Source organism: Oncorhynchus nerka, linkage group LG13, assembly GCF_034236695.1.
Source record: "Oncorhynchus nerka isolate Pitt River linkage group LG13, Oner_Uvic_2.0, whole genome shotgun sequence".
Taxonomy (NCBI): domain Eukaryota; kingdom Metazoa; phylum Chordata; class Actinopteri; order Salmoniformes; family Salmonidae; genus Oncorhynchus; species Oncorhynchus nerka.
The window spans coordinates 88,434,600-88,492,675 of record NC_088408.1 but is presented as its reverse complement, the minus strand read 5'-3'; the positions used below and the strand labels follow the sequence as shown (position 1 = coordinate 88,492,675).

The window sequence follows — 58,076 nt, the reverse complement described above, 5'->3', positions numbered from 1 at the left end:
GCTCTCATCCTTCTAGACCTATCGGCTGCCTTCGATACTGTGAACCATCAGATCCTCCTCTCCACCCTCTCCGAGTTGGGCATCTCCGGCGCGGCCCACGCTTGGATTGCGTCCTACCTGACAGGTCGCTCCTACCAGGTGGCGTGGCGAGAATCCGTCTCCACACCACGTGCTCTCACCACTGGTGTCCCCCAGGGCTCTGTTCTAGGCCCTCTCCTATTCTCGCTATACACCAAGTCACTTGGCTCTGTCATAACCTCACATGGTCTCTCCTATCATTGCTATGCAGACGACACACAATTAATCTTCTCCTTTCCCCTTCTGATGACCAGGTGGCGAATCGCATCTCTGCATGTCTGGCAGACATATCAGTGTGGATGACGGATCACCACCTCAAGCTGAACCTCGGCAAGACGGAGCTGCTCTTCCTCCCGGGGAAGGACTGCCCGTTCCATGATCTCGCCATCACGGTTGACAACTCCATTGTGTCCTCCTCCCAGAGCGCTAAGAACCTTGGCGTGATCCTGGACAACACCCTGTCGTTCTCAACTAACATCAAGGCGGTGGCCCGTTCCTGTAGGTTCATGCTCTACAACATCCGCAGAGTACGACCCTGCCTCACACAGGAAGCGGCGCAGGTCCTAATCCAGGCACTCGTCATCTCCCGTCTGGATTACTGCAACTCGCTGTTGGCTGGGCTCCCTGCCTGTGCCATTAAACCCCTACAACTCATCCAGAACGTCGCAGCCCGTCTGGTGTTCAACCTTCCCAAGTTCTCTCACGTCACCCCGCTCCTCCGCTCTCTCCACTGGCTTCCAGTTGAAGCTCGCATCCGCTACAAGACCATGGTGCTTGCCCTACGGAGCTGTGAGGGGAACGGCACCTCAGTACCTCCAGGCTCTGATCAGGCCCTACACCCAAACAAGGGCATTGCGTTCATCCACCTCTGGCCTGCTCGCCTCCCTACCACTGAGGAAGTACAGTTCCCGCTCAGCCCAGTCAAAACTGTTCGCTGCTCTGGCCCCCCAATGGTGGAACAAACTCCCTCACGACGCCTGGACAGCGGAGTCAATCACCACCTTCCGGAGACACCTGAAACCCCACCTCTTTAAGGAATACCTAGGATAGGATAAAGTAATCCCTCTCACCCCCCCTTAAAAGATTTAGATGCACTACTGTTCCACTGGATGTCATAAGGTGAATGCACCAATTTGTAAGTCGCTCTGGATAAGAGCGTCTGCTAAATGACTTAAATGTAATGTAAATGATCTGCAATAGGAGCTGCAGTAGGAGCTGTAGTAGGATCTGCAGTAGGAGATGCAATAGAAGCTGCAGTAGAATCTGCAGTAGGATCTGCAGTAGGAGCTGCAGTAGGAGCTGCAGTAGGAGATGCAATAGGAGCTGCAGTAGGAGATGCAATAGAAGCTGCAGTAGGATCTGCAGTAGGAGCTGCAGTAGGATCTGCAGTAGGAGCTGCAGTAGGATCTGCAGTAGGATCTGCAGTAGGAGCTGCAGTAGGATCTGCAGTAGGAGCTGCAGTAGGAGCTGCAGTAGGATCTGCAGTAGGAGCTGCAGTAGGATCTGCAGTAGGATCTGCAGTAGGGGCTGCAGTAGGAGATGCAGTAGGATCTGCAGTAGGATCTGCAGTAGGAGCAGCCATGATGCCATGATGTTATTACTCAATCAACCTCATTGTGTACCTTCAGTGATCTCTCCCTGTGGGAATCAGCACACCTTTGTAATTTCATGTGAAAAGCGATTGTGTACATGCTATTATCACTGTCCTGGGCAATGTCCCAAATAGCACCATTCCATTCCACACCCTATTTAGTTCACTCTACGGCTCTGGTCAAATGTAATGTGCTATATAGGCAGGGATGGGTAGTAACGGATTACATGTAACAGGGATTATGTTTTTTACATTTTATTATGTGTAATTGGATTACAGTTACATTCTTAAAAACAGCAGCTGATTACATTATGGATTACTTAATCTGATATCAATATTACAATTTGATACGCTTCAGTGATGTTGCTGTTTAGTGCATAGACTTTCTGACATGGTCCCACCTCAGTCTCTAGCTGATGGGCCATCAGAGGCGTGGATGGGTTTTTGATTATATTCAGACTGGTTGAAAAGGATAGGATTACATAACATTCACACCAGGGGTGTAATCATTAGTCCAAACAGTTGCAAACAGCAATTAAAACACGAGTTTCTATTGGACAAATAAAAATAAAACGTTTTGCGGACAAACAGCAGACAGTCGTCTGGACTACATAGAGCTCTCATAAACCTACCTGTGCATGTCCAGCCTGGTCTCATAGATTAGACGTAACATAGTAAATGTTCATCCGGGACACTCAATGAGTATGATATGTTGTGGTTACATAAGACAGATGGTTACTTAAGGCAAAAACGGAAGTAGGGTGGGTGGGTGGGGTGGATAGGTGGGCATGTAACGCAAACATCTAGCAACCCAAAGGTTGTGTGTTTGAATCTCATCACGGACAACATTAGCATTTTATCTAATCAGGAACTTTGCAACTACTTACTACTTTATAGCTATTTTGCAACTACTTAGCATGAAAGCTAATCCTCCCCACAACAATTGCAATTGGTAACATATTATACGAATTGTAATTCTTACCATGCAGTATCATGCGAAATGGATGATGGACATCCACATATATAACATATGAAATGTAACATATCATACTATTTGGCGTGACCCAGATTTACATTTACTATGTTACGTCTACCCCTGAGTCCAGGCTGGCAGATCGGTTCCTCTCGGTCTCCTTTAATGAGTGGCAAAATAAGCGCACAAGCTCCTAAACCCCTACCCTGCACACTGTCCATTTACGTCTCCTCCTTTCGTACAGAAAAAAAATGCAACTGGTATGGATAGAATACAGAATTTCCATGTTGGTGCCCATCACTACTGATATTCATCAAATCCATGGACAGCTTTAGGGTGCTGCATGTTCCAAGGGATGGACCTGAGCATGCTGCTGTACAGAACATAGAATAGTCTTACATCATATCCCTCCTTATAATGTGCTGAAAATGAACAAATCTGTACAGTTACTTTACAATCTGTAACATGGTGTTCAAGTCTACTTTTAAAGAAGACAATGCCGAGGTTCATTATATTGAGAAATAAATTCTAGAACAAAAGAAAACTAAATATTAAAATAGGTTTAAAGAACGTATAAAATATTCAGTTCCTTCCAAAGTAATTTAATTAAGTTACTCATTTAGAGTAATCCAACGGATTACGTTACTGATTACTTTGTGTCATGTAGTTGTAATCAGCACGGATAACAAAATGTCAAGCAATCCGCCCAACTCTGTTTACAGTGTATTTGGAAAGTTTTCAGACCCCTTCCCTTTTCCCACATTTTGTTACGTTACAGCCTTATTCTAAAATGTATTAAATCAATCAATCTACACACAATGCCCCATAATGACCAAGCGAAATCAGTTGTAATTATTATTTTGTTTGCAAATGTTTTAAAATAAAAAACATAAAATACCTTATTTACATAAATATTTTGACCGTTTGCTATGAGACTCGAAATAGAGCTTAGATGCATCTTGTTTCCATTGATCATCCTTGAGATGTTTCTGCAACTTGATTGGAGTCCACCTGTGGTAAATTCAATTGATTGGTCATGATTTGGAAATGCACACACCTGCCTATATAAGGTCCCAACCTTGACAGTGCGTGTCAGATCAAAAACCAAGCTATGAGGTCAAAGGAATTGTCTGTAGAGCTCAGAGATAGGATTGTGTCGAGGCACAGATCTGAGTAAGGGTACCAAAACATTTCTGCAGCATTGAAGGTCCCCAAGAACACAGTGGCCTCCATCATTCTTAAATGGAAGTTTGGAACCACCAAGACTCTTCCTAGAGCTGGCTGCCAGGCCAAACTGAGCAATCGGGGAGAAGGGCCTTGATAAGGGAGGTGACCAAGAACCCAATGGTCACTCTGACAGAGCACCAGAGTTCCCTGGTGGAGATGGGAGAACCTTCCAGAAGGACATCTATCTCTGCAGCATTCTGTCAATCAGGCCTTTATAGTTGAATGGCCAGACGGAATCCACTCCTCAGTAAAGGGCACATGACAGGCGTTTGCCAAAAGGCACCTAAAGGACTCTCAGACTGTGAGAAACAAGATTCTCTGGTCTGATGAGACCAAGATTGATCTCTTTGGCCTGAATGTCAAGCGTCACGTCTGAAGGAAACCTGGCACCATCTCTACAGTGAAGCATGATGGTGGCAGCGTCATGCTGTGGGGATGTTTTTCAGTGGCAGGGACTGGGAAACTAGTCAGGATCGAGGGAAAGATGAACGAAGCAAAGTATAAAGAGATCCTTGATGAAAACCTGCTCCAGAGCGCTCAGGACCTCAGACGGTGGCAAAGATTCACCTTCCAACAGGACAACAACCCTAAGCACACAGACAAGACAATGCAGGAGTGGCTTCGGGACAAGTCTCTGAATGTCCTTGAGTAGCCCAGCCAGAGCCTGGACTTGAACCCGATCAAACATCTCTGGAGAGACCTGAAAATAGCTGTGCAGCGACGCTCCTCCAACCAAGCTGACAGAGCTTGAGAGGATCTGCAGAGAAGAATAGGAGAAACTCTCCAAACACAGGTGTGCCAAGCTTGTAGCGTCATACCCAAGACGACTCGAGGTTGTAATCGCTGCAAAAGGTGATTCAACAATGTACTGAGTAAAGGGTCTGAATACTTATGTAAATGTAATATTGGTAGGTAGGAGGGTGGAGATGCCTCTCTATCAGGCCTCACTGCAGATATATATATATATAATGTGAAAAAAGTCAAGGGGTCTGAATACATTCCGATTGCACTGTATAGGGTACCCATAGGGCTCTGGTCAAACGTAATGCACTATATAGGGTGTAGGATGACATTTGAGACCCATCCCTGGTGCATTCCTTGTCTGCAGGAAATGCAAGGGAGGAGGACTTCCTTGTAGTGCAGGGTGGTGACTTCCTCACTGCACCCACAGCTTGCAGCCTCGCAGCGGGACTGAAGGTGCTAAGCTGGCATACCTTTCCAGGAACCTTTGACAATAGGTTTGAATCTCCCTGACTCTCTAACGTCAAACTTCTTTCCTTTTGTTTATGTTTTTAGTGTGGGAGTACCTGTAAGTAGAGATGTTTATTTTTCACATCATTAATATTTGTTTGAGTAGATATTTAATTATGTATGAAAGGCTTGGATACTCTTTAAGAGTCACTCTGTCTAAATCTCCATGCTGTGTTTGCTGAGTATGATGAAGAGCAACTAAATGTTTTTCTTTGTTGTGTTTTCATTCATAAAGGATACCACCCCAGTTATTACACTGTAGGCTTACATTTTGTCATAGTAATCTAGTTACTTTCTTCATTGCACTCAGACATGACAAGGTAATTGTTTAAAGGGACTATCTGGGATTCGAAAAGCAACAAAGGAGCTATATATAATGTATATATATATATATAAACTACAATGGCTATATATAATGTATTTAAAATTCTAATTTAGTGTATTTACCAATTCCAGATTGCCTCTTAAAAAGTGCCATGTGTATACAGTTATTTTGATCCCCACTTATCCTAACTTTTTTGAGGTACAACTTAAAAATAAAGAAATATAAAGAAATGTTCCTATCACAGGACGATGTTGTACACAGAGCTGCTGCGGTTGTGGGATGAAGCAGGGAAGGCAGTGGATGCCAGAGACTGGCAGGGAGCCCTGTCTAAACTGAACCAGATCACTGAACCTACCTCAGGTACTGTGTTTCTGACTGCCTCGGCTCACCTTGCCCTGGGGCAGCTGGAGCCTGCCATCCAGGTAAGTCTGGAGGACTGCTGTCAAGAGTGACTGATCAATCTCTGAAAGGACTTCTTTGTGTGTGTATGTGAGTGCGTCTAATATTTATCTGTCACCCTGTGAAGGCGTTAGACCAGACCATAGCCAAGGATGAGCGACTTGCAGTTGGCTTTTTCCAAAGAGCTGGAACACTCATAATGGCTAGCAGGTAAAGAGATCACTGTACAACGTTATGGTTCCTCTTCTGTCTTCTGATGTTGTTCTCTCCTTTATTAAAGTAAACGACAGGATGTACAGGTCAATGTGAATGTACAGCGTTTAGACATCGATTAACATATGAAGGAAAATGGCTGTCTATTCATGTTTTAGATTACAAAAGGCAGCCATTATATCTGACATCCCTCCCACTCTCTCTGTGTGTGTGTGTGTGTGTGTGTGTGTGTGTGTGTGTGTGTGTGTGTGTGTGTGTGTGTGTGTGTGTGTGTGTGTGTGTGTGTGTGTGTGTGTGTGTGTGTGTGTGTGTGTGTGTGTGTGTGTGTGTGTGTGTGTGTGTGTGTGTGCAGGCTGGAGGAGGCTCTGAATGACTGTATCTCGGCTCAGAAACACATGAGAGGGAACGTGGTCATTGACTACAGACAGCTGGGGCTACGCTACAAGCTCTACAGCTGGCAGGTACAACAGACTTACACCACAGTGTTATAGCTGCAGACTTACACCACAGTGTTATAGCTGCAGACTTACACCACAGTGTTATAGATGTAGACTTACATCACAGTGTTATAGATGTAGTCTTACACCACAGTATTATAGATGTAGACTTACACCACAGTGTTATAGATGTAGACTTACACCACAGTGTTATAGATGTAGACTTACACCACAGTGTTATAGATGTAGACTTACACCACAGTGTTATAGCTGTAGACTTACACCACAGTGTTTATAGATGTAGACTTAGATGTAGACACCACAGTGTTATAGCTGTAGACTTACACCACAGTGTTATAGATGTAGACTTACACCACAGTGTTATAGATGTAGACTTACACCACAGTGTTATAGATGTAGACTTACACCACAGTGTTATAGATGTAGACTGTGTTATAGATGTAGACTTACACCACAGTGTTATAGATGTAGACTTACACCACAGTGTTATAGATGTAGACTTACACCACAGTGTTATAGATGTAGACTTACACCACAGTGTTATAGATGTAGACTTACACCACAGTGTTATAGATGTAGACTTACACCACAGTGTTATAGATGTAGACTTACACCACAGTGTTATAGCTGTAGACTTACACCACAGTGTTATAGCTGTAGACTTACACCACAGTGTTATAGATATAGACTTACACCACAGTGTTATAGCTGTAGACTTACACCACAGTGTTATAGCTGTAGACTTACACCACAGTGTTATAGATATAGACTTACACCACAGTGTTATAGATGTAGACTTACACCACAGTGTTATAGATGTAGACTTACACTACAGTGTTATAGCTGTATTATAGACTTACACCACAGTGTTATAGATGTAGACTTACACCACAGTGTTATAGCTGTAGACTTACACCACAGTGTTATAGCTGTAGACTTACACCACAGTGTTATAGATGTAGACTTACACTACAGTGTTATAGCTGTAGACTTACACCACAGTGTTATAGATGTAGACTTACACCACAGTGTTATAGCTGTAGACTTACACCACAGTGTTATAGATGTAGACTTACACCACAGTGTTATAGATGTAGACTTACACCACAGTGTTATAGATGTAGACTTACACCACAGTGTTATAGATGTAGACTTACACCACAGTGTTATAGATGTAGACTTACACCACAGTGTTATAGCTGTAGACTTACACCACAGTGTTATAGATGTAGACTTACTGTTATAGCAGACTTACACAGTGTTATAGATGTAGACTTACACCACAGTGTTATAGATGTAGACTTACACCACAGTGTTATAGATGTAGACTTACACCACAGTGTTATAGATGTAGACTTACACCACAGTGTTATAGCTGTAGACTTACACCACAGTGTTATAGATAGTAGACTTACACCACAGCGTTATAGATATATTACACCACAGTGTTATAGATGTAGACTTACACCACAGTGGTATAGATGTAGACTTACACCACAGTGTTATAGCTGTAGACTTACACCACAGTGTTATAGCTGTAGACTTACACCACAGTGTTATAGATGTAGACTTACACCACAGTGTTATAGATGTAGACTTACACCACAGTGTTATAGATGTAGACTTACACCACAGTGTTATAGATGTAGACTTACACCACAGTGTTATAGATGTAGACTTACACCACAGTGTTATAGCTTACACCACAGTGGTATAGATGTAGACTTACACCACAGTGTTATAGACTTACACCACAGTAGACTTACACCACAGTGTTATAGATGTAGACTTACACCACAGTGTTATAGATGTAGACTTACACCACAGTGGTATAGATGTAGACTTACACCACAGTGTTATAGCTGTAGACTTACACCACAGTGTTATAGATGTAGACTTACACCACAGTGTTATAGCTGTAGACTTACACCACAGTGTTATAGATGTAGACTTACACCACAGTGTTATAGCTGTAGACTTACACCAGCAGTGTGTTATAGATGTAGACTTACCACAGTGGTATAGATGTAGACTTACACCACAGTGTTATAGCTGTAGACTTACACCACAGTGTTATAGCTGTAGACTTACACCACAGTGTTATAGCTGTAGACTTACACCACAGTGTTATAGATGTAGACTTACACCACAGTGTTATAGCTGTAGACTTACACCACAGTGTTATAGATGTAGACTTACACCACAGTGTTATAGCTGTAGACTTACACCACAGTGTTATAGATGTAGACTTACACCACAGTGTTATAGATGTAGACTTACACCACAGTGTTATAGATGTAGACTTACACCACAGTGTTATAGATGTAGACTTACACCACAGTGTTATAGCTGTAGACTTACACCACAGTGTTATAGATGTAGACTTACACCACAGTGTTATAGCTGTAGACTTACACCACAGTGTTATAGATGTAGACTTACACCACAGTGTTATAGATGTAGACTTACACCACAGTGTTATAGATGTAGACTTACACCACAGTGTTATAGATGTAGACTTACACCACAGTGTTATAGTGTATAGCTGTAGACTTACACCACAGTGTTATAGATGTAGACTTACACCACAGTGTTATAGATGTAGACTTACACCACAGTGTTATAGCTGTAGACTTACACCACAGTGGTATAGATGTAGACTTACACCACAGTGTTATAGATGTAGACTTACACCACAGTGTTATAGCTGTAGACTTACACCACAGTGTTATAGATGTAGACTTACACCACAGTGTTATAGATGTAGACTTACACCACAGTGTTATAGATGTAGACTTACACCACAGTGTTATAGCTGTAGACTTACACCACAGTGTTATAGCTGTAGACTTACACCACAGTGTTATAGATGTAGACTTACACCACAGTGTTATAGATGTAGACTTACACCACAGTGTTATAGCTGTAGACTTACACCACAGTGTTATAGTGTAGACTTACACCACAGTGTTATAGCTGTAGACTTACACCACAGTGTTATAGTAGACTTACACCACAGTGTTATAGATGTAGACTTACACCACAGTGTTATAGATGTAGACTTACACCACAGTTATAGATGTAGACTTACACCACAGTGTTATAGATGTAGACTTACACCACAGTGTTATAGATGTAGACTTACACCACAGTGTTATAGATGTAGACTTACACCACAGTGTTATAGATGTAGACTTACACCACAGTGTTATAGATGTAGACTTACACCACAGTGTTATAGATGTAGACTTACACCACAGTGTTATAGATGTAGACTTACACCACAGTGTTATAGATGTAGACTTACACCACAGTGTTATAGCTGTAGACTTACACCACAGTGTTATAGATTACACCACAGTGTTATAGAGACTTACACCACAGTGTTATAGATGTAGACTTACACCACAGTGTTATAGATGTAGACTTACACCACAGTGTTATAGATGTAGACTTACACCACAGTGTTATAGCTGTAGACTTACACCACAGTGTTATAGATGTAGACTTACACCACAGTGTTATAGATGTAGACTTACACCACAGTGTTATAGATGTAGACTTACACAGTGACTTACACCACAGTATTATAGATGTAGACTTACACCACAGTGTTATAGATGTAGACTTACACCACAGTGTTATAGATGTAGACTGTAGACTTACACCACAGTGTGTAGACTATATAGCTGTAGACTTACACCACAGTGTTATAGATGTAGACTTTACACCACAGTGTTATAGCTGTAGACTTACACCAGTGTTATAGATGTAGTTATAGATGTAGACTTACACCACAGTGTTATAGACTTACACCACAGTGTTATAGATGTAGAGTGTTATGTAGACTTACACCACAGTGTTATAGATGTAGACTTACACCTGTTATAGATGTAGACTTACACCACAGTGTTATAGATGTAGACTTACACCACAGTGTTATAGCTGTAGACTTACACCACAGTGTTATAGATGTAGACTTACACCACAGTGTTATAGATGTAGACTTACACCACAGTGTTATAGTGTTATGTAGACTTACACCACAGTGTTATAGATGTAGACTTACACCAGTGTTATAGTGTGTTATAGCTGTAGACTTACACCACAGTGTTATAGATGTAGACTTACACCACAGTGTTATAGATGTAGACTTACACCACAGTGTTATAGATGTAGACTTACACCACAGTGTTATAGATGTAGACTTACACCACAGTGTTATAGATGTAGACTTACACCACAGTGTTATAGATGTAGACTTACAGTGTTATAGATGTAGACTTACACCACAGTGTTATAGATGTAGACTTACACCACAGTGTTATAGATGTAGACTTACACCACAGTGTTATAGATGTAGACTTACACCACAGTGTTATAGATGTAGACTTACACCACAGTGTTATAGATGTAGACTTACACCACAGTGTTATAGCTGTAGACTTACACCACAGTGTTATAGATGTAGACTTACACCACAGTGTTATAGATGTAGACTTACACCACAGTGTTATAGATGTAGACTTACACCACAGTGTTATAGATGTAGACTTACACCACAGTGTTATAGATGTAGACTTACACCACAGTGTTACACCACAGTATAGCTGTAGACTTACACCACAGTGTTATAGATGTAGACTTACACCACAGTGTTATAGATGTAGACTTACACCACAGTGTTATGTAGACTTACACCACAGTGTTATAGACTTACACCACAGTGTTATAGATGTAGACTTACACCACAGTGTTATAGATGTAGACTTACACCACAGTGTTATAGCTGTAGACTTACACCACAGTGTTATAGATGTAGACTTACACCAGTGTTATAGATGTAGACTTACACCACAGTTATAGATGTAGACTTACACCACAGTGTTATAGATGTAGACTTACACCACAGTGTTATAGCTGTAGACTTACACCACAGTGTTATAGCTGTAGACTTACACCACAGTGTTATAGATGTAGACTTACACCACAGTGTTATAGCTGTAGACTTACACCACAGTGTTATAGAGACTTACACCACAGTTTTATAGATGTAGACTTACACCACAGTGTTATAGATGTAGACTTACACCACAGTGTTATAGACTTACACCACAGTGTTATAGCTGTAGACTTACACCACAGTGTTATAGATGTAGACTTACACCACAGTGTTATAGATGTAGACTTACACCACAGTGTTATAGATGTAGACTTACACCACAGTGTTATAGATGTAGACTTACACAGTGTTATAGACAGTGTTATAGATGTAGACTTACACCAGTGTTATAGCTGTAGACTTACACCACAGTTTATAGATGTAGACTTACACCACAGTGTTATAGATGTAGACTTACACCACAGTGTTATAGATGTAGACTTACACCACAGTGTTATAGATGTAGACTTACACCACAGTGTTATAGATGTAGACTTACACCACAGTGTTATAGCTGTAGACTTACACCACAGTGTTATAGCTGTAGACTTACACCACAGTGTTATAGATGTAGACTTACACCACAGTGTTATAGCTGTAGACTTACACCAGCGTTATAGATATAGACAGTGTTATAGATGTAGACTTACACCACAGTGTTATAGATGTAGACTTACACCACAGTGTTATAGATGTAGACTTACACCACAGTGTTATAGCTGTAGACTTTATAGATGTAGACACACCACAGTGTTATAGCTGTAGACTTACACCACAGTGTTATAGATGTAGACTTACACCACAGTGTTATAGATGTAGACTTACACCACAGTGTTATAGATGTAGACTTACACCACAGTGGTTATAGATGTAGACTTACACCACAGTGTTATAGCTGTAGACTTACACCACAGTGTTATAGATGTAGACTTACACCACAGTGTTATAGATGTAGACTTACACCACAGTGTTATAGAGACTTACACCACAGTGTTATAGATGTAGACTTACACCACAGTGTTATAGATGTAGACTTACACCACAGTGTTATAGATGTAGACTTACACCACAGTGTTATAGACTTACACCACAGTAGACTTACACCACAGTGTTATAGATGTAGACTTACACCACAGCGTTATAGATATAGACTTACACCACAGTGTTATAGATGTAGACTTACACCACAGTGTATAGATGTAGACTTACACCACAGTGTTATAGATGTAGTGTTATAGATGTAGACTTACACCACAGTGTTATAGCTGTAGACTTACACCACAGTGTTATAGATGTAGACTTACACCACAGTGTTATAGATGTAGACTTACACCACAGTGTTATAGATGTAGACTTACACCACAGTGTTATAGCTGTAGACTTACACCACAGTGTTATAGCTGTAGACTTACACCACAGTGTTATAGCGTTATAGATATAGACTTACACCACAGTGTTATAGATGTAGACTTACACCACAGTGGTATAGTATGTAGACTTACACCACAGTGTTATAGTAGACTTACACCACAGTAGACTTACACCACAGTGTTATAGCTGTAGACTTACACCACAGTGTTATAGATGTAGACTTACACCACAGCGTTACTTACACCACAGTGGTATAGTGTATAGCTGTAGACTTACACCACAGTGTTATAGATGTAGACTTACACCACAGTGTTATAGAAGTATACTTACACCACAGTGTTATAGATGTAGACTTACACCCACAGTGTTATAGCTGTAGACTTACACCACAGTGTTATAGATGTAGACTTACACCACAGTGTTATAGATGTAGACTTACACCACAGTGGTATAGATGTAGACTTACACCACAGTGTTATAGATGTAGACTTACACCACAGTGTTATAGATGTAGACTTACACCACAGCGTTATAGATATAGACTGTTATAGATGTAGACTACACCACAGTGTTATAGATGTAGACTAGATAGATATAGACTTACACCACAGTGTTATAGATGTATACTTACACCACAGTGGTATAGATGTAGACTGTAGACTGTAGACACACACAGTGTTATAGATGTAGACTTACACCACAGTGTTATAGATGTAGACTTACACCACAGTGTTATAGATGTAGACTTACACCACAGTGTTATAGATGTAGACTTACACCACAGTGTTATAGATGTAGACTTACACCACAGTGTTATAGCTGTAGACTTACACCACAGTGTTATAGATGTAGACTGTGTTATAGATGTAGACTTACACCACAGTGTTATAGCTGTAGACTTACACCAAAGTGTTATAGATGTAGACTTACACCACAGTGTTATAGAGTATACTTACACCACAGTGTTATAGATGTAGACTTACACCACAGTGTTATAGATGTAGACTTACACCACAGTGTTATAGATGTAGACTTACACCTTACAGTGTTATAGAGACTGTGTTATAGAGACTTACACCACAGTGTTATAGATGTAGACTTACACCACAGTGTTATAGATGTAGACTTACACCACAGTGTTATAGATAGACTTACACCACAGTGTTATAGATGTAGACTTACACCACAGTGTTATAGATGTAGACTTACACCACAGTGTTATAGATGTAGACTTACACCACAGTGTTATAGATGTAGACTTACACCACAGTGTTATAGCTGTAGACTTACACCACAGTGTTATAGCTGTAGACTTACACCACAGATGTAGACTTACACCACAGTGTTATAGATGTAGACTTACACCACAGTGTTATAGCTGTAGACTTACACCACAGTGTTATAGCTGTAGACTTACACCACAGTGTTATAGATGTGTTATAGACTTACACCACAGTGTTATAGCTGTAGACTTACACCACAGTGTTATAGATGTAGACTTACACCACAGTGTTATAGCTGTAGACTTACACCACAGTGTTATAGATGTAGACTTACACCACAGTGTTATAGCTGTAGACTTACACCACAGTGTTATAGATGTAGACTGTAGACTTACACCACAGTGTTATAGATGTAGACTTACACCACAGTGTTATAGATGTAGACTTACACCACAGTGTTATAGATGTAGACTTACACCACAGTGTTATAGCTGTAGACTTACACCACAGTGTTATAGATGTAGACTTACACCACAGTGTTATAGATGTAGACTTACACACAGTGTTATAGATGTAGCTGTAGACTTACACCACAGTGTTATAGATGTAGACTTACACCACAGTGTTATAGCTGTAGACTTACACCACAGTGTTATAGCTGTAGACTTACACACAGTGTTATAGATGTAGACTTACACCACAGTGTTAGATGTAGACTTACACCACAGTATAGACTTACACCACAGTGTTATAGATGTAGACTTACACCACAGTGTTATAGATGTAGACTTACACCACAGTGTTATAGCTGTAGACTTACACCACAGTGTTATAGCTGTGTAGACTTACACCACAGTGTTATAGATGTAGACTTACACAGTGTTATAGATGTAGACTTACAGTGTTATAGCTGTAGACTTACACCACAGTGTTATAGATGTAGACTTACACCACAGTGTTATAGATGTAGACTTACACCACAGTGTTATAGATGTAGACTAGTGTATGATGTAGACTTACACCACAGTGTTATAGCTGTAGACTTACACCACAGTGTTATAGATGTAGACTTACACCACAGTGTTATAGCTGTAGACTTACACCACAGTGTTATAGATATAGACTTACACCACAGTGTTATAGTGTTTACACCACAGTGGTAGATGTAGACTTACACCACAGTGTTATAGCTGTAGATTACACCACAGTGTTATAGATAGATGTAGACTTACACCACAGTGTTATAGATGTAGATGTTTATACAGTGTTATAGCTGTAGACTTACACCACAGTGTTATAGATGTAGACTTACACCACAGTGTTATAGATAGATGTAGACTTACACCACAGTGTTATAGCTGTAGACTTACACCACAGTGTTATAGATGTAGACTTACACCACAGTGTTATAGATGTAGACTTACACCACAGTGTTATAGATGTAGACTTACACCACAGTGTTATAGCTGTAGACTTACACCACAGTGTTATAGATGTAGACTTACACCACAGTGTTATAGCTGTAGACTTACACCACAGTGTTATAGCTGTAGACTTACACCACAGTGTTATAGATGTAGACTTACACCACAGTGTTATAGATGTAGACTTACACCACAGTGTTATAGCTATACACCACAGTGTTATAGATGTAGACTTACACCACAGTGTTATAGCTGATAGACTTACACCACAGTGTTATAGCTGTAGACTTACACCACAGTGTTATAGATGTAGACTTACACCACAGTGTTATAGATGTAGACTTACACCACAGTGTTATAGTGTAGACTTACACCACAGTGTTATAGATGTAGACTTACACCACAGTGTTATAGCTGTAGACTTACACCACAGTGTTATAGTGTATAGTGTTATAGCTGTAGACTTACACCACAGTGTTATAGATGTAGACTTACACCACAGTGTTATAGATGTAGACTTACACCACAGTGTTATAGATGTAGACTTACACCACAGTGTTATAGCTGTAGACTTACACCACAGTGTTATAGCTGTAGACTTACACCACAGTGTTATAGATGTAGACTTACACCACAGTGTTATAGCTGTGTTAGACTTACACCACAGTGTTATAGATGTAGACTTACACCACAGTGTTATAGCTGTAGACTTACACCACAGTGTTATAGATTACACCACAGTTATAGATATAGACTTACACCACAGTGTTATAGATGTAGACTTACACCACAGTGTTATAGATGTAGACTTACACCACAGTGTTATAGCTGTAGACTTACACTTACACAGTGTTATAGATGTAGACTTACACCACAGTGTTATAGCTGTAGACTTACACCACAGTGTTATAGATGTATTACACTACAGTATAGACTTACATCACAGTGTTATAGATGTAGACAGTGTTATAGCTGTAGACTTACACCACAGTGTTATAGCTGTAGACTTACACCACAGTGTTATAGATGTAGACTTACACCACAGTGTTATAGCTGTAGACTTACACCACAGTGTTAGATGTAGAGCTTATAGATAGACTTACACCACAGTGTTATAGCTGTAGACTTACACCACAGCGTTATAGATGTAGACTTACACCACAGTGTTATAGATGTAGACTTACACCACAGTGTTATAGATGTAGACTTACACCACAGCGTTATAGATGTAGACTTACACCACAGTGTTATAGCTGTAGACTTACACCACAGTGTCTTACACCACAGTGTTATAGATGTAGTCTTATAGATGTAGACACACCACAGTATTATAGATGTAGACTTACACCACAGTGTTATAGATGTAGACTTACACCACAGTGTTATAGCTGTAGACTTACACCACAGTGTTATAGCTGTAGACTTACACCACACCACAACTCCCTATACCTGTAAAGAGTGGGTTAACTGTAGACTACTATACCTGTAAAGAGTGGGTTAACCATTTGATACCTGTTAAGAGAGACATGGGTTAACTCCTATACCTGTAAAGAGGGGGTTAACTCCTGGACATATACCTGTAAAGAGGGGGTTAACTCTTACTTATACTTTTCTGTGCAATAAAGAGGGGTTAACTCCTTATACCTGTTCCTAAGAGTGGGTTAACAGTTTTACCCACAGTATACCTGTTTTAAAGAGGGGGTTAACTCCTTATCCCTGTAAAGAGTGGGTTAACTCCCTATACCTGTAAATACTGAACGTGGAGGTGGCTTTACACAGTATCTCTGTAAGTACACTACCGGAAAAACAACATTCACAAACAAACAGTGAATTCTCCCTACATAGGGCATGAGTTTTTTTTCTTCTCACTGATCAAGGCACATGGTATGGAAAAACTCCTGTCTCTAACGTCACATAATATTTTGACATTGGCAGGGTGTGGTGTGTTCTGTCCAGCGTGGCTGCATTTCTCTTGGTCCTGAATTACCCTCTCTTTCTCTCTCTATCTTTGTCTTTCTTTCTTTCTTTCTCTCTTTCTTTCTCTCTTTCTCTCTTTCTCTCGCTTTCTCTCTTTTTCTTTCTCTCTCTTTCTTTGTGTGTGTCTCCACCCCCAGAAGGGAGAGGTGCTGCCCATCCTCCTGGTGCCAGAGGGAGAGGTGCTGCCCGTCCTCCTGGTGCCAGAGGGAGAGGTGCTGCCCGTCCTCCTGGTGCCAGAGGGAGAGGTGCTGCCAGAGGGAGAGGTGCGTCCTCCTGGTGCCAGAGGGAGAGGTGCTGCCCGTCCTCCTGGTGCCAGAGGGAGAGGTGCTGCCCATCCTCCTGGTGCCAGAGGGAGAGGTGCTGCCCATCCTCCTGGTGCCAGAGGGAGAGGTGCTGCCCATCCTCCTGGTGCCAGAGGGAGAGGTGCTGCCCATCCTCCTGGTGCCAGAGGGAGAGGTGCTGCCCATCCTCCTGGTGCCAGAGGGAGAGGTGCTGCCCATCCTCCTGGTGCCAGAGGGAGAGGTGCTGCCCATCCTCCTGGTGCCAGAGGGAGAGGTGCTGCCCATCCTCCTGGTGCCAGAGGGAGAGGTGCTGCCCGTCCTCCTGGTGCCAGAGGGAGAGGTGCTGCCCGTCCTCCTGGTGCCAGAGGGAGAGGTGCTGCCCGTCCTCCTGGTGCCAGAGGGAGAGGTGCTGCCCGTCCTCCTGGTGCCAGAGGGAGAGGTGCTGCCCGTCCTCCTGGTGCCAGAGGGAGAGGTGCTGCCCGTCCTCCTGGTGCCAGAGGGAGAGGTGCTGCCCGTCCTCCTGGTGCCAGAGGAGAGGTGCTGCCGTCCTCCTGGTGCCAGAGGAGAGGTGCTGCCCCTGGTGCCAGAGGGAGAGGTGCTCCCCTCCTGGTGCCAGAGGGAGAGGTGCTGCCCGTCCTCCTGGTGCCAGAGGGAGAGGTGCTGCCCGTCCTCCTGGTGCCAGAGGAGAGGTGCTGCCCGTCCTCCTGGTGCCAGAGGGAGAGGTGCTGCCCATCCTCCTGGTGCCAGAGGGAGAGGTGCTGCCCGTCCTCCTGGTGCCAGAGGGAGAGGTGCTGCCCATCCTCCTGGTGCCAGAGGGAGAGGTGCTGCCCATCCTCCTGGTGCCAGAGGGAGAGGTGCTGCCCATCCTCCTGGTGCCAGAGGGAGAGGTGCTGCCCATCCTCCTGGTGCCAGAGGGAGAGGTGCTGCCCATCCTCCTGGTGCCAGAGGGAGAGGTGCTGCCCATCCTCCTGGTGCCAGAGGGAGAGGTGCTGCCCATCCTCCTGGTGCCAGAGGGAGAGGTGTTCCGTCCCAGGAAACAGAACGTAGAACAACTGGGACAGAGAGACTTCCTGGGCAAACCAATGTTTAAGTAAAACCACACCACACTGATGTACACAGGCACAGTAACATAGAGTACATCCCAAATGACACCTTATTCCTTATATAGTGTACTACTTTTGATCAGGGCCCTATGGGATCTGGTCAAAAGTAATGCACTATGTAGGTTACAGGGTGCCATTTGGGACATATTTATAGTGACATATCGCTGTGTGTGTGCTTGCCTGTGTGACCGTGTGTGTGTGTCAATCGAATCAGGCCTCTTCCTGTGGTTTCAGGTAATTTCCTCAATGATTCCCAATGATGACTTTGGTGGATTTGAACCTCTCAGGACCAATGTAAGACCACTGTTAACATAGCATTGGAAGTACACCTTGAATGTGTCTCAAATAACCCCCCATTCCCTGTATAGTGCACTGCTTTTGACCAGAGTCCTTATGCCATTTTGACATTTTGGGACACATCCTATGCCCTCTGCCTCTCTCTCTGACTGTGACTCTGTCTTCCGAACAGAAACCGGGATACTACGAGCCCAAGGTGGATAGAGTGGAGTAAGTAATATTATTCACATTGACTTTCAATTATGTTCCAAAACATGAATGTTGTTGGAGCAGAACAAATCCTGTAATTATTCTCTCATGGTCATGGACACCAGAAGAAAATAAGCTCAGAACTGATATTTGATTCCAAAAAAAGATATCCATGGTTAATATGGTGGTATGAGTAACATCTTCTTAAGACAAAGGTCTCTGACCGAAACGTTGATGATAAATGTACATGAGACAAATGATGTGTTTATTTTTCTACAATGTTGATTGGGGTTCTTAATAACTCGCTGCAACACAAGTGAGATAATCATGATAGTGTCCATCTTAACCCTTCACTTCGAATGCTTGCTTTGCCTCCCCATAGGGAATCTCGCTACATGCGTCTGCGTAACCTCTACATGTCCCAAGCCCCTGGGCAGCTGACGGTGCCTGGGGGAGCCATAGTGTTTATTTTCAGTGATGCAGACAGAGATGGACTGGCCATGGTCATACATGATGGACAGGTGAGAGACACTGGTAAAGAGGGGGTTAACTCCTTATACCTGTAAAGAGTGGGTTAACTCCTTATACCTGTAAAGAGGGGGTTAACTCCCTATACCTGTAAAGAGGGGGTTAACTCCTTATACCTGTAAAGAGGGGGTTAACTCCTTATACCTGTAAAGAGTGGGTTAACCCCCTATACCTGTAAAGAGGGGGTTAACTCATTATACCTGTAAAGAGTGGGTTAACTCCTTATACCTAAAGAGGGGTAACCTGTAAAGAGTGGGTTAACTCCTATACCTGTAAAGAGGGGTTAACTCCTTATACCTGTAAAGAGTGGGTTAACTCCCTATACCTGTAAAGAGGGGGTTAACTCCTTATACCTGTAAAGAGGGGGTTAACTCCTTATACCTGTAAAGAGGGGGTTAACTCCTATACCTGTAAAGAGTGGGTTAACTACCTATACCTGTAAAGAGGGGGTTAACTCCTTATACCTGTAAAGAGTGGGTTAACTCCCTATACCTGTAAAGAGGGGGTTAACTCCCTATACCTGTAAAGAGGGGGTTAACTCCCTATACCTGTAAAGAGGGGGTTAACTCCCTATACCTGTAAAGAGGGGGTTAACTCCCTATACCTGTAAAGAGGGGGTTAACTCCTTATACCTGCGAAGAGGGGGTTAACTCATTATACCTGTAAAGAGTGGGTTAACTCCTTATACCTGTAAAGAAGGGGTTAACTCCCTACACCTGTAAAGAGTGGGTTAACACATTATACCTGTAAAGAGTGGGTTAACTCATTATACCTGTAAAGAGGGGGTTAACTCCCTATACCTATAAAGAGTGGGTTAACTCCCTATACCTATAAAGAGTGGGTTAACTCCCTATACCTGTAAAGAGGGGGTTAATTCATTATACCTGTAAAGAGTGGGTTAACTCCCTATACCTGTAAAGAGTGGGTTAACTCCCTATACCTGTAAAGAGTGGGTTAACTCATTATACCTGTAAAGAAAGAGGGGGTTAACTCCCTATACCTGTAAAGAGTGGGTTAACTCCTTATACCTGTAAAGAGGGGGTTAACTCCCTATACCTGTAAAGAGGGGGTTAACCTGTAAAGAAGGGGTTAACTCCCTATACCTGTAAAGAGGGGTTAACTCCCCTATACCTGGGAGGGGGTAACTCCTATACCTGTAAAGAGTGGGTTAACACATTATACCTGTAAAGAGTGGGTTAACTCCTTATACCTGTAAAGAGGGGGTTAACTCCCTATACCTGTAAAGAGGGGGTTAACTCATTATACCTGTAAAGAGTGGGTTAACTCCCTATACCTGTAAAGAGTGGGTTAACTCCCTATACCTGTAAAGAAGGGGTTAACTCCCTATACCTGTAAAGAGTGGGTTAACTCATTATACCTGTAAAGAAGGGGTTAACTCCCTACACCTGTAAAGAGTGGGTTAACACATTATACCTGTAAAGAGTGGGTTAACTCATTATACCTGTAAAGAGTGGGTTAACTCCCTATACCTATAAAGAGTGGGTTAACTCCCTATACCTGTAAAGAGTGGGTTAACTCCCTATACCTGTAAAGAGGGGGTTCATTCATTATACCTGTAAAGAGTGGGTTAACTCCCTATACCTGTAAAGAGTGGGTTAACTCCCTATACCTGTAAAGAGGGGGTTAATTCCTTATACCTGTAAAGAGTGGGTTAACTCCCTATACCTGTAAAGAGGGGGTTAACTCCTTATACCTGTAAAGAGGGGGTTAACTCCTTATACCTGTAAAGAGTGGGTTAACTCCCTATACCTGTAAAGAAGGGGTTAACTCCTTATACCTGTAAAGAGGGGGTTAACTCCTTATACCTGTAAAGAGGGGGTTAACTCCTTATACCTGTAAAGAGTGGGTTAACTCCCTATACCTGTAAAGAGGGGGTTAACTCCTTATACCTGTAAAGAGGGGGTTAACTCCTTATACCTGTAAAGAGTGGGTTAACTCCCTATACCTGTAAAGAGTGGGTTAACTCCCTATACCTGTAAAGAGGGGGTTAACTCATTATACCTGTAAAGAGGGGGTTAACTCCCTACACCTGTTAAGAGGGGGTTAACTCCCTATACCTGTAAAGAGTGGGTTAACTCCCTATACCTGTAAAGAGTGGGTTAACCCCCTATACCTGTAAAGAGTGGGTTAACTCCCTATACCTGTAAAGAGGGGGTTAACTCCCTATACCTGTAAAGAGGGGTTAACTCCTTATCCCTGTAAAGAGTGGGTTAACTCCCTATACCTGTAAAGAGTGGGTTAACTCCCTATACCTGTAAAGAGGGGGTTAACCCCCTATACCTGTAAAGAGGGGGTTAACTCCCTATACCTGTGAAGAGGGGGTTAACTCCATATACCTGTGAAGAGGGGGTTAACTCCCTATACCTGTAAAGAGTGGGTTAACTCCTTATACCTGTAAAGAGGGGGTTAACTCCCTATACCTGTAAAGAGTGGGTTAACTCCTTATACCTGTAAAGAGGGGGTTAACTCCCTATACCTGCGAAGAGGGGGTTAACTCCCTATACCTGTAAAGAGTGGGTTAACTCATTATACCTGTAAAGAGTGGGTTAACTCCCTATACCTGTAAAGAGTGGGTTAACTCCCTATACCTGTAAAGAGGGGGTTAACTCCTTATACCTGTAAAGAGGGGTTAACTCCCTATACCTGTAAAGAGGGGGTTAACTCCCTATACCTGTAAAGAGGGGGTTAACTCCTTATACCTGTAAAGAGTGGGTTAAAGAAAGAGTGGGTTAACTCCTTATACCTGTAAAGAGGAGGTTAACTCCCTATACCTAAAGAGTAACTCCTAACCTGTAAAGAGTGGGTTAACTCCCTATACCTGTAAAGAGGAGGTTAACTCATTATACCTGTAAAGAGGGGGTTAACTCCCTACACCTGTTAAGAGGGGGTTAACTCCCCTAAAGAGGAGGTAACCTTATACCTGTAAAGAAAGAGGGTTAACTCCCTATACCTGTAAAGAGGAGGTTAACTCATTATACCTGTAAAGAAAGAGGGGGTTAACTCCCTATACCTGTAAATAATGTGTGCTGTCTGGGAGGGTTGAGGATTGAGCAGTAGACACATTTATGTTGTTTGCTGTAATGTATGATCAATAATGTTGTATTGTATAGTAGCAACTAGCTAGGATCTTCTGTAAATGAATTAGAAAGCGCATAAGAATAATGCAATACTTCCACATTCCACAAGAGGCTCTGCTGTCCCCTAGTTGTCTGTCCCTTGCCCCCACCCCCTCCATTGGCTGTATCAGTAATAGCCATGTCATTACATCTTCCCTTTCCTAACACAGCAACACCAACTCCTTTTATTTTGGCCCCGCCTTCTTTCTGTACGATTGTATATCTATGCCGTAAAAATGTTTGATTTATCACTCATCTTCCCTTTTTCCCCCTCTTTCGTGGTTTAGAAAGGACTTGTCCCCATGACCCTGCTGGACCCAGTGGATGTCAACAAGTCCAAAGGCAGAAGAAAAAAATAAAGTAAGGCTTTCTATCTTCTTCTTAGAGTTTCTAATTTCATCGCATTTGTATGTTTTACTAAGACAATGAACCTATTTCCATAGTGCTGAACAGAATGTGACAATCCAGCAACTTCAGGTGTTTAATCTCATCTGGGTTGTTCTCTCAACGTTCAGTTTTAGAGTAATGCTTAACAGAGCTGTATTTTAACTCTCCTCCTCTACCCACAGACAGTGAAAACATTTGTAGGCCTATTCATGTGTATCAAAGCTGCACCTGCTTAACACTGTGAAGGACAGACAGGGTTGTTGAATACCCTTGGATTTTAACAATGAGTGGATGAGGTGTCACAAGAGGAATAGCAATTATAAGCCCAGCCTGTCTGGATGTTTCACTGCTTTAATGGAAGGCACAGAGAGCGGTGTTACCTTGACTACTCTGGTTGTGTCCTCCACAGAGTATTCCCAGTGGGATCCCCCTCCCACCGGGGCTCAAGCCGCCCACTCGCCCACAGAGCCATCTTAGCCACGAAGAACCTCCACAGGGTAGGTTCACCTCATTTAACCCCACTGGCAGAACGCAAGACACCAAGGGGGTGGAGCTAGGCCATGCCAGCATCCATCTTAACCTTTAAAGCACCTTTATGTTAATTAAATAACAATAATGATTGTTATTATTGAACTATTATAGTCTTTTTCATTACACAAAGAATCTCAAAGTGCTTTAAATCATATTGTAACGTCATTCTACCAGCCCCATGAACTATAAATGTGTTAATTTTACAGTCACTGATTATTGTACAAGTGTTCAGCCTTTTAAATCTTGTGCTATATATAATCTGCAGAGAGGCCTGATAGAGAGGCATCTCCACCCTCCTACCTACCAACCACCTTCACCCCACCACCCATCCACGGTGGACAGTCCTACTGAGCTGGTGAGTAAAGGCTCTGACTTCATCTGTGTGTAACTCTTTATCTCTGTCGCAAATAACACATGTAAAGGTAAAATGAACATTAAGATAATACAATTTATTTCTCTGAAGTCATCAGGTCCAAACAATTAGTACATCTGTCCTCCAGTTGGTTGAAGAAAAATGTTTGTCAGCCACAGGAGGTTGGTGGCACCTTAATTGGGGAGGACGGGCTTGTGGTAATGGCTGGAGTGGAATAAGTGGAACGGCATCGAATACATCAAACACCTGGTTTCCATTCACTCCGTTCCAGCCATTATGATGATCCGTCCTCCCCTCAGCAGCCTCCACTGGTGTCAGCCTGACTGGAAGAAGGACCATTTGACATAATCCAGTATGTTGTGCTGTACTTCTAGTTGCATGGGTTTACATACTGTACACTAGGCAGATGGAATTGTGGATAACTTCTAATTAATTTTATGACTGATAATTTTCAAGTGTCAGATGTAATACAATGCTGATGATTTGGCCTGATTAAGTCAATGCAAAGCCCCGGGGAGGGCGAGGTTGTCAGGTAAAAATATATTCTGGACTATTTAAGACTATCTTTTGTGCCTCAGCATGTCAGAATGACCTGAATGATTTTCGTAAGAAGAAATGACCTCTTAAAAAACTGATGGCCGTGCCAAAACCTATGGAACTTGTGTAAGTCCTGTTCTACTTTTACACACAATTCCTGACAGACTGGCTGGCTGGGGAAAAGCAAGAGGTTTCAGTGAGTGTTCTGCAGAGTTTTCTCCATTTCCATTCAGTCAATACTGCCAATACCTGTTAAACTACTTATGTTAGGAGACCTGGGTGGGTACATTGTTCAGAACAAAAACATCTAGATTTCCTTGAGATCATTTACTGTGATAAGGGAATCATTAGCTACCATTCCAGTGTTTAGTATGTGCTGTTTGAAATACTTTCCATCACCCCTAGGTTCAAATACTATTTGAAATCATTTTTAAATACTTACTAGGCTTGATTTAGTTTGACAGGCACAATAGAATAGTCGCTAAAGTGCAAGTCCTGCTCATCTAGCACTCCAGGCAGACTAAAGCAAGCGCTTAAAGTATTTCAAAGATTCCTCCATCGTTAACAAAATGGAAAGGTCAGATGCTTTATTATCTACTCCCTTTATGGGCTCTGGGCTACCCTATGCACTCCGGTCAAAAGAAGGGCACTACAGACGGAATAGGGTGCCATGTGGGACAATGACCTATGATACAATGTGTTGTGTGTTGATATTCTAGTTTGTCCCTTTAGGGCACCTGTAACACCCCCCTTTTTACGTACATTGGAATGCTTGGAATGTTTTGTCCTGTGAAAGGCATTAAACAATGCGCATGTTAGTTTCTACCCCCGTCTCATGTCCTTATATGAGTTGTAGAAGTAATACAGTGTGTTATACAACACAACTGGCGACGAGAAAGAAACGTTTCACGTTTGTGTTCTTTATCTTCGGTGAGATTGTTCCAGTGAGAGGAAGCGTGATTGTTACAGTTGAGCTCAACAAACAGAAGGCAATGCTACGTCTCTACAACGTGAAAGGCAACCATCCAGCATCGCTAGGATGCACATGGAAAAGATCAAACTAAACTGTCAGGCAATTCTAATGGTTGCAAAAGAGGACACAAACCTACAAGGGATATTGAGGAAACACACGGATGTGTTCAAAGGAGAACTTGGCAGGATGAAGGACAGGTAAACGCTAGACCTGTCCCATACGCCATAAAACCAAAAGTTGAAACTGAGCTAAACAGACAAGTCGAGAGTGGAGTATTGGATCCAGTGAATGTTAGTGAATGGGCGACACCCATTGTTCCAGTCATAAAAAAAAGATGGATCACTCAGACTCTGTGGTGATTTCAGTCACCATTAACCCAGTCTTGACTGCTGAAAAATATCCACTACCCCTCATTGACAAGCCCCTTTCTGGTTTAGCTGGAGGACAAATTCAGTAAGATAGACTTATGTCAGGCCTATCTACAGATGCATGTGTACCAAGAGTCACAAGAACTGTTGACCATAGTGACTCCCAAAGGACTGTACGCCTTATGGCGTTGGAGCTGTTGTCTCACACATCATGCCATCAGGGGAAGAAAGGCCAATTGCTTTCAAATCACGGACCTGAAGTAAAACCTTACCATAAGTAAAGATCGAGGGTGAATCGCTCGCCATCGTGTTTGGAGTTATGAAATTTAATCTGTTTCTGTTTGGCCGATGATTCACAGTGCTGATGGACCATAGACCCCTCACCTTCATCTTTGGTCCCAACACCGCCATTCCATCAGTTGCAGCCAGCCGCATGCAGCGATGGGCATTACTTTTATCTGCTCACCAGTACGATATCAAGTCCAGAAAGTCTGAGCAGCACTGCAATAAAGACGGCCTCTCAAGGCTTCCCTTCCCTGTCACACACACTGAACACTCGCAGACTGAAGGAGGAGAAACGAGCACAAAGTTCAGTTTGGATGCTTGCTATGGGGTTTTCGAGTCACCATACCGCCGCCACTGAGAAGGCAGGTGCTTGAAGAACTCCATTCAGGGCACTGTGGCATGGTGCGAATGAAGGAGATGGCACACAGCTACTTTTAGTGGCCCGGTTTGGACGCAGCTATTGAAGACAAGGTCAAGTCATGTTCTGCATGTCAAAAGTTGAGGAACATGCCTCAGCTAGCGCCACTACACCCATGGGACTTCCCAGAGGAGCCTTGGCAGCGAGTCCACAAAGACTATGCAGGCCCACCAGAGGATCGTATGTTCTTAGTCGTAGTTGACGCACGCAGCAAATAGCCTGAGGTCATAGTGATGAAGAGCACCTCAGTGGAGAGAACCCTCGAAGAGCTACGGTCAATCTTCAGTCGCTTCAGACTGCCGACTCAAGTCGTTAGAGATAATGGCCCACAACGGGTATCTGAAGAGTTCCGGTCATTCATGGAAGCAAATGGAATTCAGCACATCAAGTCAGTGCCGTGTCACCCTGCAACAAACGGCCTCGCTGACAGATTGGTCCAGACGATGAATCAAGCTTTAAAATCATCACAAGGGAACGGGTCCCTAACCACCTACCTGTTGAACTACAGAAACGCCCCCCATGCTACAATCAAAGAGGCACCCGTGTCAGCCATGATGAAAAGACAGCTTTGCACGTGGCTCGACCTCCTGAGACCTCTAAAGACGAAACAGCTACTGGAGACCTACCATGACTACGAGGCATCACCTGAACATCCACTGCATCAACCTATAAATGTGGAAAGTGCTCCAGACTCACTCGAACCAGCCAGAGTGCCTACTCAGGGTACTGTTGGGCACCAGTCTGGGCATACACCATCACCACTCAGACTCAGAGACAATGTGACTGTAGACTCACCTGTACATTGTCATTACCCTGCAAGAGAAAGATGACCCCCTGAAAGGTTGAATATTTAGTTCAGCCTAACCTCCGACATTGGGGCAGAATACACCCTAGGATCCAGTCTGGGAACTGAGGCAGTCTACCCTCTTTCCCTAGTTCAGACTAACCTCCGACATTGGGGCAGAATACACCCTAGGATCCAGTCTGGGAACGGAGGCAGTCTACCCTCTTTCCCTAGTTCAGACTAACCTCCGACATTGGGGCAGAATACACCCTAGGATCCAGTCTGGGAACTGAGGCAGTCTACCCTCTTTCCCTAGTTCAGACTAACCTCCGACATTGGGGCAGAATACACCCTAGGATACAGTCTGGGAACTGAGGCAGTCTACCCTCTTTCCCTAGTTCAGACTAACCTCCGACATTGGGGCAGAATACACCCTAGGATCCAGTCTGGGAACTGAGGCAGTCTACCCTCTTTCCCTAGTTCAGACTAACCTCCGACATTGGGGCAGAATACACCCTAGGATCCAGTCTGGGAACTGAGGCGGTCTACCCTCTTTCCCTAGTTCAGACTAACCTCCGACATTGGGGCAGAATACACCCTAGGATCCAGTCTGGGAACTGAGGCAGTCTACCCTCTTTCCCTAGTTCAGAAAAGGTTATTCTGAAAAAATATTTTATTTACCTTAAGAGAGCAGTTATGTTAAAAAAATAATAATATTCAAAACAGTGAATATTTACTTTCAAAAGTAAAGGGGGAGGAATATGTTGTGTATTGATATTCTAGTTTGTCCCCTTAGGGCACCTGTAACACCCCCCTTTTTACGTACATTGGAATGCTTGGAATGTTTTGTCCTGTGAAAGGCATTAAACTGTTATTAAACTGTTATGACTTAGACTGTTATGTGTCAGTTTATACTCCTGTCCTTATATTAGCTGTAGAAGTAATACAGTGTGTTATACAACACAGTGTATGTAGCACAGACCCATCTTGAACTGAAATGCCTCAATGGAATGTGTGGCTAATTGCTGAGTGACAGCTAACCTGTGTGTTCCTCTGCTCTCTCTGTCAGACCGAGGACCCTCTGGCCAACTGTACCATTCTCTACCAGATGGTGGCACTGTGTGACTATGCAGCTGAGGGACCAGAGGATTTGGAGTTCGGCGAGGGAGACACTATTGACATTCTCAGTGAAGGTAACGGAACGGGAGAAATGATTAAGTGTTGTGTGTTTTAAGTGAACAGTAAGTATGTCACCTCCTACTCTGAATAATGAGCCTCCTCTCTCTCCCCCCCCTGTCTGCCAGTCAATGAAGAGTGGCTGGAGGGTCACTGTGCTGGTAACATTGGCATCTTCCCCAGCCTTTTTGCCTACCGGGAAAGGGAGGCCCCCTCAACCATCGATCGGATGACCCTGTTGCTATCAAACAAGGAATAGGCTCAACTCTTGCTCACAGTTAACAACTTGATATTTTATTTATCTAATTCAAGTTAAAATGATGACGGCTGTCAACGGCCTTCATCAGAATCAGTACGGAGACGATGCAGCATGTCATCTCTTGGTGTGCTTCTGTGGTTGTCTGCTGGAGGACTACATCATTGGGTTTGCTGCATGCCTGACCAAGCCACGGACATTTTCCATCCACTCAGAGGGAATAGAGTGGGCATACTGGGTAGCATTTGACCAACAGGTCAAACTTAAAGTGTTTCACCTCTTCTACTTACTGTCAACTGCTGTGAATGAATGTGGACCACTGTTATACTCTTATATGGTTGTTACTTCCTCCATGATCATGTAAACCTGTTAAACTAAAGAAGATCTAATGGTAAGAATGGTGATGTTCACTTTTGTTGAAGAAAACATAATAAGTCTGTTGTGGAAATTCTACACAGGGACACTCGAAGTCAATCTTAAAGGAATCATTGTTTATTAACAACAACTTCCTTTCGTTCTCAAAACAAGGTTTTGGGCATACAGATAGTGAGGATCCGTTCCATCAGGCACTTACATGAACACAGAAATTGGTTACTAGAAAAGCACAAACACAACTCAATTCATGAAATAGGACATGCAATGCAATAATCCCATTCCCTAATTCCATTAAAGCTAATTTACTCGATTGCCCACATTGAACAAACTTCATAACATGTATGGACTTCCAGTCGTTCTTAACAGGGCTCTGGACTGACTGGTAGAAAAATAGAAGCCTGAGTCTGTGTGAATGAAGTGTAAGGGTAGAGGACCTTGTCTGTATCCCAAATAGAACCCTTTTCCATATGTAGTGCACTGCATTTAGCCAGGGCCTACAGGGCTCTGGTCAAAAGTAGTGCGCTGTGTAGGGAATAGGGGGCCATTTGGCACTCACATCTTAGTTGGCTGTGCAGTAGAAGTGCAGTGGTCTAGGCTTTAGTTAGTCACTACACAGGAAAATGTCAGGTACTTTTAGCTGTCGTCACAAATGATAGTTATGAAAAAGAAGGGGCGCAATGAAGCATCAAAGAACTCCATTCAGATGGCTTATTAAACCAGAGTCCTTTAGTAATTAGTCTGTTCCCATGTGAAGCATTTACGTCCACCCACCCATCCTCTGGTAGAACTCAGGGACTATTGTTGTACACCTACCAGGGATAATGGATGCATTATGTGGTGCATACACAATCTATTTGAGAGTGTGAATAATGTAGTCAACAACAGTGAATCTGTATTACAGGGTAACTCCTACATATTTACATCATTGATGAGATGACGCTTGCAAAATGAATGACAAAATCGTGTGTTCAAAACTATCCCAAACCAAACACACCTGGTCTGATTCTATACTGAACAAACAATATAAAACGCAACATGTAAAGTGTTGGTCCCATGTTTCATGAACTGAAATAAAAGAGTCCAAAAATGTTCCATATGCACAAAAAGCTTATTTATCTCAAATTTTATGCACAAATTTGTTTACATTCCTGTTAGTGAGCATTTCTATGATAATCCATCCACCTGACAGGTGTGGCATATCAAGAAGCTGATTAAACAGCATGATCATTACACAGGTGCACCTTTTCCTGGGGACAATAAAAGGTCAATCTAAAATGTGCATTAAATGTGCAATTCGGTGTTATAACTGATTTCAGTGGGCAAATGTTAATCTTCGATGGCCACTGGCACGCTGGAGAAGTGTGCTCTTCACGGATGAATCCTGATTTTAACTGTACGGGGCAAATGACAGGCAACATGTATGGCGTAGTGTGGGCGAGAGATTTACTGATGTCAACATTGTGAACAGAGTACCCCATGGTGGTGATGGGGTTATGGTATGGGCAGGCATAAGCCACGGACAACGAACACAATTGCATTTTATTGATGTCAATTTGAATGCATAGAGATACCGTGACGAGATCCTGAGGCCCATTGTCGTGCCGTTCATCCTCCGCCATCACCTCATGTTTCAGCATGATTATTCATGGCCTCATGTCGCAAGGATCTGTACACAAATCCTGGAACCTGAAAATGTCCCAGTTCTTCCATGGCCTGCATACTCACCAGACATGTCACCCATTGAGCATGTTTGGGATGCTCTGGATCGACATGTACGACAAAGTGTTGCAGTTCCCACCTATATCAAGCAACTTCACACAGTCATTGAAGAGGAGTGGGACAACATTCCATGGCCACAATCAACAGCCTGATCAACTCTCTGTGAAGGAGATGTGTCGCGCTGCATGAGTCTAATGGTGGTCACACCAGATACTGACTGGTTTTCTGATCCTCACCCCTACCTTTTATTTAAGGTATCTGTGACCAAAAGACGCATATCTGTATTCTCAGTCATGTGAAATCCATAGATTAGGGCCACATTTATTTATTTCAGTTGACTGATTACCTTATATGAACTGTAACTCAGTAAAATCTTTAAAATTGTAGTGTTTATATTTTTGTTCAGTGTATAAATGTATATAAATCTGTAATCTTATCTCATCTCACTCTTTCAACATATCCTAATATTTTCTGAATCTGTAGATACATAGCAATGCATCTACATTACGCCGTAAAAGCATTGTACTATGCTGACATCATGGTTTTCATTTCCAACTACCTAGATGGCATAGAGTGTATCTCGAATGGCCCCCTATACACTACTGTTGACCACGGCCAGAACCCATGCACTGTTTTTTAAGTACAAGTTTTAATAGGGTGGATGTTAAGAAGGTACATTGATCCGGTTATATTACTGTAATTACTCTTTGGCAGGGTGAAGAAGCATGAGTCACTTTCCTTGTATTACACGTTAAGTCATTCATCACAAGAACCAGCCTCCTCCACACTCTTTTGAACAAGTTCTTCCCTTTTTGCAGGCCTTTTAACTGAATCCCAAATTGCACCCTATTCCCTATATAGTGCACTACTTTTGACCAGGGCACTATAGGGAATATGCGGCCATTTGGGACGCATGCTTTATCTCCCATTAGAATTAAGAGAGAGACCATGTAGCAAACAGAAGAATGGATTATGTCATGTACTGCATGTAGCCCCTGTAGAACAGTAATGCACTGTGTTTCATATACACACGTTCTTAGCCTGAGTGCCAGTCTGTTTGTGCTAGCATGCCAACTCTTTGTCACTCACTTTCCTGACAAATGTTTGGCTTGACAATGACAACAATGGAGTTACCATGACAGCATAAACAGATCTGGGACCAGGCTAACACATTCCTTCTCAATGTACTTTTTACATTTCACCAAATGTCTCCTTTCCATACAGTATGTACTGAGCAGTATAACAAAGCCTTTAGGTGGTATTAAATGCATTGCTGAGGAGGGGAGAGGAGAGGGGGACTGTCTGTATCTCTATGCTGCTTGGCTTTGAAGATAGCTAGCGGAGTGAGAATTCATCTTGTCACAAGAGACATGGCCTACCTCACCCACTTCACCTTAATTCAGACACAAACTAACTACACCCATATTCTAAGACAGATGTGCTGTGTCTCGTTGTAAATGATGTACTGTCTTTTAACAACCTGTTAATATGATTGAGAGTTGGACAGGGTTGAACAAGATGAGGCGATGGGAGGGCGGGCTGCTAGTCTGCTCCCTCCCAGGTAGGGAGCCAGTGTGGTTCAATCCCAAATGTGTTCCTTATATAGTGCACTACTTATGAGCCCTGGTCAAAAATAGGGTATAGTATAGGGTGCCATTTGGGATGCATACACACCGTTTTTCATCTCTCAAGGAGGTGGATAAACGTTTCCTGTTCTGCTCTCACTAATGACCAGTTTATTGGGCATGTTTAGTTAAACAACAGAGAGCTGATTGATTCTGTTATTGTTTTACAGCTCAGTAAATGATTAACATTGTCTCATGAGATATTTAATTATACAGTGCTTGGCATATACAATGAGTGTACAAAACATTAAGAACACCTTCCTAATATTGAGTTGCACCCCCTTTTTGCCCTCAGAACAGCCTCAATTCGTCACGCCATGGACTCTACACGGTGTCGGAAGCATTCCACAGGGTTGCTGGCCCATGTTGACTCCAATGCTTCTCAGTTGTTGCAAGTTGGCTGGTAGTGGATCTCTACTCTGAATAGCATGTTCTATCTCATCCTACAGATGCTCAATTGGATTGAGATCTGGTGACTAGACAGGCCACTGCAGTAAGCTGAATTCACTGTCATGTTCGTGGAACCATTTCTGGACAATCCTAGTCTTGTGACATGGGGCATTATCCTGCTGAAATCAATCAATTAGCAGATGGACACACTGTTGCCATGGAGGGATGCACCTGATTGGCAATGATGTTCAAATATCCTGTGGCATTCAAATGTTGCTCCACTTTTATCAATGGGCCTAATGTGTGCCATGAAAACACACCCTACACTATCACCATCACCCTGCAATGTTGACACGCGGCATGATGGATGCATGTACTCGTGCTTTTCTCCATACCCTAGTCCTCCCATTAGCGTGAAACCACAGGAACCGGGATTCATCAGACAAGGCAAAGTTTTTCCAATTGTCCAATGTCCAGTGTTTTTGTTCCTTTAGCCCACTGAAACCAGAGTTTCTTGTTTTTTGCTGAAAGAAGTGGAACTCTGTAAGGTCGTCGCTGCCATACCCCATTCATGTCAAGGTACGATGAGTTGGGCATTCTGTTATTGGTCATTGGGCACCAATGTTGTCCTGGACTGTCAGTTGACTAACTGTAGCCCGTCTGTTGCTCTGCACAATTCGTGTCAGTCTCCTTTGTCCTTTTTCATCAATGACACATTTTCGACCACTGGCTGGATGTCCTTTGGATGGTGGACCATTCTTTATACACACGGAAAACTGTTGAGCGTGAAAAACCAGCAACGTTTCAGTTCTTGACACACTCAAACCGGTGCGCCTGGCACCTCCTACCATACCCCATTCAAAGGCACTTACATTTATTGTCTTGCCCATTAAGTCTCTGAATGGCACACAGTCCATGTCTCAATGGTCTCAAGGCTTAACAAGTATTATTTGAGCTGTCTCCTCCCCTTCATCTACACTGATTGAAGTGGATTTAACAGGTGACGTCTATTTAATGGAAAGGGCAGGTGTTCCTAAAGTCGGTGTATAATGTAGTAGGGACATAATCAGTCTATTTGGAGCTTGTTTTGAGTTTGTGGGGGTGTTTTACATCATGTGTGCGCGTGCGCGTGTGTGTGCGCGCGCGCGCGCGTGTGTGTGTGTGTGTGTGTGTGTGTGTGTGTGTGTGTGTGTGTGTGTGTGTGTGTGTGTGTGTGTGTGTGTGAGTGAGAGAGAGAGAGAGAGAAAGAGGGTGTACATTTGCTCAACGGGTATTACACAAGAATGGAGAACAATATGATGCCATTTTTTCATGAACATTCTCTGTTGTCTAATTTAGTTTCAACATGTCTGGTTGCCCGCTGTTGTTATTATTACAAATTAACTGTATTACTTATCTTAATAATCTTATCCTTAGCAAATAGCCTGGAGTCCATCTGGAAGAGGAAATATGCAGATAGGATAGAGAAGGCTTATTGCCTAAAAATAGCAATGTTTATAATTATAATTAATTATGGTAATGTGTGCAGATATGAGTAGATGAGGTCTTTGTCGAGACATTGCTAATGCAGCTTTATGAGCTTAACAGCTGTTGGATGCCTACTGTAAACCAGCTCCCTACAAATAGAGAACCACCAGCCACAGTAACTCAAATACAAAAGAGCTCCAAATACTGACCTAAATAATGAATAGACTTGTCAGAGACGTAAGATAGTAGACTGAATGGGGACTTGTAGCCCTGTACTGGTCCATACACGTGATTGAAAGGAAGTAGAGCATGCTCTTTGCCACTCTCCCTAGCCTGGGTAGATCTCATGGATATCATGGAACTATCTTATGTAAGGTAAATGAACTGGAGCATGATGATACTGTAGCTGGAAACTTCCATTATATCTGTGCGTTTCTTCAATGAGACCAAATCATGTATTGCCCAGCGTCTGTGTGTAACGCCTCGCGATCCGCTGTCGGTTTCTAAGCAACACACTCACATAGGCCTACTCCACACAATGCGTAAATTCCTATTCAGAAAAGTCTGAGCGAGCAAAGCAAGTCAGCGGAGCTTACAAGTGAACAACATGATCTTATCCGACAGAGGAACGGGGGACACTGGGATGAACGATAAACAACCAGCTTTTCCACTTCGGGTTTTATAATTATCGAAGAAAGGTACAGAGAGGACAATTTGCGAACAGTTTTCACCCAGAAAACCCTGAAGAATATATTAATGTGACAATTTTTGATTGCTTGTGATTGTCGCGTAAAATGCGCGCGCTTGTGATGCATCTTCTTGGATATCCAGGATCATATTCCGTTGAATAACACTTGTGACCCGACAATAAATATTCCTAATCTGCACGAGTATTTATAGCAACTTTTTGAATCAATTATTTTCTCACCATCATCTACCACGCACCTTCACACAAAACCGGACTACATAAATAGATGAAGATAGAAGATGCGACGACAATGGTAAGCAGATAGAATTTGACCCTACCTACAAACATCGGAACAATTACAATTTTTAAAGGTGACTTCCTCCAAGAATCGCGGTGCGGTCACCTATGTTTTCGGAGCGGAGTGACATCTACAGAATTATTATAAATGCCTGATTATCTGACCATCTCTGTCTGTGGTGCGGTGTTTACGTTAAAATTGTAGGATGATGAGCAGTGATTTGGAGCACGTTTCACTCAATTCAACGACGGCCAGCAACTCCGGGACTGGGTCGGGCGGCCGAGGGCTGTCAGCCAACGTTCGGAAGCTGCACAACGCGCTCAACTTGCTGCTCACTGACTTCGAGAGAGAACAATTTATCCACTGCCTCAATGTTTACCACGCTAAACGCAACGTCTTCGACTTGGTTCAAACTCTCAAAATAATCCTCAACACGCCGAACAAACGACAACTCCTCCCCATGTTGCGTTTGGTCATTCCCCGCTCAGATCAGCTGTTGTTCGACCAGTATACTTCCGAGGGCCTGTACCTTAAAACGGATCATCTACCACTAAACAGTGTCAACAACCCTGAAAGCTTTGGAGGAGTAGGCAATACTGCAAACAACTATGTCCCAATTCCCACTACACACTTTATGAACCCGCATGAGCCCCAGTTTCCTCATGATCTTTCTTGTTTCACATCACCAGAAGCTTGCCCCTGCCCCGATAGTTTCAGCACCACGGCGGATGGGACAGCTCCCCTGGCTTTCATGCAGGGGAGGCTGTTGGAGAGATCCGCGAAGTGACACTGAGACGCAGCAAGAGCAATGAGGGCTTAGGGTTCAGCATCCGGGGAGGTTCTGAGCACGGTGTGGGAATCTATGTGTCGCTAGTAGAACCCGGATCTTTTGCCGAGAATGAAGGACTGAGGGTCGGGGATCAGATAGTGACTGTTAACGGCATGCTGTTTGACAGAGTCTCACACATGGAGGCAGTCAAGGTACGTAGGCAGTGTGTGTGTGTGTGTGTGTGTGTGTGTGTGTGTGTGTGTGTGTGTGTGTGTGTGTGTGTGTGTGTGTGTGTGTGTGTGTGTGTGTGTGTGTGTGTGTGTGTGTGTGTGCGTGTGCGTGTGCGTGTGTTCAGTAAAAGGCCTATTAGTGCATAGACCTATTCTGTGAAGAAACCAACACGCAAGGTATTGCTAGCTATGACTCCAATTATAATACAATAAAATATGACAAACATAAACAGCTCTGTTTATGTCCCAAATGAAACCCTTATCCCTTTATAGTGTATTTGACCAGGTTCCCAAAGGTTCTGGTAGTGCACTACATAGGGAATATAAACACACCAACTCTGTCTGTTGTGAAAAAAGGTCAGTCACAGTGCCAGAATACTAACTACTGAAACAGAGAGACAGAGAGTCATGTGGGGTACGCCATAGTGCCAGAATACTAGCTACTGAAACAGAGAGACAGAGAGTCATGTGGAGTACGTCATAGTGCCAGAATACTAGCTACTGAAACAGAGAGACAGAGAGTCACGTGGAGTACGTCATAGTGCCAGAATACTAGCTACTGAAACAGAGAGACAGAGAGTCATGTGGAGTACGCCATAGTGCCAGAATACTAGCTACTGAAACAGAGAGACAGAGAGTCATGTGGAGTACGTCATAGTGCCAGAATACTAGCTACTGAAACAGAGAGACAGAGAGTCGTGTGGAGTACGTCATAGTGCCAGAATACTAGCTACTGAAACAGAGAGACAGAGAGTCGTGTGGGGTACGTCATAGTGCCAGAATACTAGCTACTGAAACAGAGAGACAGAGAGTCATGTGGAGTACGTCATAGTGCCAGAATACTAGCTACTGAAACAGAGAGACAGAGAGTCATGTGGGGTACGTCATAGTGGCAGAATTCTAACTACTGAAACAGAGAGACAGAGAGTCATGTGGAGTACGTCATAGTGCCAGAATACTAGCTACTGAAACAGAGAGACAGAGAGTCATGTGGGGTACGTCATAGTGGCAGAATTCTAACTACTGAAACAGAGAGACAGAGAGTCATGTGGAGTACGTCATAGTGGCAGAATTCTAACTACTGAAACAGAGAGACAGAGAGTCATGTGGAGTACGGAATCAGTGGCTCTATGTAAACTGGAAACCACATATCCTGAGGCTGCATTCATTGTAGCTGGGGATTTTAACAAGGCTAATCTGAAAACAAGACTCCCTAAATTCTATCAGCATATCGATTGCGCAACCAGGGCTGGTAAAACCCTGGATCATTGTTATTCTAACTTCCGCGACGCATATAAGGCCCTCCCCCGCCCTCCTTTCGGAAAAGCTGACCACGACTCCATTTTGTTGCTTTCAGCCTACAGACAGAAACTAAAAAAAGAAGCTCCCGCGCTCAGGTCTGTTCAACGCTGGTCCGACCAATCTGATTCCACGCTTCAAGATTGCTTCGATCACATGGACTGGGATATGTTCCGCATTGCATCCAACAACAACATTGACGAATACGCTGATTCGAGTTCATTAGAAAGCGAGTTCATTAGAAAGTGCATCAGCGATGTCATACCCACAGCAACGATGAAAACATTCCCAAACCAGAAACCATGGATTGATGGCAGCATTCGCACAAAACTGAAAGCGCTAACCACTGCTTTTAACCAGGGCAATGTGACCGGAAACATGACTGAATACAAACAGTGTAGCTATTCCCTCCACAAGGCAATCAAACAAGCTAAGCGTCAGTTTAGAGACAAAGTAGAGTAGCAATTCAACGGCTCAGACACAAGAGGTATGTGGCAGGGTCTACAGTCAATCACGGATTACAAAAAGAAAACCAGCCATGTCGCGGACCAGGATGTCTTGCTCCCAGACAGAATAAATAACTTATTTGCTCGCTTTGAGGACAATACAGTGCCACTGACACGGCCCGCTACCAAAACCTTCGGACTCTCCTTCACTGCAGCCGACGTGAGTAAAACATTTAAACGTGTTAACCCTCGCAAGGCTGCAGGCCCAGACGGCATCCCCAGCCGCGTCCTCAGAGCATGGGCAGACCAGCTGGCTGGTGTGTTTACGGACATTTTCAATCAATCCTTATCCCAGTCTGCTGTTCCCACATGCTTCAAGAGGGCCACCATTGTTCCTGTTCCCAAGAAAGCTAAGGTAACTGAGCTAAATGACTCGCCCCGTAGCACTCATTTCCGTCATCATGAAGTGCTTTAAAAGACTAGTCAAGGACCATATCACCTCCACCCTACCTGACACCCTAGACCCACTCCAATTTGCTTACCGCCCCAATAGGTCCACAGACGACGCAATCGCAGCCACACTGCACACTGCACACTGCCCTAACACATCTGGACAAGAGGAATAGCTATGTAAGAATACTGTTCATCGACTACAGCTCAGCATTTAACACCATAGTACCCTCCAAAATCGTCATTAAGCAGGGTCTCGACCCCGCCCCGTGCAACTGGGTACTGGACTTCCTGATGTGCCGCCCCCAGGTGGTGAGGGTAGGTAACAACACCTCCACCCCGCTGATCCTCAATACTGGGGCCCCACAAGGGTGCGTTCTGAGCCCTCTCCTGTACTCCCTGTTCACCCACGACTGCATGGCCATGCACGCCTCCAAGGAAAATAACCTCACAATCAACGTCAACAAAACAAAACAAAAGAGATGATTGTGGACTTCAGGAAACAGCAAAGGGACCACCCCCCTATCGACATCGATGGGACAGTAGTGGAGAGGGTAGTAAGTTTTAAGTTTTAAGTTCCTCGGCGTACACATCACGGACAAACTGAATTGGTCCACCCACACAGACAGCGTGGTGAAGAAGGCACAGCAGCGCCTCTTCAACCTCAGGAAGCTGAATACATTTGGCTTGTCACCAAAAGCACTCACAAACTTCTACAGATGCACAATCGAGAGCATCCTGTCGGGCTGTATCACCGCCTGATACGGCAACTGCTCCGCCCACAACCGTAAGGCTCTCCAGAGGGTAGTGAGGTCTGCACAATGCATCACAGGGGGCAAACTACCTGCCCTCCAGGACACCTACACCACCCGATGTCACAGGAAGGCCATAAAGATCATCAAGGACAACAACCACCTGAGCCACTGCCTGTTCACCCCGCTATCATCCAGAAGGCGAGGTCAGTACAGGTGCATCAAAGCTGGGACCGAGAGACTGAAAAATAGCTTCTATCTCAAGACGATCAGACTGTTAAACAGCCACCACTAACATTAAGTGGCTGCTGCCAACATACTGACTCAACTCCAGCTCACTTTAACAATGGAAATTGATGGAAAAAATATATCACTAGCCACTTTAAACAATGCCACATAACATAATGTTTACATACCCTACATTACTCATCTCATATGTATATGTATATACTGTACTCTATATCATCTACTGCATCTTGCCATCTTTATGTAATAAATGTATCACTAGCCACTTTAAACTATGCCACTTTTATGTTTACATACCCTACATTACTCATCTCATATGAATATACTGTACTCTATACCATCTACTGCATCTTGCCTATGCCGTTCTGTACCATCACTCATTCATATATCTTTATATACATATTCTTTATCCGTTTACACTTGTGTGTATAAGGTAGTAGTTGTGGAATTGTTAGGTTGGATTACTCGTTGGTTATTACTGCATTGTCGGAACTAGAATCACAAGCATTTCGCTACACTCGCATTAACATCTGCTAACCATGTGTATGTGACAAATAACATTTGATTTGATTTGAGGTACAGTTTGAGGCACTAGTTTTAATCCCATCAAAATGTATGTATTTTATTCTGTAATACTGATCACATATTCATGCTCCCTACCCCGGCCTGTGGCTCCACGATCTAAGCTGAACTTTGCCAGTCTGAAGAGAGAAACTAGTGCAGATTCTTTTTGCTACCCAAATGGCACTCTATTCCAATGTTATGGTGCTATTTTATTCCATGGGACCTGGTCTAAAGTAGTGCACTATACAGGGAATAGGGTGCTATTTCGGATGGATTCACTGTCTCACTAAGATTAGAGTGCATTTAATCTATTTCAAATCCATGTTGCCAAGGTGTGCACTTTTATGTATATGTGTGAAGCTAGCTGTTCCAGTAATTCTGCTACTTTAATTTCCAGGTTTATTTTGGAGTTTGGTATGTTATGTAATAGTAATGGAATTGAAATTGGAGGGGGCAGTGTGAGTGGAGAGAGATGATGAATACAGACTACAGCATAGAGAGTATGTGGGTCTCAAATGGCACCCTATTCCCTATGTAGTGCACAACTTTTGACCAGCGCCCATAGTAGGGCACTATAAAGAATAGGCTGCCTCTTGGGACTCAGTGAGACAGTGTAAGGCCTGATTCTTAGCTGTAGTCAGGAAAATGAATGTGTTTCACATACTGACGCATTATTTGAAGGTTTGCTATCAGTGGTGGGTTTTTCTTTTGTCACAGCGGTAGGTTGTGTTTTGTTATCAGTGCTGCTGTCTCATCGTCAGTCTGTCTGCCACAAGACATTGTTTGGCTAATGTCATCTGCTTTCGCCCAGTCAGACTTGAAAACATAACCTGCAGCTATTAAAAAACAAAACAAGATTTATTCAGAGGATCCCTGAATAGCTCAGACCTTCATTAATGTCTAATATAAGACTTTCTCAACACAGTCGAAGACAAGGCTATTTTGAATCAGAATAAAATAAAAACATCTGTTATTACTTCTTACTTCTCTGACACTGTTCCAAGGTTAACATGTCCAGTCATTTATTTAGACAAATACTGAGTTAATATAGGAATTTATTTTGTGTTAAATAAATATGTCCTCTATTTATTAATATGCTTATATCTTTGAACTGTATTCTTCTGTTTGCCTGCCTCAAAATAAGGGATTGAGAACAGTTTGGCCTTGGCAGAGCCATATATTTAGGCAGAAAATAGAAATAAGGTCTACATATAAGGCTCTGGGTCTTGGGGGTGATTGTTCAGCAGACTGCTAATTGTACCTGAATAGAGACGTGTGTCTTGTTCAAGACTGCTAATTGTACCTGAATAGAGATGTGTCTAGACAGACAGGATTGTGGTGTCTTGCTCAGCAGACTGCAGCAGACTGCTTGTGGTGTCTTGTTCAATGCTAATTGTACCTGAATAGAGACGTGTCTAAAGGGCAGACAGACAGGATTGTGGTGTCTTGTTCAGCAGACTGCTAATTGTACCTGAATAGAGATGTGTCTAAAGGGCAGACAGACAGGATTGTGGTGTCTTGTTCAGCAGACTGCTAATTGTACCTGAATAGAGACGTGTCTAAAGGGCAGACAGACAGGATTGTGGTGTCTTGTTCAGCAGACTGCTAATTGTACCTGAATAGAGACGTGTCTGTACAGACAGGATTGTGGTGTCTTGTTCAGCAGACTGCTAATTGTACCTGAATAGAGACGTGTCTAAAGGGCAGACAGACAGGATTGTGGTGTCTTGTTCAGCAGACTGCTAATTGTACCTGAATAGAGATGTGTCTAGAGACAGTGGATTGTGGTGTCTTGCTCAGCAGACTGGGCAAAGACAGACAGGATTGTGGTGTCTTGTTCAGCAGACTGCTAATTGTACCTGAATAGAGACGTGTCTAAAGGGCAGACAGACAGGATTGTGGTGTCTTGTTCAGCAGACTGCTAATTGTACCTGAATAGAGACGTGTCTAAAAGGCAGACAGACAGGATTGGGGTGTCTTATTCAGCAGACTGCTAATTGTACCTGAATAGAGACGTGTCTAAAGGGCAGACAGACAGGATTGATCTATTGTACCTGAATAGAGACGTGTCTAGACAGACAGGATTGTGGTGTCTTGTTCAGCAGACTGCTAATTGTTTGAATAGAGACGTGTCTAAAGGGCAGACAGACAGGATTGTGGGTGAACTTGTTCAAAGAGACTGCTAATTGTACCTGAATAGAGACGTGAAGAGCGTGGAAAGAAGACAGGATTGGGGTGTCTAATATTGTACTCATTTTTGAATGGGATCATCTTGTTAGACGAGGGACCTGTTCATTATGAGGCAACTTATTTTTTGTTGTTGGTCACAGCACAGTCTTTACACAGTTGAACTGTTACAAAGAGCTCTATATATTGCCTTGTGTGAAGAGCGTGGAAAGAATTCAAATGTGGTAATATTTACTCATTTTTTGGAGTGGTTACTAATATTAGCATGATGACCATCTCAGAAGAGATGTATCCTCAGGTTGTGGTCATGATAGATTTAATTTCTTTCTGTATTCCCCTGACATGCTCAGGCTAGGAGATCTTGGCTGGTTGATTTAATTTGTTTCTATAGGCACCTGACATGCTCAGGCTAGGAGATCTTGGCTGGTTGATTTAATTTGTTTCTATAGGCACCTGACATGCTCAGGCTAGGAGATCTTGGCTGGTTGATTTAATTTGTTTCTATAGGCACCTGACATGCTCAGGCTAGGAGATCTTGGCTGGTTGATTTAATTTGTTTCTATAGGCACCTGACATGCTCAGGCTAGGAGACCTTGGCTGGTTGATTTAATTTGTTTCTATAGGCACCTGACATGCTCAGGCTATGAGACCTTGGCTGGTTGATTTAATTTGTTTCTATAGGCACCTGACATGCTCAGGCTAGGAGATCTTGGCTGGTTGATTTAATTTGTTTCTATAGGCACCTGACATGCTCAGGTTAGGAGATCTTGACTGGTTGATTTAATTTGTTTCTATAGGCACCTGACATGCTCAGGCTAGGAGATCTTGGCTGGTTGATTTAATTTGTTTCTATAGGCACCTGACATGCTCAGGCTAGGAGATCTTGGCTGGTTGATTTAATTTGTTTCTATAGGCACCTGACATGCTCAGGCTATGAGACCTTGGCTGCATGTTGTATGACTCCCATCTGACCTGGTGGCCTGGCTGTCTCTGCATGCTCTATACATAACAGGAGATGAGTGATGCTTGTTGTCATCTCTTCTCAAACCACTCGATAGTATATCCCAATGAGATGGCCATTGCAAAATGTGGATCAAGTAATTTCTTTGTGGATTTCTTTGTGTGCTTGGAGTTATTGTCTTGCTGGAAGATCAACTTGCGACCAAGTTTCAGCCTCCTGGCAGAGGAAACCAGGTTTGTTATTTTCATGTCATCCAACAAATGTTAATGCCTGGAGATTGCTAAGCAGCATTGGCACTTGGATTGGAACTTGTCATGGTCAGATCTAGCCTTTTGGGTGCCGGCCCTAAGTGAGATTTGGTTGTCCCCCCCCCCCCCTTGACAGAAGAAAGATATAGGTTTTACAGTTAATTCCCTGCAATTCTACACATTTTGCCATGACTTATGCCATATTGAATATATCTGAGTGAGAGTGGCTAACAAAATCAACAGGGAACCTGCCCTGCGTGGCCAGTCGGTATTCAGCCATGATTACTACAAGTATAAATAGCTGGCTAGACTAATTTACCAATCAAAGCATTGTTAGCTGACATAACTGCCTGTCTCACAGTAACTGACCATTAATGAACATAAACACATTTATCATCTCCTGGCTTCCACACATATCCTACAAGCCACTGATGCAGACCTTTGGAACATCTACATTTGAAAAAGTCAATCAATCCATGCAATACAGCCTACACCTTCACAATAAATCCATGATTTATTTCAGAAGTACATAATAGCATACTCTGAGTTGTCCTTATGTTAAACCCTGATCTGGCTATGCCATATGGCTGTGGGCAACACTAGTTAATTTAAAGAAATAAGCCTGATGTAACAAATGAGATCGTTTAGCTTAAAATGTTGATAAACTATTAGGCTATTTCTTCTAATTATAAGCACAGCAATGCGCACATGGCAGTAGGCTATACGTGGGAATGTTTCATTTGCAGGAAAACACCATTCTCAAAAGCATGAATTGCTTTTATAATAAAGAAGCATTTTGTTTGTGTGCTTATGTATGCCAGTTATGCTCTATATCCCTTGTAAAGCAGATGAATGTGCTTCATTTTATTTGGCCACTTTAGTTGTGACACAGGCCTTATCACAACATATTGGCTTATGTGCTAGGCTACATGAGGTGTTTTGCTATGATTTGAAAATGTTGCAAAAAAAGCATGGGCTGTTTCTTGCCTCAAGCTGGGCATCATTCACAAGTGATAATATATAATTCACAAGTTATAGGCTAATATTGTCACCCATCACACTATTCTTGATTTAATCTTGTCTTTACATATAGTAAATAATATTTGTGTGACATTTATTTTGATTTAGAATGGACCATTATCATGCACCTGTCTCGAAACAGGGGCAGCGGGAATAATACATGTCATCAATGCACTTAAAAAGCGAATGAAGGACACTTTTCCGGTGGTTACATTTTCATGCCTGCCAGGTAGACTTATACTCCTATTTTAAAGATAAACAATGTGCTTCATATTATGAAAGTTGAGAAATAAATATAGTAGGCCTAGCCTACTGAAAGCTGATGGGATCCTCCTCTTTTTAATAGAGGCCATCACTCTGTTTTCTCACGCAATTGCATAGCCTATAGAAATGTTGCACAACATGAGCCTATGGGCTCTCATGAAATGTTTGATTAGATTTTTGAACACATTTGCGTTGATGTCAGTGATTAGAGGGACAATATAGTGCTGAGTACCAGGCAATTAGCATGTTTGGTAGGCTAGTAATGACCATCAGCAGCATCAGAGCTTGGAGAAGCCTAATTACCATGACTAAACAGTCACGTGGAATTTGACTTCCATAATGCCTCGTGACCACCGTTGTGGCAATAATACGGTCACCGTTACAGCCCTATGCACAACCAAATTTCCAACTTGCACCTTGTGTATTCTACTATTCTAACTCTCAACATAGTAGAGGTTGGGGGCCCTCTATAGCAGCCTGGGGCCCCAAGCGAACCTTTATGTTGCTTATGCTTATGTTACGGTCAACAGCATCATAAACTTTAACCACCCTCTTAGAAAAAAAGTGCTATCTAGAACCTTAAAGGGTTCTTCAACTGTCCCCATAGGAGAACCCTTTTTGGCTCCATGTAGAACCCTTTTGGGTTCAATGTACAAGCCTTTTGGGTTCAATGTAGAACCCTCTCCATAGAGAGTTCTACATGTAACACAAAAGTGTTCTACCTGGAACCAAAAAGGGTTCTTCTATGGGGACAGCCGAAGAACCCTTTTGGAACCCTTTTTTCTAAGAGTGCAGTACCAGCACATTTTAGTCAAAAACCTGGTTTTCTCTACCAGGAGCCTGAAACCTAACCCCAAGCACACATCAAAATCCACAATGGAAATGTTTATTGATCCCACTTGAACCCCATTGAAAACCTTTGGTTTGAATTGAAGAGAGCATAAGCACAGATGAGGGATATCAAGGATCTGGAAAGATTCTGTTTGGAGGAATGGTATAAGATCCTCTAAATGTGTTACTTGTTAATTAAACAACATCTCTTTATCTGTGCAATTGTATTAAAATAATTTAATTTCCCCATTTTCTTTAGCATTCAATATAGCTCAGTATTTATTTAATTTTTTTAGTATTTTTTGCTCATCTTTATCAAGGGTATCAATAATTTTGGACCTGACTCTACATCCACACAAGGCTCAGTCTTTTAACTGAGCTGTAACAGCGTTTGTGAATTTAATTGAAACAGATATACAGTATGTAGCTGTAATTGATCTAGATTTCTGAAATGATTCAGCCAAGACATGAAAGTGTTTTGTAATTGTTACATCACCATTCAGTTGTTAGGATGAGATAGAACAGTCTCTATTTGTCTCCTGTGGGTTGCTAAGGCCTGTACCGGCCTGCTGTGTTGCTGTGATTTCCCTGCAGAGAGACAGTGGCTCCCGCTCAGTCATTCATTGGTCCCGATCCCCATTTCATCAAGAACTAAATAATTAATTCAAGCTTTTAATTAAGCAGGCAGCATTTAAGGCAGGGAGCAAGGAGGCTAATTCTTCCTCTCTTGTGCTACTTCAAAAAATGTGTCCTAAATGGGACCCTATTCCCTAAATAGTGTAGTACATTTGACCACAGACTTGTGGGCCCTCATCAAAAGTAGTGCACTATATTGGAAATAGGTGCCATTAGAGAGGCAGCCAAAGTGCCACTGTATGTTTACCAGACAGGAAGCAACTAGCTGAGAGTGGAGGAAGTGTGCAGAAATATACTCTTTATTGTTTGTCCAGGGCTGATATAATGGACAAAATACAGTGTATATATTCAAATCTCCTATTACTTTAAGGCTGTAAGTTTCCCTGTCAAAGAGCCGGGGGAGTGTAACTGTGTAGCTGAAGTGAAATGGTAAAAGGTTGAAAGTAAACAAAACTTTGGTCTATGGGGTTTTATTAAGATGGTTCTCCCCTGCAGTGTAATGAGTCATCCTTCAGTAAACCAGACAGCCTAGAGATGAGCTTAGATTGGTCACTATGTTATCTCTATTCTCTCTATTCTCTCTCTCTCTCTCTCTGTCGCTCTCTCTCTCTCAATCTCTCTCTCTCTCTGTCGCTCTCTCTCAATCTCTCTCTCTCTGTCGCTCTCTCTCTCTCTCTCAATCTCTCTCTCTCTCTCTGTCGCTCTCTCTCTCTCTCAATCTCCCCCCCCCCCCCACACACACACACACCAACCCGCAGGCACACAAGGCAGACCTCCCAGCATTGTGAATAGCTAATACTTCTACTCATTCTCCTTTCCATTCATTCAGGAGGCAGTAGATGAGTTAGAAACATACTGTGCTGAATTCCCACCACTCTGGAACGAGCAGACCTCTAACCACTGAGGCTACCGCTGCTATTTTTATAACGTGATACACAGGGGCGATTTAGTTTTTCATGTAACCTAACAAAAAAGCAAATACCATGACAAAAGCCTCTCAGAGAAAGGGTACTGTTGTATAACGGCTGGAGTGTGAATAATGAGCTGTGTGTAATAAATAGATAGGAAGGAAGGGAGCAGCATTTGTGCTCAGCTGCCATGGCGTGGTCAGTATTATATTATCAAAGTGGATCCCGTCCAGGCTTGGTTTGCGTCACAAATGACACCCTATTCCCCATAGGGCTCTGGTCAAAAGTAGTGCACTATGTATGGAATAGGGTACCATTTTGGAACGAGTTCAATGAGCTGTTATTTTGCTTTTGAGGGGGTAGCAGCGGTTTGTTGAAATGTGGCATAATTTATCTGCTCTTTTGTTTTTAAATGCAACCTTCATTTAACTAGGCAAGTCAGTTAAGAACAAATTCTTATTTACAATGACAGCCTACCCCAGATGACGCTGGGTCAATAGGGCGCTGCCCAACCACGGTGTCTGTAGTGACGCCTCAAGCACTGAGATGCAGTGCCTTAGACAGCTGCGTCACTCGGGAGCCTCTTTCATGGAGTAAGGACAAACTAGCTACAGCTTAATCAATGGGTGAGTTGTCATCCCACGCACAAAATCTTTGTCCTCTTCCTTGCTGAAGCACCGTGGAGGGCCCTGCAGGGCCGACCGTTCTGCAGCACAGCTATTTCCTGGAGATGGCACCCTATTCCTTCTGAAGTGCATGTCTTTTGACCAGAGCCCTATGGGGAATAGGTGGCCATTTTGGACTCACACAGTGTCTTTCACGCTGCCCCTATTCTTTGAGAGGAAATATGGAGAAGCTATCCAGGGTTAGGTCGGTGTAAGATGCTAGTTAATGCACTTTACATGAGTTTCAGTTATTAGTCGTGTGAGAGCTCATTCACTCCCCCATTAGTTAGTGCATGGCTCAGCTCTGCCCTGGCTTGTACATTTGTCATCTCCCTGCTTGTGTCTGACTGGTCTGTCTTCATTACTGAACTGTCAGTCCCATTGTATGACCTGCTTCCCTTCATTAAAGCCTCCTCTTGTCTGCCATCTTCTGCCCCATCTGTATTTCTTTCTTCTTTCTTTTTCTTCCATCACCCGTGATTCATTTCCTGTCCCCCATCGTTCACCTCTCTCTTTCTCTCTCACTCTCTCTCTCTCTCTCACTCGCTGTCTCTCACTTGCTCTCTGTCTCTTTCTCTCTCTCTCTCTCTGGCCCTTTTATTCCTTTCTTTCCTCTATGCCCCTTTCACTGCTCTCTCGTCCCTGTCTTCCCTGGACAATAGTTTGTATCTCACTCTGCACTCAATCAGAACACCAACCTAGCAGTCCTCTACAGAGAGAAACATATCAACAGATCTGCTCCAGCAGCACATCAAATCAGTCTGTCCATCAAACACCAGTGGAGTGGATAGATGGTGGAACAGTAGTACATTGTGTTTTCTAGAGCTGTTAGAGCATTTAGCTGTTAGGTTTAACTACTGTCTGGAATGTAGATGCTGGCTGTCTAGACTGAATCTCAGCCTCTCAGGAGAGCAGTCACAGGTATGCCATGCTAAACTAGATCTTGAGAGGAGTCTATACCACAATTAGTTGTATATCTTTGCTTGGGCCTTTGGATGATTATAGGTATTGCTTTTCTATAAATAATAATGCCATTTGGTGTGCCTAGAGAGCATATAACCGAAACATTAATGTTTATGCTTATGTCATGACGTTGGCCTGGGGGTAGGTTTATGACAGTCATAAATACCTCTTCCCCCCTTTTTCCTCTCTCTACCCAAGGGTCTTTGCAAAACCCTTGGTTAACATAGAGATTCTGGGAACATCAGAAGGTGGGGGAAATGAACTATATTCTGGTAATCTGACCAACTGAACATATGCGGTGGTACTTAATGAATATGATGTCAGTTTGGTTGTCATCTGAGACATAGTGATCAATGATAAGATGACAAACTCTACAGTGGAAAGTCTACACATCAGAGTTATCGGATTCACATGGAATTGTTGTTCAATTTAAATGTTTGAATATGAAATTATTTGTGATGGGATGAAATGTGATTTTAGCTTCTAAAATGTGAGATTTCGGTTTTCATAAGATAGGGCTCTGCTCAATCAGTGGCCCACCCCTGTGAAGGGACATGGGCTATAAAACTTTTCAAACACGCCCCCCTCTCCCTTCCTATATAAGCCCTTGACGACAATATAACCTCCTGTTCCAAGGACGTGAGGACGACGGTCCGATGTAAAAAATGGTTCAGATAATAACTACAGAATGAAGCCAACATCAGCGTGAGCTTTGGTTGCGAATGGTATGAACTTTGAACTCTTATTCACTACAGAAGTGATACCTCCTAGCCATTGAGTTAGCAACAGCAGATGCAAACGAGGGTTAGGAAGGAACAGACAGAGTATCCCGTCTATCACACAATGACGTTACTAGAACGTATCCAATCGACCACCAGAGACATTCTTCGAAGGACTCAGTTTGGCAACACGGCCTTCCATCTACCACTAACCTACTGAAGCGCAGCTCAGAATAAATATTTATTGCATTTACCTTTTCCAAATGGGCGGTAATTTAGAATGCATAAGATACTATATTTATGATAGCACAGCTTCGTCCTTTGTTCCTCAGTCTTCCCGCTCTTTCACTCAAACCCAGCCCCTTTTCTTTTGTGTAACAAGCTGTCATATCTGTTCCGCCCGCTAGGGACGTTTTCCTTTATGACGTAATTTGTAATCAAGTTATGATTTAATTATGTGTATGTGTAATTCTGTGTGATTAGTTAGGTATTTAGTAAATAAATAATTAAACTGAAATTTTGTATTGCTCGTTCAACTTGTAAGGATTTGTGCAGATAACCAAGAATTTACAACTTTCAGATGAGACTGAATTAAGATGACGATTCATATTGACTGCTATTGATGTCAAATATTACTAGGTCTTTAAGAGTTTATTCGGAAGATAACAGCTCTATAAATATTATTTCGTGGTGCCCGACTCTTTAGTTAATTACATTTACATGATTAGCTCAATCAGGTAATATTAATTACGGAGAAATTATTTTATAGAATGGCATGTCATATCACTTAATCCGGCATAGCCAAAGACACGACACTTAGATGAGTAATATGTTACTGGGCCATCAGTTGGAAAATGGGGATTCTTCACTCTTTCGCCTCTTCTTAACTGACAGAAATAACTTAACTCTGGATAACGATATCATCTTACAGAGGGCTCTCTCTTCAAGGCCTTGATGTTTTAGCAGTCAGTGACAAGAGGGATGGTCTTGTAAAGCAGTTACTTAACACTTGTATTGCTGTCATGCTATTGTATCGGGTTGTTTCTTTGGCAGACACAGTGTGAATATTGATACAGTACTGTGGGAGTGTGACAGTCTCATTCCATTTCACTGTGCTTGGCATACCACATCCTCCCTAACCAGCACTTACTGAGACTAGAACTCGCAAACATATGTTGTCACCCTCCATGACAACATCCTAGCCATTCACACAGTAACTCCAGTTACTGAAAAGCTAGCAATACAGCAGTACTGGTGGAGACATTTTAGGCTGAGGAGTAACTTATTGATTCCAACAGTATCTACAGTGCCTTGCGAAAGTATTCGGCCCCCTTGAACTTTGCGACCTTTTGCCACATTTCAGGCTTCAAACATAAAGATATAAAACTGTATTTTTTTTGTGAAGAATCAACAACAAGTGGGACACAATCATGAAGTGGAACAACATTTATTGGATATTTCAAACTTTTTTAACAAATCAAAAACTGAAAAATTGGGCATGCAAAATTATTTATCCAAAATGGGATTCTTGTACAGCAGTACTGGTGGAGACATTTTAGGCTGAGGAGTAACTTATTGAGTATTGACTCAGGGGGCTGAATACCTATCTAATCAATATATATGTGTTTTTATATATGTTAGTGTCTTTGACATTATTTTGTGTTGATCATTGATAAAAAATAAACAAACAAGTCAAGGGGTGTGAATAATTTCTGAAGAGATTGTAAATCAGAGGAGAGAGACAGAGGGATAACTAGTCAGTTGTCCAACTGAAATGTGTCTTCCACATTTAACCCAACACCTCCGAATCAGAGAGATGCGGGGGGCTGCCTTAATCAACATCCATGTCACCCGGGGAACAGTGGGTTAACTGCCTCACCCGGGGAACAGTGGGTTAACTGCTCAGCGGCAGTTTGACCGATTTTTACCTTGTCAGCTTGGGGATTCGATCCAGCAACCTTCCAGTTACTGGCCCAACGCTTTAACCACTAGGCTACCTGCCACCCCCAAGAGAGACAGCTGTGGCGATTGTAATCAGGTTGTTTGGATGTGTCTCGGCTTAGGGTAGCAGAGTGTGGTGGATGAGAGGGATGGAGGTCTGTTTAGGAAGGGATGAGGTATCTTAACAGTGATAGATGGAGGAATGGGGGAAGCATCTGGCAAAGGAGATTTTAGGTGACAGACAATTTACCACAATTTACCCCTGCTACATGGAGGCTGTCACACACACACACACACGCACACACACTCACGCACACGCACCATCACTCCATCACTGCTATTGGGCCTGATATCGCATCTTATGTAATCCTTGTTTACTTATTTGTTTGGAACTCAATCTTGTCTGACTACAATGTACAGATATAGCAGGGAAGGGTTTGTGTAAGATAACATCTATTGTGGGGCTTTGAAAACGACAAACCTCATAAAATGGAAAAGAGTTTCTTTGCAGTTTGCAATGGAATATGTGTGCTTTTATGTCCAAGGTTCCATTGAAAAGCAATAGACTACAAAGGATGAGTCATGTGCCATTATCTGAAATAAAGGACATCTTTCCATGGTACCAAGTAATATCTGAAATAAAGGACATTTTCCATGGTACCAAGTAATATCTGAAATAAAGGACATTTTCCATGGTACCAACTAATATCTGAAATAAAGGACATTTTCCATGGTACCAAGTAATATCTGAAATAAAGGACATTTTCCATGGTACCAACTAATATCTGAAATAAAGGACATTTTCCATGGTACCAACTAATATCTGACAACACTAATCTCACAACCCAGAACCAACATAACATCTATGGGCTGTGAGGAGAGACTAGTTATATACCATAGCAAAGATGAGGTGATGAGCTTTGACGGACGTTGGGTGCTGACTATGAATCTAATCTATTTTCAATCAAATGTATTTTATAAAGTCCTTTTTGCATCAGTGGTTGTCAAATAAGTGCAATACAGATACCCAGCTTGAAACCCCAAATAGCAAGCAATGCGGATGTAGAAGCGCGGTGGCTAGGAAAAACTCCCTTACACATTGAAAGAGAGAAAGGTTAATGGAGGAGTGGCGTTGTGAGTTCTGGGCCATCTCTGCCCAGGGCACGAACTTCGCCCACTCCCCCGGCCGGTCCTGGCAATAAGACCGCAGAAACCTACCCACTTCCTGGTTAACTCTCTCCACCTGCCCATTACTCTCAGGGTGAAAACCTGAGGTAAGGCTGACCGAGACCCCCAGACGTTCCATGAACGTCTTCCAGACCCTTGATGTGAACTGGGGACCTCGATCAGACACTATATCGTCAGGCACCCCATAGTGCCGGTAAGTGTGTAAACAGGGCCTCCGCCGTTTGTAAGGCCGTAGGGAGACCGGGCAAAGGGAGGAGACGACAGGACTTAGAAAAATGATCCACAACGACCAGGATCGTGGTGTTACCCTGTGAAGGTGGAAGATAAGTTTTTTTTTAAATCCACTGACAGGTGCTTACCTCTGGGCAGGTGTCTAGGAGCCTTGTACTGGGTGCACACTGAGCAGGAGGAAACATAAATCCTCACGTCCTTAGCTAAAGTGGGCCACCAGTACCTCCCATCAAGACAGCGCACCGTCAGACCTATCGCAGGATGACCAGAGGAGGGTGACGTGTTGGCCCAAGAGATCAGTCGGTCGCGGACAGCAGACGGAACGTACAGACGCCCAGGGGGAGAGGGCTCTGCACGTGACGCCCGCTCAAAGTCCACGTGACGCCCGCTCAAAGTCCACGTGACGCCCGCTCAAAGTCCACGTGACGCCCGCTCAAAGTCCACGTGACGCCCGCTCAAAGTCCACGTGACGCCCGCTCAAAGTCCACGTGACGCCCGCTCAAAGTCCACGTGACGCCCGCTCAAAGTCCACATGACGCCCGCTCAAAGTCCACGTGACGCCCGCTCAAAGTCCACGTGGCGCCCGCTCAAAGTCCACATGACGCCCGCTCAAAGTCCACATGATGCCTGCTCAAAGTCCACGTGACGCCCGCTCAAAGCTCCCACACTACCGGTGTCACCACAGTGCGTCTGCCTTAATGTTCTGGGAGCCTGGTCTGTAAGAGAGGATAAACACAAAACGAGTGAAAAACATGGCCCACATTGCCTGGCGAGGATTCAGTCTCCTGACGAGGATTCAGTACTCCAGATTGCGATGGTCAGTCCCGATGAGAAAAGGGTGTTTAGCCCCCTCAAGCCAATGTCTCCACACCTTCAAGGCTTTTACGACAGCCAACAGCTCCCGGTCCCCCACATCATAGTTTCGCTCCGCCGGGCTGAGCTTCTTCAAAAAGAAGGCACAGGGGCGGAGCTTCAGTGGCGTACCCGAGCGCTGAGAGAGCACTGCTCCTATCCCAGCTTCGGATGCGTCCACCTCCACTATGAATGGCAAAGAGGGATCCGGATGAGCCAACACAGGAACCGAGGTAAACAGAGCCTTCAGGTGCCTAAAAGCCCTGTTCACCTCAGCCGACCACTGCAAGCGCACCGGGCCCCCCTTTAGCAGTGAGGTAATGGGAGCAGCAACCTGACCAAAACCCCAGATAAACCTCCGGTAGTAGTTGGCAAACCCTAAGAATCGCTGCACCTCCTTTACCGTGGTGGGAGTCGGCCAATTACGCACGGCTGCAATGCGGTCGTTCTCCATCTCCACTCCTGACGTCCACTCCGATGCCCTAGGAAGGAGACGGACTGTTGGAAGAACAAGCGTTTCTCAGCCTTGTCATATAGATCATGCTCCAACAGGCGACCAAGCACTTAAAACCCCAAATAGTAAACAAATAGCAAGCAATGCGGGTGTAGAAGCGCGGTGGCTAGGAAAAACTCCCTAGAGAGGCTGGAACTTAGGAGGAAGCCTAGAGAGGAACCAGGCTCTGAGGGGTGGTCCTCTTCTGGCTGTGCTGGGAGGAGATTATACGAGTACATGGCCATTAAGGCCAGATCGTTCTTCAAGATGTTCAAACGTTCATAGATGACCAGCAGGGTCAAATAATAATCACAGTGGTTACAGAGGATGCAACAGGTCAGCACCTCAGGAGTAATGTCAGTTGGCTTTTCATAGCATTCAGAGGTCGAGACAGCAGGTGTGGTAGAGAGTGAGGGAGAGGAGAGAGAGAGAGAGGGTCCAGACAGCAGGTGTGGTAGAGAGTGAGGGAGAGGAGAGAGAGAGAGAGGGTCCAGACAGCAGGTGTGGTAGAGAGTGAGGGAGAGGAGAGAGAGAGAGGGTCCAGACAGCAGGTGTGGTAGATAGTGAGGGAGAGGAGAGAGAGAGAGGGTCCAGACAGCAGGTGTGGTAGAGAGTGACGGAGAGGAGAGAGAGAGAGGGTCCAGACAGCAGGTGTGGTAGAGAGTGAGGGAGAGGAGAGAGAGAGAGGGTCCAGACAGCAGGTGTGGTAGAGAGTGAGGGAGAGGAGAGAGAGAGAGGGTCCAGACAGCAGGTGTGGTAGAGAGTGAGGGAGAGGAGAGAGAGAGAGGGTCCAGACAGCAGGTGTGGTAGAGAGTGAGGGAGAGGAGAGAGAGAGGGGTCCAGACAGCAGGTGTGGTAGAGAGTGAGGGAGAGGAGAGAGAGAGAGGGTCCAGACAGCAGGTGTGGTAGAGAGTGAGGGAGAGGAGAGAGAGAGGGGGTCCAGACAGCAGGTCCAAGACAAGGTAACAGGTCCGGGGAACAGGCCAGGGTTCCATAGCTGCAGCAGAAACTGGATTAGCAGCACGACCAGGGGGACTGGGGACGGGGACAGCCTGGAGACATCAGGCCAGGTAGTCCTGAGGCATGGTCCTCTGGGAGGGGAGACGGAGAGAGAGGAGCATTAAAGGGAGCATACCTAAGATCACACAGGACACCAGATAAGTCAGGGGAATTACACCAGATATGACCCTAGCACCAGGCCTAACCAGGCAGGATAATAACCAGAATATAGCCCCTACACCACTAGCGGGAATCAGACTAATTTAGTACCCTGAGACGAGGCCGAATTTAGCCCATGAAAATCTCCCCCACCACACAAGCCTGATGGGGTGCAAAACCGGACAGGAAGATCACGTCTTTGACTCAACCCACTTAAGTCGAGTATAGCGAAAAAGCCTGGCGTGATGTGGTGTATACTCCTAGGGATGGTATGGGAGAGTGTAAGCAATCCAGTGACTCAGGGTCAGAGGCAGAGAATCCCAGTGGAGAGGGGAGCCAGCCAGGCAGGGACAGCAAGTGTGGTTTGTCACTACAGTGCCTTGCCACTCACCTTCACACCCCTGGGCCAGACTACAGTCAATCATAGGACCTACTAAAGAGATTAGTCTTCAATAAAGACCTAAAAGTTGAGACCGAGTCTGCGTCTCTCACATAATTCGACAGACCATTCCATAAAAATGTAACTTACTATCAGTACTGTTAGTTAGGTACAGACCACAACAATATAAATGTAACTAACTATCAGTACTGTTAGTTAGGTACTGACCATGACAATATAAATGTAACTAACTATCAGTACTGTTAGTTAGGTACTGACCATGACAATATAAATGTAACTAACTATCAGTACTGTTAGTTAGGTACTGACCATGACAATATAAATGTAACTAACTATCAGTACTGTTAACTTAGGTACTGACCATGACAATATAAATGTAACTAACTATCAGTACTGTTAGTTAGGTACTGACCATGACAATATAAATGTAACTAACTATCAGTACTGTTAGTTATGTACTGACCATGACAATATAAATGTAACTAACTATCAGTACTGTTAGTTAGGTACTGACCATGACAATATAAATGTAACTAACTATCAGTACTGTTAGTTATGTACTGACCATGACAATATAAATGTAACTAACTATCAGTACTGTTAGTTAGGTACTGACTATGACAATATAAATGTCTCCCCTCAACACATTTCTGTCAACCAGTGTACCAGGACTGAGTGAAGAGACTCTGAGAGCCCTGTTAGCCAAAGCCACTGTAGCCTGCTGCCTGCCCAGTGTTGAATTCTGCAGTGGTCCCTCTCGGCGCCTCTCAGCCCCTTCTCTTCCTGCTTATAAATAAAGCCCTCCATCCTCCTCCTTCTATTCTTCCTCCTCCTCCTCCTCCTCCTCCATCCAGCTAGCTTCATCCAGTTCCAATGCCACTGAGAGCCCTGTTTACTCCTCCTCCTCCTCCTCCTCCTCCTCCTCCTCCTCCTCCATCCAGCTAGCTTCATCCAGTTCCAATGCCACTGAGAGCCCTGTTTACTCCACCTCCTCCTCCTCCTCCTCCTCCTCCTCCTCCTCCTCCATCCAGCTAGCTTCATCCAGTTCCAATGCCACTGAGAGCCCTGTTTACTCCTCCTCCTCCTCCTCCTCCTCCTCCTCCACCTCCTCCTCCTCCTCCTCCTCCATCCAGCTAGCTTCATCCAGTTCCAATTCCACTGAGAGCCCTGTTTACTCCTCCTCCTCCTCCTCCTCCTCCTCCTCCTCCATCCAGCTAGCTTCATCCAGTTCCAATGCCACTGAGAGCCCTGTTTACTCCACCTCCTCCTCCTCCTCCTCCTCCTCCTCCTCCTCCTCCTCCATCCAGCTAGCTTCATCCAGTTCCAATGCCACTGAGAGCCCTGTTTACTCCTCCTCCTCTCCTCCTCCTCCTCCTCCTCCTCCTCCATCCAGCTAGCTTCATCCAGTTCCAATGCCACTGAGAGCCCTGTTTACTCCCACTCCAACTGTGACTGCCTCCAGTGAAAACCTGGGGGAGATATTTCTAGCCTGATAGCAGCTGAGTGTCACTCCTCTGTGCTCGTTATAGCACTGACCTTTGGCTCTTGTCCTCCTAAATGAGCTTGGTGCCTGCAGCACATCTATCCAACAACCAGCCTAGAATAGAAAAGGGCTTACTCTATTGTCATTCTATCTAAATGTATACTTCAAAAGGTGATATAATCATGTTGTACAAAAAGTGAATGGTTCAGTGCATTGTTCCAGTCAGGATCATCCATAGTGATCCTGTAATTCACGAGTATATCTTTCTGTTATTCAATGCTAGCATCCTTTTTCTGATCATCTCTTCCATTTCTCTCTGTTTGTTGTGTTGGTTAGTGAAGCCCTATTATAAACTGGTTGGTTTGAGCCCTGAATGCTGATTGGCTGAAGGTCGTGGTATATCAGACCGTATACCACGGGTATGACAAAACATTTATTGTTACTGCTCTGATTACGTTGGTAACCAGTTTATAATAGCAATAAGGAACCTCGGGGGTTTGCGATATATGGCCAATATACCACAGCTAAGGGCTGT

At 43.5% G+C, this 58,076-nt stretch overlaps 2 protein-coding genes across 2 annotated transcripts in view; both read left to right on the top strand.

The window, feature by feature from the left end:
• Positions 1-4,985: 4,985 nt before the first annotated feature.
• Positions 4,986-30,595, top strand: LOC115124885 (NADPH oxidase activator 1-like). The gene is made up of 14 exons (XM_065027008.1): positions 4,986-5,107; positions 5,690-5,867; positions 5,972-6,054; positions 6,410-6,541; positions 17,590-18,357; positions 18,416-18,816; positions 19,069-19,130; positions 19,306-19,343; positions 19,705-19,843; positions 23,275-23,340; positions 23,787-23,871; positions 24,171-24,253; positions 28,713-28,836; positions 28,948-30,595. The coding sequence occupies exons 2-14, from the start codon at positions 5,694-5,696 to the stop codon at positions 29,076-29,078; spliced, it is 2,286 nt and encodes a 761-aa protein (XP_064883080.1). The 5' UTR covers positions 4,986-5,107; positions 5,690-5,693; the 3' UTR covers positions 29,079-30,595.
• Positions 30,596-35,842: 5,247 nt separating this feature from the next.
• The window catches only part of LOC115140706 (whirlin-like), a 92,903-nt gene continuing 70,669 nt past the window's right edge, over positions 35,843-58,076 (top strand). The window contains 2 exon segments of the mRNA XM_065026061.1: positions 35,843-36,389; positions 36,392-36,618. Of these exon segments, the coding sequence (XP_064882133.1) occupies positions 35,843-36,389; positions 36,392-36,618 (774 nt within the window).

Coding starts and splice junctions, on each gene's coding strand:
- LOC115124885 (XM_065027008.1), top strand. CDS start 5,694: ATGTTGTACACAGAGCTGCTGCGGTTGTGGGATGAAGCAGGGAAGGCA. Junction 5,868..5,971: donor AGCTGGAGCCTGCCATCCAG/GTAAGTCTGGAG, acceptor CACCCTGTGAAG/GCGTTAGACCAGACCATAGC. Junction 19,131..19,305: donor TTGAACCTCTCAGGACCAAT/GTAAGACCACTG, acceptor TCTTCCGAACAG/AAACCGGGATACTACGAGCC.